The following is a 72089-nucleotide window of genomic DNA, read 5'->3' as shown; positions in this document are numbered from 1 at the left end:
GCATTTGGATCTACATACAGTGCTTTCAGAAAGTATTCACATCCCTTGACTTTTTTCACATTTTGTTGTGTTGCAGCCTGAATTAAAAATGGATTAAATTGAGATTTTGTGTCACTGATCTACATATAATATCCCATCATGTCAAAGTGGAATTTTATTTTCAGAATTTTTTACAAAACAATTAGAAATGAAAAGCTGAAATGTCTTCTTTGAACAGATATTTTCACTGATTTTCACATTCGCCTACAGTCGTGGCCAAAAATATTGGTACCCTTGCACTTTTTTCAAATAATGCACCATTTCTTCCATAAAATTGTTGAAATAAAAATATATTTTGGTATCCACATATGTATTTATTTGGTTTGCAGTGGAACAAAACAAAAGAGCTGAAACAATAGTAAATCTTAGCTTATTCCACGCAGAAATCCTAAAATAGCCTAGACAATATTGTTATGTCTGGTGGGGTAGCAATATGTAGAGGCAGATAGATCTGAATAGGTAACGTTCTTCGTCTGTCACGGTAATGAATCTGACCTTGTAATAAGTTTCATGTGTAGGCGTTTTGTCGGGTAAGGAGTATACTTGTGAACCTACCAGGAGGTTCGTGCGTGAAGTAGAGTTAGGGATTAAAGAGTAGCACCCCAGTGTGTCTCACCTGGTCAGCCAAACCTTTGTCCCTTTTGGCACCGCAACCACTTAGACACCAGAGATAGGACCCTTAGTGCAACACTAAATCCCTTCCCTGACATGACTTTGGAAGACGGGCAGGCAAAGAAACCAGGCCAGGACACCGTCGATAATGGCCGCCGCCACCTACACCTCCGGCGGGCCTATCCACCTCGAATAGCATGCGCTATGACCACGGAGTAGGGAGCGAGGTTGGGAGGCGCAGTGGGCGTGGGCCTGAGCAAAGCTGGGAGGTTCGGTGGAAGGGACTGATTGGTTGGCAGCATGCCAAGTCTGACGTCACCGGCGAGGAGATATTAGCGAGCACCGAATGCCATTTTGGGGAGTTGTTGGAAAGAGAAGCAAGTTGGAAGGAGAGATTTGGGAGACTTGGCAGTGAGTGAGAGAGTTGCCCAAGTTGAGGAGTGGAGAAGAGTTTTCCCAGCCAGAGCAGTTGGCAAGCGGTTCAGACAGAGATCCCAGCCCTGTCAGTTGTGAGCAATTGACCAGTTCGGTTCGCAGTTCATGGTTTGAGTTGGCAGTCCCGGTGAGATCCGAGTTGGCTTGTCGACCGTGCGCGAGGGTCGGCCTCGTGGTGCTCGGTGCTCGGCCTCGTGGTGCTTGGTGCTTGGTGCTCAGTGCTCGGTGCTTTAAAGTTTGGAGCGAGGCATGCCGCTGGATGATAGGAGCCGCGTGTGGGCAACGGAGATTGAAGACGACGGACAGATAAGACCGAGTTGCGCATTCACAATTGCATGATGAGACATTTCTTTAGGTAGTCCTTTCCCTCGCGTGTGTTTGAGATCTGTCATGTGGGGATGTCCCGATTAGGATATTCATTACCGGCACGTGCTTTTCCTGTCCTTGCCTTTTTGCTTTAATAAACCCTCATATTATTTTCTGTACATATACCTGAACGCAGTTTCCGTGTGGTTGATTTTAACAGGTAAGGCTGCAGAGGACTTGTGCCCCCCTCCATCCCATGCGCTTTGGTGTAGCTATTGTTTTTGGAATCCGCCATTGAGTTTTCACCTCGGGGGCTAAGGCCTTCGCGATCGGCATCCGCGACCGCCTGATATTAATCAAAGACGGTCGCACGACAATATTTTTGGCACCTTTTACAAGTTGTTAGAAATAATTCAATTTCAAGTAGGTAATTTTCCTTTACTTTGGAATTGAACTCACCTGTGGTGAGTTGCAGGTGTCTGCAATATAAAAATAACTAATTTAACCAGTTTGAATAGAGAAAAGGAGTCATTCTGCTGTTTTGTGTCATTGTGTGTACCGCAATGAGCATGGAGAAAAGAAAACAAAAAACAGAGAATTGTCTGAGGAGGTCAGACACAAGATATTAGCCAATCATGGACAATCTCAAGGCTACAAGTTCATCTCCAGAGATCTTGATGTTCCTGTGTCCACCATACCCAATTTATCAAGAAGTTTAAGGCCCATGGCACTGTAGCCAACCTTGCTAGACGTGGCCACAACAGAAAACCGAATCGATTATAGCAGGATTGTTCGAACGGTGGAGAAAGCACCTCGATCAACTGCCAAACAGATTCAAGCTGACCTTCAGACACAAGGTACGACAGTTTCAACTTGCACCATCCACCACCATCTCAATGAAAGGGGGTTCTATGGTAGGAGACGCAGAAGGACCACACTGCTGAGAGATAGACATAAGAAAGCCTGACTAGAGTTTTCCAAAACACACCTGAAAAAGCCAAACTCCTTCTGCGAGAATGTCCTGTGGACAGATGACAAAAACTGTCTCTATGTTTACAGAAAACAAAATGAAGCCTTCAAAGAAAAGAACACCTTCCCTACAGTCAAACATGGAGGAGGTTCCGTGATGTTTTGGGGTTGCTGTGCTGCCTCTGACACTGGGTGCTTTGAATGTGTTCATGGCATCATTAAATCAGGAGATTACCAAGGCATTTTGGAGCACAACGTTCAACCCAGTGTCATAAAGCTGGGTCTCTGTCGAAGGTCATGGGTCTTGCAGCAGGACAATGACCCCAAACCCACTTCAAAACCACCCAGGAAATGTTCAAGACAAAACGCTGGACTGTTCTGAAGTGGCCAGAAATGAGCCCAGATCTAAATCCCATTGAACACCTGTGGGGAGATCTGAAAACAGCAGTTGGGAGAAGGCACCCTTCAAATCTGGGAGAACTGGAGCAGTTTGCACAAGAAGAGTGGGCCAAACTGCCAGTAGAGAGGTGTCGGAAGCTCATTCATGGCTATAGGAAGCTCTTGACTGCAGTTATTTTGTCCAAAGGCTGTGCTGCCAAATATTAAGTGTAGGGTGTCAATTATTTTGTCCACGCCATTTCTTTTTATTTTCTGATTTAAAAGGATATATTAAGTTCTGAAAAAATACAAAGTTTCTGTAATATTAACAGTGAAATAAAGAATTGTGGAAACCAAATATTTTCGTCAATTTCAACTTTTATTTAGAGAAAATTGTGAGTTATTTGAAAAAAGTGCAAGGGTGCCAATACTTTTGGCCACGACTGTATATCACACACATATAAGTTCTGTGTCCCTCCCGGAGCCGGTTACCAACTGAACACTCAGAGGCTTGTGGTGCTGCTTAAATAACAAACTATGAGTCCGAGAATGAAGAACTCGGCAAGGGCAAGGATCACACCAAATGGTAAGATCTGCCTATCAATTTATTACCTCCGCTATCGAAGGTCGGCTGAAGTTATGTTTTCACCCCTGTCTGTTTGTTTGCCTGTTTGTCTGCCAACAGGAGATCTCAAAAGGTTGTAGACAGATTCAGACGGAATTTGGTGTCGAGTTTGGGTGTGTGACAAAGATAAAATGATTAGATTTTGGTTCAGGCCTGGATCCAGATCGGGCCTATCAGTGGGATACAAAACGTAAACTGGTCAGTATTCTGGAGGTATGCTCTCTACCGAGTGTTGTTCTAGTTTGTTCATGAAGCTGCGTGGATGTAAAGTAGGACTATTATTGATGTTAAAATGTATCAATGGCATGTAGATTCGTAAATAAGAGTGAATAGGTTAACTATTGGCACGCCACTTCTGTAAGGTTGCCAACCCATTTATATTCCCTTGTCCATGTGGCATTGGTACTGCCCAAAAAGTATTAGTTTGCAAAGTAAACAGATCTTTCACACTGATACAATTGCAATGGGACATTTGGCTTCACATCTCTGACACATCATGGGATGTTCCACGATGTAGTCCCCTGGTGATAATTTTTTAAAGATCAAAAATATTGCCATGAATAAAGGCAATAAACTTTACCCCAAACCTGATTGAAATTGACATTTTGGCCAAGAACCTACACACATGGTCTTTTCCTTTGAAGGATAACGTGGGAGGAAGAGGAAGGTGGGTGTGTGTGCGGCGGAATGGGGGAGGACGGGGTGAATCCTTCAACACCAACATGTGTTCGAAAGAACACACGAGCCTCTTCAACGGATGTCACTGTCATCATACTAATGTCCAATTGATTCGATGTCTAGGGCTAGGCCAAATGCAAACAGCCCCACACGAGGACAGGGTCGAAAGCATAGAGTTACAGGCAAGAGACGCATGCATAGCATAGTCGAGCTCTGTCATAAATCGAGCTGGCCACCTGTTGTAGTTGATTATTCCTCTTTGCCAACACAGGACCTGCTGGACCAGTCTGCGGTGACAAGGCGATGTCTACTGTGACAAGGTGATTTTTTTTTTTTTTGTATACAATATCGAGGCTCGTGTAAGAGCTAACATTGATCACAAAAAGACAAACTGACACATAAAACATAACACATGATAAAGTGAGCGAGAGACAAGATGGAGAGCAGGGACACCGGGAGATCTGACATGACACTCATGGACACTCGGAACTCATGGAGATCGGCCCATGGACACTGCTAGGACTTCCAGGAAAGAAGTCGGTATTTCAAAAAAGTAGATCTGGGGTGAATTAACGGGGGTAGAAAAGATCAAGGTTTTGGATGGGGGAAGATAAGAGGTGGTGGTGAACAGCTGCTTTAAAGACCTGGAGGGATGAGTGGGATTGAAGGGAGTGGGGGAGTTTGTTCCAGAGGTGGGTGATGTTCCCATGGCAAACAGAAGTAGCATGTACCAGAACTTGAGTAGAAATAAATATGGGGGCCATTTTCACTCCCTTACAAACTCAGTTAGTTGGTCAGGGATAGGACACCCAGGCTAATATGTGAGCTTTTATCAGCAAGAAAAGGTTTGTAAAATTAGCCTGAGTTTAAAGTCATCATTTCAAATCATAATCACTTGCTTTGACTACACTGTTGTCTGGCCAGGCCTTGCTGACATAAACACATCAACTTTTGACACAATATCATCAACTTGCTGGGGCTTGTGGTTGCCAAATCAGGGCTCGTCTCCACTACACTCTACAGCAACCTTTCTCTTTAGTTGTCTGGGGTAAACTCCACTTCAAATAGGTATAAATCTCAACCAAAACAGCTCCGGCATTCCCAACACCAATCCTCTCTCGCTACATCATATAGGCCAGATGTGATACACCACTCTCTTCAACCTTACGGCCAATAATCACCACCAGCTGCTCAGGCCACTCGTGGCTCATTGGTTTTACAGGGCTAATTGCTCTAACCTGTTATTCCAGCCCTGTAGGCACCCCCTTCACCTCCACGTTATTTGATTCACACAGCTGGTGGAGCCTTGCGTGAGACGATGGAAGAGGTTTTATTTTGATACCCGTCACGTCTTGGCTTTCTCTGCCATCAACGGGTCAAATCATCGAATATTATCACTTATAGATGTGACGGGACATGGACTGCAATACAAAATTGCAATCCTTAACTTTTTCCTTTGCATGTTGAAGGTGACTATGCTGCGAGAAGGAAAAGCAATAACCAAGACATTTGTCAGGCAAATGGAGGACTGTGGGACAAATAGTCCAGGAGCCCAGAAGGTTTATTCAAGTGAAAAGCGCCTGAACGTTTGACCTCATGTATATATGGCTGTCTCCACACAAATTACTGTGTAAAGATTGCTAAACTATACATTTTTGGAATACTCAGAGCGTGAGGAATCCAAAAATTAATGTTTACATTTGCGTAGACACCTTTGCGAAAATGACACTCAGGACAGTGATGAAGATCTGTAAAAGCATATTCCTGAACGGTATAGACCTCGTAGATCCTGTGTATAGGACTTATAGTTCAATCTGATACTACCTATAACTTCCTATAACAACCTATAACTTCAAAGGACTTGCAATATCATGTATTATGTAATACAGTTATATCACAAATATAGAGACAATGGTTTTCAATTACCTTTTTTGTTGCTTTTCTATAATCCTGAGCACTATTTTGAGGCCTTTATTGGATTCCTTGACCCAGAAAACATAGGATTAGCATATTTAATTAAGTTTCTCGGTTGACCAGAAGCCGAGATCGCGCAAAATATGTATTTCATGGCGGCCATTTTCAAAATCCAAAATGGCGGCCATGCAGGTGTCTGCGCAAATGCCAACATTGATTTTCAGATTCTCCATGCTCTGAAGATTCCAAAAATGTACAGGTTTGCTAATCCCAAAATTTTGAAAGAAATTATCTTATTTGCAGAATTGCCCAGGGTAAAAGCAATGTGCAAAAGCCACATGAGCACAAATCTCGAAAAGGACTATAAGGTGACTTCAAACCATCAAGCAAAGTGATACGAATCTTGGGATATTAACAGAAACAAAGAACCACCTCATAGAAAATTCTGTCGTTGATATAGCCTTTCAACAAGAACCACTTCACCATAAAACCCTCTCTGGTTGTTGTGTTCAACGGATGTGGTTGCTGCTTATGCAAAACACGACGTCCGACGCACCAACTTGGTGCAATTGGCTTACGTGTCCAGCCAGAAGCAGCTGCAAGGGGTAAGGTGTTGGGAAATGTTGTTACCGTCTCAAACAGCTGCCATCTAGAACGCATGGTTAATGTTACCATAAAGTGTGCCGCCAATTCCCATCGAGGCATTTTAACCATCTTGCAATACTTTCCAATACATTTTCAAAGGGACAAAATCAGAACCATAAACTGTAATAATGGCAAGCGGTCAATTTAAGAACAAGCAGCAGATGTTTCCTTATGGAACTATGTGGCTACTACCTCCAAGAAATCACATTTGAATAGAAAAGCCTTCAGTTGCCCCACTGGTTTCTTCCCCTGATGGACCAATAACACCGAGATGCTGCCAAAGGGAAGTTGCCAATAGAGTTTGGTAAACTCAAAGCACGAGCAAGCAGGATGTGACATGTGGCCAGGCCAAGCTTCCAAGCACAGACCGCAATCATATCAGCTGTTCCCGGAATGTCCAAGCTGAGAGTGGACCATTTCTCTCTTTTTCTCCGGCTCAAATAGTAATCGTTTATTAAAATGGATTGGTCAAGCATAAAGATGTACACCTCAGCAAACTGTCTGGTTGTGAAAAATCTTGAGAAACTCCAAAGCAAAGGTCGTTCTGAAGCTGGAACTGCCATGGATTGAGCACTGATCCACTTTTCAGTAACACCACCACACCACCACACTATGAGTTTAAGGAAACCATGATAATTGTGTGATTGATTGAAAATGGAACCCAACACAAGTAGTCCTTCCATCACCATTCAGATAAAGCATTGGGAATATGGTGGTGGGCCGTAAATGGTAAGGACACTGGACAGGTATCGTTAAAGGTGCGGGTTCACGTCCAGGTTTAGGAAGTCCTAGCTGTCTTTCCTGGAAGTCCTAGTCCATGTGTTTTTTTATCTCTCCCATTCCCCCCCCCCCCCCCCTTCCCATGCCTCCTTCCCATGCCTCCTTCCCCCAAGCCCTCTCCCTCCCACAAATCTCCCTACTCTCAAATGTTGTACTTGTGTCCTTCCCTCTCTCTCCCCATCTTGTCTCCCGCTCCCTTTATCTTATGTTTTATGTGTCAGTTTGTCTTATTGTGATTAATGTTGGCTCTTACACGAGCCTCGATCTTGAATCCCCCCCCCCCCCCCCCCAAAAAGAGGCACCATCAGACAGAAATTGGGTTGTGAGCTTCAGAATCTGATTAGGGTGGCCATGATTAATAAGCTGATTATGGTTCGTATTAGAAAGGGTTACTATATTGCTATTGTATTGTTGGTAAAAACTTATCAGGCTCACTGCCGACTTCCAGAAAGGGGGAATCTGCCCACCCTGTTTGGTCTGACTTGTATATGGTACGGATACACATGGTAAGGTACTATTTAAATGTTTGGGGTTCTAGCCAAGAACCATTTCTCGACTTTTGACACAACAGCTCTGTAAAGAGTAGCTGCCTTTAATTAATTAATGGGAGTTGGGGAGGAGGTGGGAGAAAAAGGAAAAGAGGTTGGAAGGAGAGAAGCAGAAGAAAAGGAGAGTGCACGTGCAAAATACAAGGTGGGCATTGAGTGAGGGCTATAATATCGCGATTCTTGGAGACACAGTTAAGTCGGCAGCTTTTGTATTTATTTCACTTTTTTCACAGGATTAAGGCTCATGGAGACGTTGTTATGCAAATCACATGTAGACACACATAGACAACACCAGACTTGACTTCAAACACAATTAGTGACCTTGGGGGGGGCGTGACGTAACTTCTCGGCACACTATCGGTGCCATACTGTGATGCAAGGGATTGTGCCTGTGTGTCGAAGAAGAAGAATAAGAAGGGAAAACGAGGAAAGAGCTGAAAGCACGGTAACCTCCAAATAAGAGACATATTAGGTAAAGATCGTGGCACAGGATAGGAGATGACATGAGATCGTGGTGCAATGCCGACTTGGAGTCTTGGAGGGAAGTATGGGACATTCAACCCTTTCTAGAAGAACAATTCACAAAAGGGGGAAAGAGGTATTGGTACGATTTCTGGAATAATACTGTTTAGTTGGTATTCGGTAAAAAAAATAAAAAAATAAAAAAAAATCTTGGTGCATTTACAAAAAAAAAACAAATAAAAAAAACACCATGGACAATGCGCATATTTATATTGCATAGACGAGAAAGTTCTTATAGAGGATGACACTGCTGTTGCAATGGAAACAAGAAAAAGAGCAATCAAAGATTGCAAGCCCTCGCCAGGATGTATTTTCAGTCTTTTTAAAGGCTTTTGTGTTAAATCAAATATGGCGGCCGAACCACGTGACCGATGACGTCATAATCTTTTTTCTCTAAACTCATTTATTCCTAGATTATGCTCAAGAAAATTCATCTTGATCGGATGATGTTTTGTACTTGTCGAATTATGACGTCATAATGGAGGCACTTATGACATCATCATCAACATATTTTATTCCCCAGGGAGAGTTCTTTACAATGAGTCACGTCTCAATTTTTTCTGTTCAGCATTTTCGGAGATATAGAGGTACAAAGTTTGTCGGTTTTTCCAAGATGGCGGCCGAACCACGTGACCCATGACGTCATCGTTATTTTTTTTCTCCACCAGTTAATGCCGCCATGGGGCTCAAGAAATTTCATCTCGATTGGATGAAGTTTTGTACTTGTCGAATTATGACGTCATAATGGAGGCACCTATGACATCATCATTCACGTATTGTATTCCCCATGGAGAGTTCTTTACAATGAGCCATGTCTCAATTTTTTCTACTCAGCGCTTTTGGAGATATAGAGGTGCAAATTTTTTCGGTTTTTCCAAGATGGCGGCCGAACCACGTGAACCATGACGTCATCATTATCATTATAAAATTCCACAGGGGGAGTTGCACTTATAATGAAAATTTCCTGTCAATCGGACCAACGGTTGCAGAGAAAATCATTTATTCTGTGCGGACAAACAGACAGACAGATAGACAAACAAACGGACTCAAATGCAATACCCTCTCCTCTGGTGAGGGTAATAAAATAGAATATCAGCCCAATCAAACGGAAGACCAAATACTGCATTGGAGTCATCATAAGGAAACCGAATAGGTGAAGTGCAAAGATGGAATCATCATAAGTCACCTGGATAGGTGATGAGCAATAATGGGGGCATCAGGAGGAACCTGGATAGGTGAAAAGCAAAGATGAAGTCATGAGGAGAACCTGGAAAGGTGAAGAGCAACGATGGGGTCATCAGGAGGAACCTGGATAGGTGAAAAGCAAAGATGGAGTCATCAGGAGGAACCTGGATAGTTGAAAAGCAAAATGGAGTCATCAGGAGGAACCCGAATTGGTGAAGAGCAAAAATGGAGTCATCAGGAAGAACGCGAATAGGTGAAGAGCAAAGATTGAGTCATCATGAGGAACCTCCTGGATAGGATTTGGGTTTCAGCCACTACTCCACTACCCTCAAACCTATCCAGGTGCAACCAAGTGAGCCTTACAGAAAACATTCTGCAAGAATTCACTTCCAGACAGATAGATAAAGAAAGAGAGAAATAAATAGTCAGAGATAAAAAGTATGGAAAGAGGAAGAATTTAATGAAGGAAGAAAAATTTGAAAAAGTTGACCAAATATGTCAGGAAGAACACAGAAAGTTATATTTCAGCATTTACTCCACCAGGCTCAAACGCAGCAACAGGTACAATCTACCAGGGGTCCAACGGCTTCCAGAGTTCCGTCAGCTACCAGCGGTCCGTCAGCTACCAGAGGTCCGTCAGCTACCAGAGGTCCGTCAGCTACCAGCGGCCCGTCAGCTACCAGCGGTCTGTCAGCTACCAGCGGTCCATCAGCTACCAGCGGTCCATCAGCTACCAGCGGTCCGTCAGCTACCAGAGGTCCGTCAGCTACCAGAGGTCTGTCAGCTACCAGCGGTCCGTCAGCTACCAGTGGTCCGTCAGCTACCAGCGGTCCATCAGCTACCAGCGGTCCATCAGCTACCAGTGGTCTGTCAGCTACCAGTGGTCCATCAGCTACCAGCGGTCCGTCAGCTACCAGCGGTCCATCAGCTACCAGCGGTCAGCTACCAGCGGTCCGTCAGCTACCAGAGGTCCGTCAGCTACCAGCTGTCAGCTACCAGCGGTCCGTCAGCTACCAGAGGTCCGTCAGCTACCAGAGGTCTGTCAGCTACCAGAGGTCCGTCAGCTACCAGCGGTCCATCAGCTACCCCAGCGGTCTGTCAGTTACCAGTTGTCAGCTACCATGGGTCCGGAGCTTGTACGATGATTTGCTCTAGAGACTGAAAAGGCTGCTGTATACGACTGTTAGTGCAACTGCGATTGTTGTTGTTTTCTGGTGCACGAGTTTAATATGAGTCAACCATTAAGATGAGTTGTTGTTTTAATATGTATTTACTTGTGCATTCGGATTATATGGACCTTCTGGTACTCGATAAAAAAAATTTAAGAAGTTGTCTAAAGCCATAACAATTTTTACAACGAGCTGAAAGTTACAATGAACATAACTAGATTTGTTAGACATAAATCGTTATCCACAATATTGATCCATGATTTATTAAGAAAGACAACCATGCTGGAAATTCCAAAGATCAACAAGCAGAGCACTTGACCTCCCTGCACCACCCAGTAGCACCGTCATGAACCACATGCAAAACATCTTCAGTAGGTTTTGTTTTTTTGCCTTCAACAGCCTACTTAGTCGAACGTCAAGCTGGGCAAGCTGGATTATAAAGTCTGTGGCCAAACATTCCCCGGCTGACCCCACGACAAGGTGGGAATAATTGTGGTCATGGAAGAACAAGTTCAAGTTCTCTACAGCAAAACACTTGTTGAAAAGGCACAGGTGTAAAAACAGCCTTGTGGTTTTATAGTTTGTTCGACAACAAGCGGAAATCTGCATCAGAATTATGGATGATCCACTCTCAGAAATGCATCAATTTTGGAAAACATGGGAGTCATGTGTAGAATTTTTTTTCCTCATGTAATTTGAGCTTGGTGGTGGCTTAAGATGTTAAGATCCTGAGTTCAAGGCCCCTCTGTGCAAAAATAACACCAGTTGGGTTGACTCAGCCTGTCATCCTTCAGAGGTTGGCAAAATGAGTATCAGCAATGGGAAAAGGTGAGCCATTCGAGTATCCTGTGCTCCAGGAGATCCTAGACAATCATATCCTTTTGTTGATGGCTCCAGAGTTCCTCCTCATCCCAGATTTTCCTCCACAGTGTCTAAGGCTCCCTTAAAAGATTGTAAATATATGGGACAAACAGTAGGATGATATTAGGAGATGCTGATGTACTAGAACAGAAGCAAGGCTGGGGTATGTTACAGAGTTATTTACACAGAATGGTCTTCTAGAGAAGGTGGTAGCAGCAGGGATAGCTGATAGGCTTAAAATGGACTTGGATAAGTACTTATAGTATGCGTGGTGATTCATATGCAATCTCTGGTTGCTGGTTGCATCATTTATGGAAGCATGGCTGTACCAGCTGATGCAGTGCCCCCATTACCAGTAAGCTGGTACTCATTTTGCCAACCTTGGAAGGATGACAAGCTGAGTCAACCCACCTGGTATTAATTCAACAGGGTGGCAGGGGCCCAAACTCAGGACCCTCGGATCTCAAGGCAACTACCTTAACCGCTAAGCCAACACCAGGCTTACTTTTGTTTTGTTTGTGCAGTTAGGAAAATAAAAGGGTACAAGGAGAGTGTTGTGTCCCTGGGTTGTCCGCGATGGGGATGTGACACAGGCTTGATGACACAGAGTTTAAACATTCATGTTGAGAAGGCTCACCTTGTCCCCTCAAAGTAAACACAGGATGCAATCAGCCATCACCCTCACCTTCCCCTGAAGTCTTTGTGAAAGTTAGGCTGTGCTGGCCAAGTTACTTACGGGAAAGAATCAACCCTGCTTCTTGGAAAGTCGAGCAGGCAGCCAACTACATTCAACCACCTGGCCACATCCACCACGTGGTCAGTGGAAGACGCAGAAAAATTAGTCACCAGCGAGTGTTGACAAAATAGAAAACATTTCTTCCATGATTGAAATACAACATGGTGTTGCTTGCCTTTTGAAATCCGAATCTGCAGTCAACCGTTTCATACTATTATTGTTATTTTTTTGAAAGACAACACAACAGGGTGCAATATATATCACTGGAAATTAATATTACGGTACGTTGGCTTCGGCAGAACCGACAATTTATATAGAGCATAGCACATGATGATGATGAGAATTGAGAATACTAGGGCATTGCCCGTACTATATCTATATCTAAAATTATATCCCCCCCCTCTATTTACATGAAATGGTTTGGTCCAAAGCGAACGGCTTGCGAGTACGGTGACAATCCCCCCCCTCTATTTACATGCAATGGTTTGGTCCAAAGCGAACGGCTTCCGGAGTTTGGTAAAGAAATCGCCATCGCGTGCACAAACGCGCAGAAAAGCGAATGAATCGCAAATTCGGTTTTATTAGTTTTAAAACATAGTTTAACGCCAACATAGTTTGCAAACGTGAAATAAATGAATACGCTCTCAAATGTGCCATCCGAGGCAGAGTGTGTCCTCCACGTTCGGCACACGCGATCGTTCGCTGCTCTCTGATTGGTTGAATCGTTTTTTGGACATAGCTCGGTAAGTAATTGTCCGATTAATATGAAACCTTGAAAAGGCACATCCTCGGGTCCCCAGCAATATACCTGGCAAGTTAAAAGTATATCGGACCCGTGGTTGTCGAGAAACAGCGGTCACAGACAAACAGACGTACAGACGTACAGACGTACAGACGTACAAACGTACAAACGTACAGAGATTACTGGAATTATAGATAGATTAGGACAACTCACACGTGGTTAACCACAAGATAATGCAAACATTCCCCCATTGCGATCAAAAACAGATGCGCAAGAGTCAACATTACAGGTTGATCGGATGAAAGCAAGAGCGATAGTCTAGCAATGGCGTTGCCAGGATTGGATCTGCTGAGTGTAGGATCTGCTGTCCCCCGTCATATGACCAGATCCTCGGCTCTGAATGGTGGACGTTTGTGAGGAACATACATACAGTCACATGAAAAAGTAAGGACACCCCATGTAAAGTTTTGACTTTTTCAACATATATCAACATACAGCTATTTGATCTTCATTTCAACAATATTGATAGATAAAGGTGATATAATATAACAAATATCATGAAACATTTACATTGTGTAGTCCATTGTATAATTTAAATACACATAAATGCAAACTTTGCATGTGGAAAAAGTAAGTACACCCTTGGCTCTAATAGGTGGTATTGCCCCCTTTGGCAGAAGCACCCTGAAGTAGGCGTTTCTTATAACTGTCTACCAGTCTCTGACATCGACTGGGAGAAATTTTTCCCACTCCTCCATGCATAATTCTTTCAGCTGTGCGATATTTGAGGGGTTTCTTGCATGCACAGCTCGTTTCAAATCCCCCCACAACATCTCGATGGGATTTAGATCCGGGCTTTGACTTGGCCATTCCAGAACCCTCCATTTCTTTCTTTTCAGTCATTCCTTGGTGGATTTACCAGTATGTTTAGGGTCATTGTCATGTTGCAAGGTCCACCTTTGGTTGAGCTTCAACTTTCCGACAGATGGCGTCACATTATCCTCAAGCACCCTCTGGTACAATGAAGAATTCATAGTGGATTCTATGATGGTGATCTGTCCAGGCCCTGATCCAGCAAAGCTGCCCCAACCCATAATATTTCCACCACAATGCTTTACAGTTGGCATCAGGTTCTTGTGGTAAAATGCTGTCTTTGGTTTTCGCCAAACATGTCTTCTGGTACGGTGGCCAAATAGCTCTACCTTTGACTCATCTGTCCAGAGCACATTGTTCCAGAAGTGCTGGTCTTTGCCTAGGTGTTCATTGGCAAACTTTAGTCTTGCCCTGATGTTCTTTCTGGACAGCAAAGGTTTCCTCTTGGCACACCTCCCATGGAGATCAAATTTGTGCAGCCTCTTTCTAATGGTAGACTCATGCATTTTGACATCAACAGTGGCAAGAGCTACCTCTCGGTCCCGTGATGACATTCTGGGGTTCTGAGAGACTTCTTTCAGCATCTTGCGGTCTGCTCTCGGGCTGAACTTGCTGGGGCGGCCTGGCCTGAACAAGTTGGCAGTTGTTTGGAATCTTCTCCACTTGTAGATGCTCTTCCGGACAGTCGAATGATTGATTTCGAATTGTTTGGAGATCTTTCTAATCCCTTCCCAGACTCGTAGGCATCTATAACCTTCTTTCTGAAGGCCTCAGAGAGCTATTTTGATCTAGGCATGGTGATGCCGCACAATTCAACAACAAAGAGCAAACCAAAGTAAATGTCTGAGGTTTAAATAACACAGGTTCCTCCAAGATCCTCTCGAACGATTTTCTAATCATTTGCACCTGAGCTTGTGCACTTGATTCTACCTTTAGGTATTTGAAGTAGTGATAAATGTGGGGGTGTACTTACTTTTTCCACATGCTAAATTTGCATTTATGTTTATTTAAATTATACAATGGATTACAAAATGTAAATGTTTCATGATATTTGTTATATTATATCACTTTTATCTATCAATATTGTTGAAATGAAGATCAAATAGCTGTATGTTGAAATATGTTGAAAAAGTCAAAATATTTCATGATATTTGTTATATTACATCACTTTTAACTATCAATATTGTTGAAATGAAGATCAAATAGCTGTATGTTGAAATATGTTGAAAAAGTCAAAACTTTACATAGGGTTTACATACTTTTTCACTTGACTGTATATACACCAGAAGGACAGACAAGCACTGTTCAAGAGGGCATTGCCCTGTGGGTCATGCTGTAAAAAATATGACTGCAAATCCATGTGACTGATGGCGTCATTTTTTCTTCTGACCAATTTATCCCAAGAATTTGCTCAATGAATTTCATACTGATCGGATCAAGCGTTGTACTTGTCGATTTATGACGTCACAATGAAGGCACATCATCATTAACATATTGTAACGAATTTGGAAAGTGTAAAGAATGTGAGAACTGGTTTGCTGTGTTTTAACTGACCCTCGTAGAGTAAATAAGGTCGAAGGACGTCCCCCTAGTTAATTCCATGAAACTTACACACAGGCCACGATATATCTTTTTAAATAGCTTATTTCCTTATTCTATGTAGGCTAAATATGTGTTTCCCACTAGATTGACTCTGCATTGTATCAAACGAAATAAGCGTAGGCCCCTTTCAATTTCCCCAATCATCTCCGCTCTCCAAAGTTCCTTTCAAAAGCGGTGCGAGTGGTGTTCAATCCCGCAAGCCGCCATTGCCCATGTGCTAATCTCGGAGAAGAGGGCGGTAGGAGCCGCCAACTCACAGGTGTGGCACGTCGTCATGATCAAAGGGGGAATCGGACAGCCCTAACAGCCAACCAGCACCGCGGTGTGCGACCCGGTAGGCGTGCCCTCGCAGCCGGCGGCTTGATTCCGACCCGAGTAATAAAAGCGACTGGAAGGGACTGCTTCGGCAGATGAGATGAGAGGAGAGATGAGCTGTGAGCTGTGAGATGAGAGCTGAGAGACGCTCCAAACCAAAAAGGAGAGGTACTTGGAGATGAAACAAGCTTTGGAGAGACGCGCTGAGAGGAGGGAGACGGCTCCACCAGAAGGAGAGGAGCAGGTGTGACCGAGCCAGCGCGTGACGTCCACAGCATCAGCAGCGTCGACGCGACCGAGGGTTTTCCCGCCAAAAAGGAGCTGCTACCTCCAGCCCTGCCGGTTGCAGGGACCTGACCCTGCCTCCCTCTCCAGCAACCCACCTCCGCCATTCCTGCCTGCAATTTCCCCCGTGTAAGTGTGAACGTCATCTGTCCTAATCGTTGTCCTGGGGTTAAGTAAATTGAATAGTATAAGCTAACGATTCACTGTGTGACTGCTTCTTCCATCCATTGCTTGTAAATAACTTGATTGCTCCTTTTTGCTTGTGTGTGTATAATAAATCTGTTCTTCCTCCGTACTCTGTCTTCTTCTCTCTTCCTCTTTACATTCGGTCGCTTTAGAGGTTTCCCGATTGAATACCTGTGGCGCGATTGGTCAACGTTGGGGGAGTCTGGCTAATCGGGGATCCTGTAACGGTCGCGGTTGACCATCCGCTCGGCCCAAAGTAACATCTTGTCCGCGACCCGTAACAATTGGTGTCTAGGAGTGGGATACGAGGCCCGAACCAAATTTTTAAAACGTGTAGAAAAAAATTTGGTCAAAATTACGAGCTGCCGAAATTGTGTTGTTTTATAAAACCCGAATTTTGAGATCGCGCCATGGACAATCAAGGCGATCGGATGTTGGTGGGGGAGATAGACGGGTTAGGGGTAACCCAGGACCTCGGGGAAATGTATGTGGAGGAAAGGGAGGAGGAGAGCAATGGCAATGTGGTTGAGGGAGTATCAGGTGCACAAAATGGCGGCCTCGCGCACGAGGTTACGGGCACGCAAAATGGCGCCTCGCACATGGCCATGGCGCCCACAACCGTAGCAGCGCCGCTGGTGGATTTGAACCTTTTTTTTATACAAATGAAGGCCCTTATGGTCCAGAATAGCGAACAATTGGAACAAAGAATGGGCAAGCAATTGAGGGAGGACATGGGGTCCAATAGCAAGAAATTGAGGGAGGACATGGGGTCCAATAGAGAGAAATTGAGGGAGGACATGGGGTCCAATAGCGAGAAATTGAGGGAGGACATGGGGGCCCAGATCGGAGGGTTAGGGAGTAGAATAGAGGGATCAGGAAACAAAAGTTGAGGGATTAGACAATAATTTTAAGGGATTAGAAAAAAAATTTGAGGGGTTAGACAATGGGATAAAAGAGGTGAAAAATGGGTTAATGGGGTTAGAAAATAGGATGGAAGACAGATTGCGGGAAGTAGGGGAACAATCTGCCCGGGAAATCAAACGAATGGGGAACCAGATAGAGGAGGTGCAAATCGGGTTAGAAAGTAAACTGGATGCTCAGAGGGATGAATTGGGACAGATGAGGGTAGCATCTACAAAAGAGAGGGAGGAGTTGAAAGAGGAGATACGACGAGGTGTAAGTGAGGAGGTCTCGGGGGTACGCGAGGAGGTAAAGCGAGGCGAAAAGCGTATAGAGAAAGAGGTGAGAAATAATACGGCGAGGTTACAAGGGGGAATAGAAGATCTGACGGAGGAGGTGGAACAGCTGACGGAGGGACAGACTGAGTTAGTGGAGCAGGTTCAAAGGAACACTGCAGTACTAGGAGGGTTAAAGGCGACACAAAAAGAAAATCAAAAATGACTTGATAGCGACACAGAGGCAATGTCAGATGGTACGTGAGGGACTGACAATGAGGTTGGACGAGGTGACAGAGGTAATGGAGACAAAGGACCGGCAGGTGAGGATGCACATAGAGACGGTCACGGTAGCCTTAGAGGACGAACTTGAGGAGACGCACCGGGGAATAAAAGAGGTGAAGCAAAAGTTAAAGGAGGTGTTAGAGGGGGTGAGTGAAATTAAGAAGAGACGGACAGAAACTAAAAGAGAAATCCAGGAGGAGGTGATGGAATATGTACAAGGTCGGTGCTCAACTCATAATGTGATGCTCACTAACCAAATAAAGAGTGTGCAGGTGGCAAAGGAGGTGCGGAGACGAGGTGCCAAGGTGAGTGGCGATATAATCGGAAATGTACATGATGTGAGGGGAGCTTCAGTCGGCTTGGGGGTTGTTGTGGACCCGGGTGTTCGTGAGAGGCCGTTGGTGAAGTGTGCGACAGGTCTGGTGTGCGAAGGAAGAGGTGTGCGAGAATGTCCGACCATGGGGTGTGTGAGGAAAAAGTGCGCGCCGACCAGTGAGTGTGCTGTCGAGAGTGAGTCGCTAGTAGCGCGTGTGCGAGGGAGCACATGGAAGCGCGGTGTGGTGAGTGTTACGGAGGAAGTAACGAAAAAGAGTGCGCAAGAGGATGCGCGAGAAAGGTGTGTAACGGATGGGTGCATCAGGAAAGAGTGCGCTGTCAAAAGTAAGGAAGAATGCACACCTGTGGTGAGTGTTACAGAGGGTGTAACGGGAGAGTGTGCACGAGAAAGGTGTGTAACGGACAGGTGCATGGGGAAAGAGTGCGCTGTCAAGAGTAAGGGGGAATGCACGCCTGTGGGGAGTGTTACAGAGGATGTAACGAGAAAGTGTATGCCTGTGGTGAGTGTTACACAGGATGTAACGAGAAAGTGTACGCCTGTGGTGAGTGTTACAGAGGATGTAACGGGAGAGTGTGCGCAAGAGTGTGTGCGAGAAAGGTGTGTAACAGACGGGTGCATGAGGAAAGAGTGTGCTGTCGAGAGTAAGGGTGAGTGCGCTGTCAAGAATGGAGGTGAAAGTAGTGAGAGTGACACGGAGCGTGAGTTGGTTGTGACAGGTGAGCGAGGATGTACACCTGGAATGGAAGGATGCACACCTGGAATGGTAGAGCGTGTGTGGGAATGCACACTTGAGTTGGTCGTGAGGCACGTGGTTGGGTGTGCGAGTGAGAGCACACCTGTGATTGTCACAGAGGAGGTGACCGAGGAGGGGGCGCGAAGAGGTGTGTTGGTGAGGTGTGCGAGCGACGAATGCGTGCAAAGGTGTTCGGTGGTCAGGTGTGTGACCAAGTCTGTGAGTGGAATGAGTGTACCTGGGTGTGTAAGAGAAGGTGCAATGACCAAGAGCAGGGAAACGGCTGGATGTATGAGCAAGAAAGGGGTAGCGTATGCGTGTAAGCATGCAGGTGAGGCATCGACGGTAACCGGGTTAGCGGTTAGAGCGACTTATAGCCGAATCGGGCCCTCGGTGCGCGTCGGGCAGCTTCGCGTGCCGCGAGAACCAGCGGGGATCCGAGCCACGGCGGGTTCGAAAGGACCGCCGTACGTGATCCACGCTGGGCCGCGTTTCGAACGGCCGCGTCCGTGCTCCGCTAGGCGGAACGGGCAGCCCGATAGGAAGGGTCGTCATGGCGACCACTTTTTGTTGAGACGTGCCGGCAGGTCGAGATCGGGACATTGGATGGCTCCACGCCGAGGTGGTGCGTGGGATCTCGGCCCGGGTAAGCCCCCGTCCCTGCCCCGAATGCGGGACGTATCCAGCCGCTGGCACAAAACAACCCGCATTCATTGCTCGGCTGTACGAAGCCGAGCTTTAGAAGGGAATTGGCGCACCGAGAGGATCTAATAAGTAGACGGGTGATGAGGATAGTGTTTTGGACCCAAAATTAGAAAAAGGCAAAATTTGATGATTGGTAATGGTACAGTGATTGGCAGATGATTGGCAAATTTTTGATTTGTTGGATTTGGACGAGCGAAATTGATAGTAGGACCTCCCCGATGTGGTGGGATGGCAAATCCACCATCCCTCACAGGGGGGGGGGGGCAAAGGAGCACTAGGTTTATGGGGTTGATGGCAGTGAAAACTAGCCCGGGTGGGTTAGGATATTGTGTGTAGGGACCTAGAAGATGACATTAGGTGACGTTAAGATTAGTTAGTTACAAGGATACCTGTAGTGGGGACGCAGGTAGGTTAGAGTGGATGATAATGACGTGGTATGTGCTTAGTTTAAAGGGAAGACGGGGAGCACTAAGTTAGAGGGGAGTAGTTAGCTGAGATGATGCCGTGTGGGTGAGGATGGAACAGGTGTGATTGCACAGGTGTGCAACTGAACAGGTGTGTGGAGCAGTGTATGAGGGAGTAGTGGTGATTGCGTGTTGTGTTGACCAAATGGTCCAGGAAGAGAAGGAGGGTGCAGGTGGCACCAGGTGTGAGTGCACAAGTGTGCACCAACAGGTGTGTGGAATACATGCAGTGTGGAGTATATGGAGGATTGGAATGGATGGTTGTGGAGTTAGTATGGTGGAAATTGTGGAGTGGAGTGGATGGTGCGAAGGTGTGAATGGGGGAAGAGTGGACCCCCATCACGAATACCCGGGGCGGGTAGTGTAAGTGTTAGGTAGAGGGTACAGGTAAATTGTGGTTGGATATTGGCATCTGTGGTGCGGGTGAAGAATGATGTTTGGATGGGTGCATTAGTGTTGTGGAAATGGCTGGGCGTGTAGCCTGTTAGTGTGTGTAGTTGGTTTGGGCACTCCACCACTGTGAGGATGTCGGCCAGGTGAGGCCGCAGGTGGGCTCTGGGAGCCGGTAGTTGTTGTGGATGGGGCCCGAGGATCCGGAGGACGGACCCGGGTAGCCCAGTGCCAGAGGGCACCATGGGGTGACAGAGCCAGGAGGGGCCTTCCCCAGTTAGATAGGTTAGGTTGAGGAGCAGGTAAGCTCGGGAGGCAACTGCAGTGGTGGAGGTGTGCAGGTGGGTAGACCTGCTGGGAGAGCTACACGCCCCAGCCCAGAAATTGTGCAAGGGCACCGGGAGATGAATCGGGAGAGTGAGACCCCAAATTGAGAAGCACCACAGTTTGGTCAATGGGCATTGGTTTTTAGAACCCATAGTGTAAGTTGGCCAATGGATTGGCAGGGAGAGACCCCGGGTAGTGTAAAGTGTGTTAAAGTCATTTAGAGGATAGATAGGATGAAGGATCTCATCGCACCATCTGCATCCACTCACCTGAGATGACGTACCTCCACACCATGCCATGTTTTGTTATTTTATTGTGCAGATGTTTGGAATGTGAGACGCATCATGACGTGGGTGTGACATTGTGCTTTGTTGTTCCATCTCTTCCTCCTTATGAGGATTGATGATGAATTGATGATGGCAAATTTTGGATAGTGGGATTGTGGAGACGAATTTGGTATGGGAAATAAGGGGAAGACGTGACAGTAGCGACGGATTTGTAAAGGTGTAAATTGTTGTAAATATGGGATAAGGGCAAGGGTAGTGTAGGTGACAGGGGGGGTGACGTACGGTAGGGACGAGTTTTTCTCACTTCGATCTCCGTACGCACTTCACCCTGCATTGCCTTTATTGACGTGTACCCTTGTGACCTTACCCCTCGCTCATTTGTCTTCCCCCCTTTTGTCTCCCACTTGAGGACCTGTGCGCCATTGGGCGCTGAGGGGAGCGTGCGTGAGGTGGCCATTGTGCGCACGAGATTCTCAGAACCAACATGCATTGCGTTGATGTACCACTTCATGGACCGCTGTTTTGCGGCCAAGTACCACTTGATGGACCCCAGGTTCTGGGGCAGGGCACCTCTGTTGGAGACCGGCCATAGTGGCCAGGGAATCTTGCTTGCAGACCTCGGTAAGGTGGCACCTATGCCAAACAGGTGGACCACCCTTAGTTGGCCCCTGAGGCCATAAATAAAAATGAACACAAGTTGTGCTTTTTATTATTTCCAAGTAGGCCGCATGAAGCCAGAAGACGTCGGGAAGAACATCGGCCCAGCAGAAAAAAAGAAGACCACCACCAGTTGTTTTGTTGTGTTTATTATGAACAGTGGTGACTGTGCACCGAGTGGTGCTTTTGGTGCTTTGTGGTGCTTTTGGGTGCTTTGGTGGTATTGGTACTGGTGCATCGATGCAATGCGTGCTGTCTCCTCCCTCCCAACAGGAATTTCTTTTTCTTGTTCCCTAAAAAGAAAAAAAACACAGGTCCTGGGTTGCGTTGTAAATAAGAAATAACGTCACTATAAATAATGCTCCCCACCGTAAATGTATAGTTTGAAAACAATTCCGTAATTCGGTTATCCTGTGGGCGCAAATCTGTTAGACAGGGTGCAATGCAGCAGGGGGACATATTTATTTGTGTTTTAAGATTGTCACACTCAGGGTCAGGTTAATTGCAGAGGGAATTACACCTACGTGTCACACTAAATTAAAGTTGTCGGCCTGGGACCGGAGCCTGAAGAAAGGAGGGTGCAGTGTAACGAATTTGGAAAGTGTAAAGAATGTGAGAACTGGTTTGCTGTGTTTTAACTGACCCTCGTAGAGTAAATAAGGTCGAAGGACGTCCCCCTAGTTAATTCCATGAAACTTACACACAGGCCACGATATATCTTTTTAAATAGCTTATTTCCTTATTCTATGTAGGCTAAATATGTGTTTCCCACTAGATTGACTCTGCATTGTATCAAACGAAATAAGCGTAGGCCCCTTTCAATTTCCCCAATCATCTCCGCTCTCCAAAGTTCATTTCAAAAGCGGTGCGAGTGGTGTTCAATCCTGCAAGCCGCCATTGCCCATGTGCTAATCTCGGAGAAGAGGGGGGTAGGAGCCGCCAACTCACAGGCGTGGTACGTCGTCATGATCAAAGGGGGAATTGGACAGCCCTAACAGCCAACCAGCACCGTGGTGAGCGACCCGGTAGGCGTGCCCTCGCAGACGGCGGCTTGATTCCGACCCGAGTAATAAAAGCGACTGGAAGGGACTGCTTCGGCAGATGAGATGAGAGGAGAGATGAGCTGTGAGATGAGCTGTGAGCTGTGAGATGAGAGCTGAGAGAGCTCCAAACCAAAAAGGAGAGGTACTTGGAGATGAAACAAGCTTTGGAGAGACGCGCTGAGAGGAGGGAGACGGCTCCACCAGAAGGAGAGGAGCAGATGTGACCAAGCCAGCGCGTGATGTCCACAGCATCAGCAGCGTCGACGCGACAGAGGGTTTTCCCGCCAAAAAGGAGCTGCTACCTCCAGCCCTGCCGGTTGCAGGGACCTGACCCTGCCTCCCTCTCCAGCAACCCACCTCTGCCATTCCTGCCTGCAATTTCCCCCGTGTAAGTGTGAACGTCGTCTGTCCTAATCGTTGTCCTGGGGTTAAGTAAATTGAATAGTATAAGCTAACGATTCACTGTGTGACTGCTTCTTCCATCCATTGCATGTAAATAACTTGATTGCTCCTTTTTGCTTGTGTGTGCATAATAAATCTGTTCTTCCTCCGTACTCTGTCTTCTTCTCTCTTCCTCTTTACATTAGGTCGCTTTCGAGGTTTCCCGATTGAATACCTGTGGCGCGATTGGTCAACGTTGGGGGAGTCGGGCTAATCGGGGATCCTGTAACAGTCGCGGTTGACCATCCGCTCGGCCCAAAGTAACATCTTGTCCGCGACCCGTAACAATATGTTATTCCCCATGGGGAGTACTTTACAATGAGTCACCTTTCAATTTTTTCAATGGAGCGGTTTCGGAGATAGAGGTGCAAAGCTTTTGGGGTTTTCCACGATGGCGCAATTACCAAGTGACTGATGACGTCATAATTATCATTAAAATTTTACAAGAGGAGGCGCTCCAATGGTTAAAATTTCGGGTCAATCGGATTAACAGTTGCAGAGAAGAAGGATTTTAAAAGGATTAACAAAACAAAATGCCAGCGGAAGGGACGTACACACATATATATGGACAGAGAAATGCTGTTCCACACGGCGTTGTTCTACGGGCTACGCCGTTCCAGATGGTGTTGCTCTATGGGCTATGCCGTTCCAGATGGCGTTGCTCTATGGGCTGGGCTGTTCCAGATGGCGTTGCTCTATGGGCTACGTTGTCCCAGATAGTGATGCTCTATGGGCTACGCTGTTCCATATGGCATTTCTCTGCGGGCTACGCTGTTCCGGACAGCGTTTCTCTGAAGGCTACTTTGTTCAGATGGCGTTTCTCTGAAGGATACGGTGTTCAGATGGCATTTCTCTGAAGGCTACGCTGTTCCAGATGGTGTTTCTCTGAAGGCTACGCTGTTCCATATGGCATTTCTCTGCAGGCTATGCTGTTCCAGACAGCGTTTCTCTGAAGGCTATGCTGTTCAGATGGCGTTTCTCTGTGGGCTACGCTGTTCCATATGGCGTTTCTCTGCAGGCTATGCTGTTCAGATGGCGTTTCTCTGTGGGCTACGCTGTTCCAGATGGCGTTGCTCTATGGGCTACGCTGTTCCAGATGGCATTACACTATGGGCTACACTGTTCCAGGCGGCGTTACTCGATGGGCTACGCTGTTCCAGATGGCGTTTTTCTGTCGGCTACGCTGTTCCAGATGGCATTGCTCTACGAGTCTACATGATATACTGTTCCAGATGGCATAGCTCCACAGGCTAAGCTGTTCCAGATGGTGTTTCTCTGCAGGCTAGGCTGTTCCAGAAGGCATTGCTCTGTGCGATATGCTGTTCCAGATGGCATTGCTCTATGGGCTACGCTGTTCCATATGGCATTTCTCTGCAGGCTATGCTGTTCCAGACGGCGTTTCTCTGCAGGCTACGCTGTTCCAGATGGCATTGCTCTACGGGCTAGGCTTTTCCAGATGGCGTTGCTCTATGCGATATGCTGTTCCAGAGGGCGTTGCTCTACAGGCTACGCTGTTCCATATGGCGTTGCTCTACGGGCTATGCTTTTCCAGATGGTGTTTCTCTGTGGGATACGCTGTTCCAATGGCGTTGCTCTATGGGATACGCTTTTCCAGATGGCGTTGCTCTGCAGGCTATGCTGTACCAGATTGCGTTTCTCTGTGGGCTACGCTGTTCCAATGGCGTTGCTCTATGGGCTATGCTGTTCCGGATGGTGGTGCTCTATGCGCTATGCTCTACCAGATGGCGCTTCTCTGTGGGCTATGCTGTTCCAGATGGCGTTGCTCTATGCGCTGCGCTGTTCCAGATGGCGTGACTCTATGGGCTACGTTGCTCCAGACGGTGTTTCTCTGTGGGCTATGCTGTTTCAGACAGCGTTTCTCTGTGGGCTTCGCTATTCCAGATGGCAGTTCTCTGCGGGCAACGCTGTTCCAGATGGCGTTGCTCTTCGGGCTACACTGTTCCATGCAGCGTTTTTCTGCAGGCTACGCTGTTCCAGACGGCATTCGCTGCAGGCTACGCTGTTCCAGCCGGCGTTGCTCTATGGACTAGGCTGTTTCAGATGGCGTTGCTCTACGCGATATGCTGTTCCAGATGGCATTGTTCTACAGACTATGCTGTTCCAGACGGCGTTGCTCTATGGGCTAGGTTGTTCCAGATGGCGTTGCTCTACGTGATATGCTGTTCCAGATGGCATTGCTCTATGGGCTAAGCTGTTCCAATGGCGTTGCTCTACTGGATACACTGTTCCAGATGGCGTTGTTCTGCAGGCTATGCTGTTCCAGATGGCGTTTCTCTGTGGGCTATGCTGTTCCAGATGGCGTTGCTCTATGCGCTGCGCTGTTCCAGATGGCGTTGCTCTACGGGCTACGCTGTTCCAGATGGCGTTACTCTATGGGCTACGTTGTTCCAGACAGCGTTTCTCTGTGGGCTTCGCTGTTTCAGATGGCAGTTCTCTGCAGGCTACGCTGTTCCAGACGGCGTTTCTCTGCAGGCTATGCTGTTCAAGATGACGTTGCTCTACGGGCTAGGCTGTTCCAGATGGCGTTGCTCTATGGTCTGCGCTGTTCCAGGTGGCATTGCTCTGTGCGATATGCTGTTCCAGATGGCGTTGCTCTACAGGCTACGCTGTTAGATGTGGCGTTTCTCTGCGCGTTACGCTGTTCCAGACAGCGATTCTCTGCAGGCTACGCTGTTCAAGATGGCATTGCTGTACGCGCTAGGCTGTTCCAGATGGCATTGCACTATGGTCTGCGCTGTTCTAGGTGGCATTGCTCTACACGATACGCTGTTCCAGGTGAAGTTGCTCTCCAGGCTACGCTGTTCCAGATGGAGTTGCTCTTCGGGCTACGCTGTTCCAGACAGTGTTGATCTATGGGCTACGCTGTTCGAGATGGTGTTTCTATGCAGGCAATGCTGTTCCAGATGGCGTTTCTCTATGGGATATGCTGTTCCAGATGTCGCTACTCTACGGGCTACGATGTTCCAGATGGTATTGCTTTATAGGCTATGCTGTTCCAGATGGCGTTGGTCTATGAGCTACACTGTTCGAGATGGCATAGCCCTATGGGCTACGCTGTTACAGATGGCGTTGCTCTACAGGCTACGTTGTTCCAGAGGCGTTGCTCTACGGGCTATGCTGTTCCAGATGGCATTGCACTACCGGCTATGCTGTTCCAGATGGCAGTTCTCTGTGGGCAACGCTGTTCCAGATGGCGTTGCTCTTCGGGCTACACTGTTCCATGTGGGGTTTTTCTGCAGGCTACGCTGTTCCAGACGGCATTCGCTGCAGGCTACGCTGTTCCAGACGACGTTGCTCTATGGACTAGGCTGTTTCAGATGGTGTTGCTCTCCATGATATGCTGTTCCAGATGGCATTGTTCTACAGGCTACGCTGTTCCAGACGGCGTTGCTCTATGGGCTAGGGTGTTCCAGATGGCGTTGCTCTACGTGAAATGCTGTTCCAGATGGCATTGCTCTATGGGCTAAGCTGTTCTAATGGCGTTGCTCTACGGGATATGCTGTTCCAGATGGCGTTGTTCTGCAGGCTATGCTGTTCCAGATGGCGTTTCTCTGTGGGCTACGCTGTTCCAGATGGCGTTGCTCTATGGGCTACGCTGTTTCAGATGGCATTACACTATGGGCTACGCTGTTCCAGACGGCGTTACTCTATGGGCTACGCTGTTCCAGATGGCGTTTTTCTGTCGGCTACGCTGTTCCAGATGGCATTGCTCTACGAGTCCACATGATATGCTGTTCCAGATGGCATAGCTCCACAGGCTAAGCTGTTCCAGATGGTGTTTCTCTGCAGGCTAAGCTGTTCCAGAAGGCTTTGCTCTGTGTGATATGCTGTTCCAGATGGCATTGCTCTACGGGCTACGCTGTTCCATATGGCATTTCTCTGCAGGCTACGCTGTTCCAGACGGCGTTTCTCTGCAGGTTACGCTGTTCCAGATGGCATTGCTCTGCGGGCTTGGCTTTTCCAGATGGCGTTGCTCTATGCGATATGCTGTTCCAGATGGCGTTGCTCTACAGGCTACGCTGTTCCATATGGCGTTGCTCTACGGGCTACGCTTTTCCAGATGGTGTTTCTCTGTGGGATACGCTGTTCCAATGGCATTGCTCTATGGGATATGCTTTTACAGATGGCGTTGCTCTGCAGGCTATGCTGTACCAGATTGCGTTTCTCTGTGGGCTATGCTGTTCCAGATGGCATTGCTCTATGTGCTGCGCTGTTCCAGATGGCGTTGCTCTATGGGCTACACTGTTCCAATGGCGTTGCTCTATGGGCTATGCTGTTCCAGATGGTGGTGCTCTATGGGCTATGCTGTTCCAGATGGTGTTGCTCTATGCGCTGTGCTGTTCCAGACGGCGTTTCTCTGTGGGCTACGCTGTTCCAATGGCGTTGCGCTACGGGATACGCTTTTCCAGATGGCGTTGCTCTGCAGGCTATGCTGTACAAGATGGCGTTTCTCTGTGGGCTATGCTGTTCCAGATGGCGTTGCTCTATGCGCTGCGCTGTTCCAGATGGCGTTGCTCTACGGGCTACGCTGGTCCAGATGGCGTTACTCTGTGGGCTACGTTGCTCCAGACGGTGTTTCTCTGTGGGCTATGCTGTTTCAGACAGCGTTTCTCTGTGGGCTTCGCTGTTCCAGATGGCAGTTCTCTGCGGGCAACGCTGTTCCAGATGGCGTTGCTCTTCGGGCAACACTGTTCCATGCGGCGTTTTTCTGTAGGCTACGCTGTTCCAGACGGCATTCGCTGCAGGCTACGCTGTTCCAGACGGCGTTGCTCTATGGACTAGGCTGTTTCAGATGGCGTTGCTCTACGCGATACGCTGTTCCAGGTGGCATTGTTCTACAGGCTACGCTGTTCCAGACGGCGTTGCTCTATGGGCTAGGTTGTTCCAGATGGCGTTGCTCTACGTGATATGCTGTTCCAGATGGCATTGCTCTATGGGCTAAGCTGTTCCTATGCCGTTGCTCTACGGGATACGCTGTTCCAGATGGCGTTGTTCTGCAGGCTATGCTGTTCCAGATGGCGTTTCTCTGTGGGCTATGCTGTTCCAGATGGCGTTGCTCTATGCGCTGCGCTGTTCCAGATGGCGTTGCTCTACGGGCTACTGGCGTTACTCTATGGGCTACGTTGCTCCAGACAGCGTTTCTCTGTGGGCTTCGCTGTTTCAGATGGCAGTTCTCTGCAGGCTACGCTGTTCCAGACGGCGTTTCTCTGCATGCTACGCTGTTCAAGATGACGTTGCTCTACGGGCTAGGCTGTTCCAGATGGCGTTGCTCTCTGGTCTGCGCTGTTCCAGGTGGCATTGCTCTGTGCGATATGCTGTTCCAGATGGCGTTGCTCTACAGGCTACGCTGTTCCATGTGGCGTTTCTCTGCGCGTTACGCTGTTCCAGACAGCGATTCTCTGCAGGCCACGCTGTTCAAGATGGCATTGCTGTACGGGCTAGGCAGTTCCAGATGGCATTGCACTATGGTCTGCGCTGTTCCAGGTGGCATTGCTCTACAGGATACACTGTTCCAGCTGAAGTTGTTCTCCGGGCTACGCTGTTCCAGATGGAGTTGCTCTTCGGGCTACGCTGTTCCAGACAGCGTTTATCTTTGGGCTACGCTGTTCGAGATGGTGTTTCTATGCAGGCTATGCTGTTCCAGATGGCGTTTCTCTTTGGGATATGCTGTTCCAGATGTCGCTACTCTATGGGCTACGTTGTTCCAGATGGTATTGCTTTATGGGCTACGCTGTTACAGATGGCGTTGCTCCACAGGCTACGTTGTTCCAGAGGCGTTGCTCTATGGGCTATGCTGTTCCAGATGGCATTGCACTACGGGCTATGCTGTTCCAGATGGCAGTTCTCTGTGGGCAACGCTGTTCCAGATGGCGTTGCTCTTCAGGCTACACTGTTCCATGCGGCGTTTTTCTGCAAGCTACGCTGTTCCAGACGGCATTTGCTGCAGGCTACGCTGTTCCAGACGACGTTGCTCTATGGACTAGGCTGTTTCAGATGGTGTTGCTCTCCACGATATGCTGTTCCAGATGGCATTGTTCTACAGGCTACGCCGTTCCAGACGGCGTTGCTCTATGGGCTAGGTTGTTCCAGATGGCGTTGCTCTATGTGATATGCTGTTCCAGATGGCATTACTCTATGGGCTAAGCTGTTCTAATGGCGTTGCTCTACGGGATATGCTGTTCCAGATGGCGTTGTTCTGCAGGCTATGCTGTTCCAGATGGCGTTTCTCTGTGGGCTACGCTGTTCCAGATGGCGTTGCTCTATGGGCTACGCTGTTTCAGATGGCATTACACTATGGGCTACGCTGTTCCAGACGGCGTTACTCTATGGGCTACGCTGTTCCAGATGGCGTTTTTCTGTCGGCTACGCTGTTCCAGATGGCATTGCTCTACAGGCTACGTTGTTCCAGATGGCATTGCTCTATGGGCTATGCTGTTCCAGATGGCATTGCACTACGGGCTATGCTGTTCCAGATGGCGTTGCTCTATGGGCCAAATTGTTCCAGATGGCGTTGCTCTACGGGAAACAATGTTTCCTGTCTTCAGGGTCTTTTGGAGCCTCAGGGCCTTTAAGGGTATTTTGGGTCTTCTGGATATTTAAGGGTCTTTGGGGTATTTTGTGTCTTTTGGGTCTTCTTATTATTTAAGGGTCTTTTGTGTCTTCAGGGTATTTGGGGTCTTTGTGGTCTTTTGGGTCTTTGAGGGTCTTGGGGTCTTTTGCATCTTTGTGGTCTTTTGGGGTCTTTAAGGGTATTTGGTATATTTTGGGTATTTGGGGGATTTAACAGTCTTGGAGTCTTTTCAGTCTTTGGGGTAGTCGGGGTCTTTATGGGTCTTTGGGGAATTTGGGGTCTTCCGTGACTTTTGGGGTTTTGTGGTGTTTTTGGTATTTAAGAGTCTTTTGGGTATTTTGGGGTATTTAACTGTATTCAGGGTCATTTGGGTCTTTTGGGTATTTTGGATCTTCGGGGTATTTTTGATATTCAGAGTCCTTGGTGTCTTCTGGGTCGTTTGGGTCTGCATGGTCTTTTGTGTCTTTAACAGTCTACACGGTATTCTGGTTCTTCAGGTATTTTGGGTGTTTGGGAATTTGGGGTCTTCTGGGTCCTTGGGGTCTTTTGTGTCTTTACCAAAATTTTGGGTCTTAGGGATGTGTTCTTTTACACACACACAGTTATTTTCCAGAAAAAAAAAAAAAAAACACACACACACACACACACACACACACACACACACACACACACACACACACACACACACACACACACACACACACACACACACACACACACACACACACACACACACACACACACACACTGTTTTATATGGTAGATAATTAAGTACTTATTTATTTCCTTTCTCATCTGGGCAATATCTCAGGCACCTTTTGAGCGAGGAAGCTGATATTTGGACACGACAATGATCAAGTGATTTGGCTGTAAAGGGTATTTTTGATTTATTGATTAATACATTAATCGATTATTTAATTGATTAATATGAGTAATGACTTAATTTAAATTTTTTAAATTACAGATTCGGATGAAACGGTGGTGGTTTAGGTATTCAATTAGCCAGTTGATTAATAATTTAATTATTTTACCATTATTATTAATAAGTTATTTTTGGTATTAATTACTTATTTTCTTTCTCATCTGGGCAATATCTCAGGCACATTTTGAGCGAGGAAGGTAATATTCGGACATGACAGTGACCAAGTGATGGGGCTATAAAGGATATTTTTGATTTATTTATTAATCAATTAATTATTTATTGATTAGTCAATTAATCAATTAATTATGTAATTTTTTCCGATTAATGACTTATTTAATTAATTTTCAAAAAGTTACAGCTTTGGATGAAACACTGGTGGTTGAGGGTAGAAATTATTTTATGATTATTAATTATTGATTTTAATTATGCAATTATCATTCAATTATTGCACACGTCTCCCTCCCAATTCGGTCGCTAGGTGCTGCATGGCGGTATCGCGGGGCACCGAAGCCCTCTAGGCAATGCCATGCTGGAGGATGTTAGTTATTTATATGGCATCGGGGAGGTGTACTTTGAATGTGTCTGTACTTGTTCACTGTATTTTTCAGAATAGAAGAAAGTTTGTCCTTAATTCATTTGTGTACAGCATGGGGCTGCAAGATTGCATCATTGCTGACAATTCACTTGTTCCATTGCTGCAGTGCCCCCTTTAGATAAGAGTGAGAATTTGTAATTTTGTTCTGGGTGCCGGCGACAACTTCCAACTCTGCGAAAGAAACCCATTTTATTGAGCTTTTGAGCCTGTGGAGTGTGGATCCCTGACTAACAGTGGAACAATCCCTGGTACCAATGCCCAAAGTCGGGGCGGGGGGAGTGCAAAACACCACCTCGTCCAACAAACTTTTCGTAGTTGTCATCACTTTCAGGACGCATTGAAAATAAAAATAAAATACACGATTAACCCGGAAAAATGAGTTCAACATGATTTAAAAAAAGCTAATGCTCACGCACTCCCATTTCCCAGAAATGATCATTTTCCCAAAATAATTTTGCAATTCAAAAAAATAAAAACGAGGACGCAGATGGTTATCCGAGGAATCAGTGCCCATATGGGGACAGACACGAGGCGTGCCGCTCCATCGCTTCGATGTTTCGGGTTACTCAAAAGACAGCAAGCTGTACTTCACAAACATATTGCATGTCTATCTGGGAATGTCAATGAGGATGTAACACGAAGTGAAACATGCGAAAAAGGACCTTTTATATAATGTAGTTGTTGTTCTTGCTGCTGTCCTGGTGGCTGTTGGTGTTTGTATGCTCCGTCCATATATTTTATCTATTCTCCTATTGATTCGAGAAGTATTACCACATATAACTAGAGAGTTCATAGAACAAGATACACCGCGAAGTGGTACACGAGGACACACGAGGAAACTAGACGCAGGAGGAGGCCATTTGGCCCATCATGTCTGTGCCGCATCAACACCAGACAAATTATATTCGTCAAAAGAACGCAATTTAATTGGGGAATGAGGGAACAAATGTGGATGAGACAATGTGGCACTTCCAGGCATATTCCAAGGGTGTCAAAATAAAAATGGGGAAATATTTTTATTTTTATAATTCTCCCATAATGGAGCAAACGTATATGGTTATGTATGCATGTATATTTTTGACCAAAACGTCTTCTTCTTCTTTAAATTTATATAAACCGAAAAACACGGTCCATGAAGCAGTGAAGCCTTGAGGGGGTGAGGCGGTGAAGCCATGTGACTATATGTCTATTAATTATGTACTGTTTGAACGTCGGTTACATCCTGTTTATTAATTACATACATCTATTAATTACGTACTGTAAGGATATACGTTTTGACTCTTTATACTGCTGAGACCCACTAGACCTTTGAATTCTCTTTAAGTTTAAGCTCAGTTTGGTTGGAATACAAAGATTTACCTCTACATTTAATACTGAAATTATTAATTAAAACTTCCTGATGTCAGAGATAATATCATGGAGCGACTTATGACAAGGAACATATGTGCTATTTCTTATACTAGTGAAAGTAACCGTATCGATGCCTAACCCTCTTAATAAAACCTCCACATAAAAACTTTTTACAAACCACAACAAAATTATTAGCAGCCTTATCTTTTGGAGCCCATAATGTAGCTATCATGCAGATCCTGAATATCTTTACAAACACTCAAGAAGAAGAACAAGAACAAGAACTAGAGTACTTATGTTTGTATAGTTTCCTTGTTTTGATGTATACTGTTTTGATTTCCACTTGTGGCCAGTTTACTATTCCACAGCTGCACTGGAACACTGGTACTGCCAGTTGGTTTATGGCTTTGATTTGGTTTCTTGGGGTGAGATGTGTTTTCAGGATCAGTCTCGTTATACACAGGTGTTCTTTGGTAATTGTTTTGTGCATTTTTATGACAAATTTAGTAACCCTCTTCTATTCCTAAGTATTTGCAAGATGCGTCGTTGTATAGCTCCTGTATTGTTGTATCGAGGTCGATTTTTATGTTGTCCATTTTTGTTGGTCTGCCTTGCACGAATGTGCACTTGGCACACTTATTTCGGCCAAATTCCATTTGGATGTCGTCGGAGAGCTGTTTCACTAATCTCAGTTGTTCTGCCAATTTTTCGTCGTTCGGTGCAAAGTTTGAAATCATCCATGTACAGTAGATGCGTCACCTTTCTTGTTTCTTTGGATGTTATTGTATTGGATGTTAGAGTGTGTCTGTGTCCTTGCTCATTAATTAAGCTACTTAGTGGGTCCAGGGCCAGGCAAAACAGGAGTGTGTGTGTGTGTGTGTGTGTGTGTGTATGTGTTTGTGTCAGTGCATGAGAGAGTGTGTGTGTGTGTGTGTGTGTGTATGTGTGTGTGTGTGTGTGTGTGTGCGTGCGCGCGATTATGTATATGTATCCACGTGCAGGCTCCTTACAAATCCCTAAAAGTCCAGTTAATCCAAGACATCTATTTTTCTTTGTATGCCGCTCACCTTTATCAAGTTCTTCAGCATACTATTCTATCATTTTACAAAAGAAATATTTTCTCAACAACCAACTTTCGATGTAATGGTGTATATTGCCAAATCTCCACAGGATTGGAAAATCGAGTGGAATTTATTTATCCAAACTGGAGTCACGGCTTTATAATGCAAACAGATTTTTAAATCAATTAAATACTCAGGCTTAAAGGCAGATTCGGCTTATGGGATTAAATGGAACAGTGCCACTCCTGGCTTCCACAGCAGGAACATACCTCCTGCTTGTTCAACCTGATTAACAATCAACCAAAGACAAGCCCTGGCAGAACAAGACCATCTGCCAGGCTCTTGGGGGTAAGGCAGGCCAAGGGGTCGCATCACACCTCGAGAAACCCCATGTTAAAGTGACTTGACAGGTTGGAACTTTCCATTCATGGATTATGCATTTTCCTCCATTTTGCGAATTCCCGAACAACTGCAGGCTGCCATATTCATCTTACTATAATTCACCTGTCTGTCTGTCTGTCTGTCTGTTCCCAGGTACCGCAAAAACGGCGTAACCGATCGGAACGAAATTTTGGGTGGGTAATGCTGGGACCCCCTGGAGTAAAATAGGCGATATTGGTTTTCCAATTAGGAACATTTTTCCAATTTTCCAATTTTCCAGTTTTTCCAAACAAGATGGAATAATATTTACCGATATGAACAGTGATGTGGCTTTTATTGAAATTCTACAAATACTGTTTAGATTTTGATGATTTGCGTGTGATATGATTTAACGGATGTGAACCGATTTAAAATAAAATCGTTTAAAATCGTTTAAATAAAATAGATTAGATAAATCGTTTAAAATAAAAAAAGCCTTCAATTTCTGATATTTTGCCTTTTCATTTGGGCCTCACAATTGAATCCCCGCCCATTGGGCGGGTACCGTTGCTAGTATTAAGAATGAATGGACGGTGAACAAAAAAGCAACAACAACAAAAAAAAAACCGATAAAAACCATGAAGCAGCGCCACCTGCTGGGCCAACACCAGAATGGTACTTTTCGTTTTTCTTGTGGAGGAAGAAGAAACCACATGAGCCAGCTCGATGGCGAAGTGGAAAGATGGCAAAAGGTTCCACCCGGTATGATCCAATATCCAATTTTCAGTTAATTTTTTTTCTGTTTTGACCCCTATGACCTCAAGTCGGCACCCCATTTAGCATGAACCGAGGGTCAAATCAAAAATTTCTTTACATATTTCATGCATCCAGCAATGTCGATTGTCACGGGCGTTGATCGCTATTGAAAAGTGGGGGGGCATTTTCTGGGAAAAATATTTTGAAGTGCTATGAAGAAGAAGATTATGTTTTTTTGTCATTTTCATTTATTTTAAATAATGGCATAAATAGTCACCAATTTGAAATCTGATATCAAATTTAAAATTGAATCGGCGATATAACAGGAAGTTGGAAGACTTCATATGTAGGAATGACAGTTCCTCAACAAATACAATTTTTTATTTTTTTTTATTTTTTATTTTTTTTGTATACTGAATCGAGGCTCGTGAAAGAGCTAACATTTATTTCACAAGCAAATCAACCAGACAAACAAAATATACAAAAACAGGGAGCGGAAGACAAGATGGGGAGAGAAGGGGAAGCACACAACCACAACATTTGAGAGCAGGGAGAAGTGTGGGAGGGAGAGGGCTTGGGGGCAGGAGGCGTGGGAAGGGGAGGGGGGGTGGGGGGGGGGAGAGGTATAAAACACAACGGGACCGAAATTAGCGGGGGTAGAAAAGATCAAGGTTTTGGATGGGGGAGGATAAGAGATGGTGGTGAACAGCTGTTTTAAAGACCTGGAGGGTGGAGTGGGATTGAAGAGAGTGAGGGAGTTTGTTCCAGAGGCGGGAGAAAAGAGGAATGAAGGAGTGAAGGTGAACAGAAAGTCTTGATTTTGGCAGTTTAACCAGAAGAGGGTTGCAGGCAGATCTTGTGCGACCTGTAGGAATATTTGGGGGACAGAGCCCAGAGAGGGCTGGGGGGGCAAGGCCAGAGAGGAGTCGGTAGAAGACGGAAAGACCACCAACCTGCCTGGGGTGAGTGAGTGAAAGGCCCTTGGAGTTAGCTTCATCGCGGGAGATTACAATGATTCTGAACGCTTTGGTTTCAACAGCGTGAAGACGGGCTAGGTGTGAGGCAGGAGCACCAGACCAGAGGGGAGAGCAGTATTCCATAGAGCTGCGGATGAAAGCCTTGTATGTGGTGAGGAGCTCAGGTGTGCCAAGGAAGGACTTCGCACGACGGAGGATGCCCAGTCGGCGACTGGCTTTGGAGGCCAGATTTGAAATGTGGTTTTCCCAGGAAAGATCATGGCAAATAGTGAGACCCAAAAGCTTGAGTGACAGAACTTCTTGGAGAGGATTATTCAGAAAGTGGATGGGAGGGTTTTCCAGTCGGTCTTTTTGGAGAGACATCGTAAGAGTGTGAGATTTATCAGGATTGAAAGACATGTTCCATTTGTTTGCCCAGTCTGTGATTTTGTCCAGGTCTGCAGAGAGTGAGGAGGCTGCAGACTGCCAATCTGAGGGATGAGGAATGGAGCAACAGAGAGTAGAGTCGTCAGCAAAGAGATAGAGAGGATTTTCAAGAGAGTCAGAGAGATCATTGATGAAGACCAGAAAAAGCACAGGGCCCAGAACCCTACCTTGGGGAACTCCAGCCTGAACAGGAAGAGGAGATGAGAGAAACCCATTCAGGGCCACACGTCGACTACGACCAGAGAGGAAGTCCGCCAGCCGTGCGTGGAGATTTCCATGGATACCAAAGGAGGAGAGTTTGGTGAGCAGAGCGGGGTGCCAGACCGTGTCGAAGGCACGTGATATGTCGAGGGAGACAGCTCTAATTTCCTGTTTGGCATTGAGGACCTCCATCCATTGTTGAGACAGCAGAAGCAGCATGTCCAGAGTAGAGTGACCTGGTCTGAAACCAAATTGATGATCAGAGATCAAGCCATTGGAGAAGAGGAAAGATTTCATATCCGAAGCAATGATGGATTCCATGACTTTGCTGATAATTGGGAGAAGGCTGATTGGTCTGTAGTTGCTAGGATCTGTTTTTGCACCTTTTTTGTGCAAAGCGGTGATGTTGGCTGATTTCCAAGCAGATGGCAGTTGACCTTGAGCAAAAGAGAGGGTGAAGAGAACAGAGAGAGGGTGAGATAGAGCAGCAGAGCAGGATTTTAGGACCCGTGGGCTGATGCCGTCGGGTCCAGTTGCAGAATCAGAGTCGAGGGTTGACAGAAACTTTTCCACCTTGTCAGGAGGAAAGGACACGGAGTCCAGGAGCAGCAGGGTACGACTGGGTATGGTGGGTACAGAGAGGGATGGGTTTGGGACACAAGATTTAGAGGCAAACACAGAGTTGAGGCATTCAGCTTTTTCAAGTGCGGAGTCAGCTGTGTAGCCGTTTGAGGTAAGGGAGGGGATGGAGGGGGAACAAACACCAGAAACGGATTTGACCAGACGCCACCAGGATTTGGAAGAGGGAGACAGATAAGAGAGTTCGGTCTTGAGAACGGAGAGATATTGTTTCCTGGCTCTCCTGAGGGTGGACCCACACTTGTTTCGGGCTTTGTGAAAGGAAATGAGATTTCCTTCCGTTGGATTTGCTTTCCAGGAGATGAAGGCAAGTTGTTTCTGGGCAACAGCCTCACCACAAGATTCCGTGTACCATGGACGGGAGGAAGGGTATGACAACTGAAGACGAGATGGGATAAATCTGTGCATGAGAGAGAGCAATTTACTTTGGAAGAATTCCCAGGATGCGTTGATGTCAGAGGTGGTAGAGATGGGAGACCAGTCCAGATGATTGATGGCTGCTTGAAGACCGTGCCAGTTGGCCTGAGTGAAATGCCAGACTAGTCGACGCTGAGCAGGCTCCCTGAGGATGGTCAGAGAGATGTCCACTTTAACAAGGACATGATCAGATGATCCGATCGGAGCAGAAGAAGAGCAGCAGACATTTTCAGGGAAGTTAGTCATAACCAAGTCCAGAAGAGAAGATGTTCCGTTGACTGAGATCCGGGTCGGGAAATTGACAGATTGTGTCAGTCCCAGTGAGTCGCAGAAGTCCTTTGCTGAGGAGCCATGGCTGGTGAGAGAGGTACCCACACCCAGCCAACTGGCATGATGACAGTTGAAATCACCACATATGAGGAAGAGAGAGTTGGGATGAGTAGATAGAAGTTGGTCCATATCATCAGACAGCGAGATGTAGATGGAGTCATCACTGTTTGGTGGACGGTACAACACACATATGAACAAGAGGTGGGAGCGAAGGGGAAGCCGTAGCCAGAGGTATTCCTGGGGGTGAGGTGGAGAGAGTGCAGTGCAGGGCGAGTGAGGAAGAGAGTTTTTGATAAAGATAGCAACCCCGCCTCCAGGACGAGGCTCAGGTCTATCATACCGGAGGAGGGAGTAGCCCGGGAGAGATACTATGGAATCAGAGACATCATAAAGGAGGAAAGTTTCTGTTAAGCAGATCACGTCTGGTTTGACAGAAGCAACCTGTATGGAGAGATCAGTTAAGTTTGAACGAAGGCCCCGGATGTTTGAGGTCCATACCGTTAATGAAGAGGAAGGGGGAGCATCAGATACAGAACAGGGGGGAGGAGGGGTAGGGTAAGATGTGGAAGAGGTGGAAGAGGTAGGGAGAGCTGTTGAAGGTGTGTCAGAGATTTCAGAATAGCTCGGAGAAAGGGAAGGCTGGGGCGGACAAAAGGTTTGATGGTGATTGGGTGAGCCACAATGAGGTGTTATTTGAGGAGGGGGAAGAGCGAGGCAGAAGGTTGGGGGAGATGGAGGTGAGAGTTTGAAGGGGGAAGAAGCAGGTAGACGCTTTGAGGAGGGGGAGTGAGAGGGGGGAAATTGAGAAGCAATGAGGGTGGGGAGATTTGAAGGGGAGGGGTGAGGGGGGAGTTTGGGAGGGAAGGGACAAGGGGAGGGATTTGAAAGGGATGGGATATGGGGGAGATTTGGAGGGGAGGGGTGAGGCAGGAGTCTAGGAGGGGAGGGGCGAGGGGGCATCTTGGCGGGGAGGGGTGAGGGGGTAGTTTAGGAGGGAGGGGGCAAGGGGGGAGATTTGAAAGGGATGGGTGATGGGGAAGATTTGGAGGGGAGGGTGATGGGGAAGATTTGGAGGGGAGGGGTTATGGGGAAGATTTGGAGGGGAGGGGTGAGATTGGATTTTTGAAAGTGTACGATTTATGGGAAATGAACATTTATTGCAAAATGAGTTTCTTGTGACCTTCGAGTTAAAAATACGTTTAAGGACGCTGGATGGAGGATGGAGTGCAGGAGAGTTTAGGGAATGTAGAAAAAAGGCACTATAGGAGATGGATATTTTTTTTGGGATGAATTGATTTGGTGAGCAAGTCGAAAGCAGCCTTTTAAAGAAGAAGAAGAAAAAGGTGTTATAAAATATGACGGAGTACATAACTTGAGGGGAAAGTGTAAACATTGAAAGTTAATGAGTGAAAACTATCTGGGGAAATGGGGGAGAAACACGTGGTCGAAGAAGGAACGAACGAATAAGAATGAATAAACGAATGAGAACAGAGAAGGAAATTTTTTTTTTTTTTTTTTGAGTTGAGATTTACACAAGGAAGTAGGCTATGGGTGAAAAGACTGGGAATACAGAGAACGAAAGTTATTGGATCACAAACGACGGACCGCTGAGAAAAACAAAGCCTCAAGGTTGTACAGTGCACACTGTACAAGGCCTCAAGACATGACACGAATTAACACGATTTTCAATACAGGTATGAAAGATTTGCACCGAAAAATCTTCGTCGGGGCACAATATACGTACAACACCATAAATAAATACAGTTTTAACGAAAATACAAATGGGAACAATCACTTAACTTCGATTTCAAATCGTTCGCGACGCGGCAAAGGCCTTGCTCGCGACACGGCAAACAGACGATCAATTTATGAAAGATAAACACCGAGAAACAACCAAAGTTGCACACAATAACTTCACACACCGAAAGATAAATACAGTTTCGACAAAATACAATTGTGAACAGACTTAACTTCGAAAAACGTGGAGACCGTGTGGAGCTTCGAAAATCCCTGCCGCCGTCTCCAAGATCTCGCGAGATCTTGTAATGCTTCTTTTCAGACAGTAACTTAAAATTGTGTGAAGCACAATACTTTGTTTAAATGCGAATTACTGTATTTTACAGTGGGAGGTCCATGACACCTCAAATTTTTTCATAACTTCAAAGGATTCTACGAAAAGTAGAGGTAACTGTATATTTACATATTGGGCAATGAAGTACCAAGAGGGGTGGTCAGGACGACCACTGTCAATCAGCCTAATGGGGGCGGGGCCACAAGACACATTTGACTGGATGTAATAATTAGAATGTTAGATCGTCGATAAAGTATGTACAGTGCTGTACCATTATGGAGAGCTTTGTAAGCGAACCTCTATGCCAATTGCATGTATATGTAAATCCATTCAAAATTTCACTTTCATTTCAAATTTCACAAAAAAAAAAAAAAAAATTCCCCATTCCCTTGGGAACAAAATTTCATGTTGTCATTTGAAATGTCCCTTCCATGATCCGCCATCTTGTCCCTTCCATCATCCGCCATCTTGTCCCTTCCATGATCCGCCATCTTGCTCACGTGATCTTGCTTTGGTCTGGCACGACCGATAAATTATTTTCACCTGGTGATTAAAATCAATAAATTACAATGCAGTACTGTACAGAACGGATTTTGATTTAGAAACCGCTCATCATTTACGCCAGCTACACCGACTTCATTTAAGCCAGGTACACCGATTTCAGTACGTCCCTGCCAGTCGGACCTACGTAACTGGTCCAGTCGACTAGAAGTCTAGACTATATAATATAGTAGGTACGTGACTATCGGATGCTGAGTAGCGCATCGCTGTGGCACCAATACCTGGTCTGCCAGCGATCTCGGCTGTCTGCACAGCCCTCTATAGACCTTATGCATATGACGTCACACACCCTTAGAAATGGAAGTGCGCCCCCTCTCAGAGGGCAAGCAATACTGCTACTGCAGCAATACTGCTAGAACTACACAATGCAAATCCTGAGTAGTGCCCCATTCATGAACAGATTCCACCTGTTGGAGGGACTGAAACCCAAACGGAACTGTCTTTCAGAGACATTCGTGCACTGGAAAAAAACGTGGAGGAACTACAGAAGGACAATATTGCCCTCAGAACTCAAGTGTGTGACCTGGAAGAAAAGATAAGAGCAACAGGTCTGCAGGAAGAACACTTTCAGAACAACGATGCAAAACTCCGATTTTACACCGGACTTCCTTCTTGGGGAATTTTTTTGCCACTCTTCACGTTTACATCATGTGCTCTCCCAACGCGTAATAAACTCACAAAGTTTGGTCAAGTGCTAATGTTCCTCATGAAGTTGCAATTGAACATTTTTGACGAGGACCTAGCTTACAGATTCGGAGTCAGCCAGTCTACTGTTTCCCAAAAGTTCCACCGCGTTCTTGATGTAATGTTTGTAAAGACTCAGTCGCTGATACACTGGCCCAGTCGTGACGCTCGACGTCTCAGTATGCCGTCATCGTTCAGGAAATGTGCAGTTATTATTGACTGCACTGAAGTGTTTACAGAGCAGCCGTATGATTTACTGGCAAGGGCACAAGTGTGGAGCAACTACAAGCACCATTTAACTGTAAAGTTTCTAATTGGTATAACACCACAGGGCTCAATATGCTTCCTAAGCAAGTGTTGGGGAGTAAGGGCAACAGACACTGAGATAACGGAAAACAGTGACCTCATGAATAAACTTATGCCAGGGAATCTTGTGCTTGCCGATCGTGGTTTTTTTGTTGATGAATACTGTGGAATGGCGATGGCGGAGATGAACGTGCCCCCATTCACCAAGCAACTTGAAAAAGTAGAAGTTGACTGGAGCAGAGAACTTTCTTGTGTTCGGATCCATGTTGAACGGGTAATTGGAATGGTGAAACAAAAATATACTGTACTCCAAAATCGCATTCCCATCACACTGATAAATGATGGGACATCGCCAGAAGCAACTGTGAACAAAATCGTACAAGTTGCGTGTGCTCTCGTAAATCTTTGTCCAGGAGTAGTTCCTATGGACTGATTATCATGGATGTGAAGATTATCATGGAGTTGGGTTTTGACTGCGCAGGCGCAAGATTGGAGGTCACGTCTCTTCAAAGCTGTCCATGCGCGCACGCTTTCGAAGTCGAGTAATTTTTCACAATTGTGTTTTTGTCGAAACTGTATCTTTCTTTCGGTGTGGGTACCTATTGGTGTCTTTAATAGGATTTTCGGTGTTGGTTTTTCATACCTGTGTACAGAATCGTCGGTTAGTTCGTGTCGCGTATTCTGAGGCCTTGTGTAGTTGGCTTAGGCTACCGTACCGTCTCCGACCTTGTGGTTTTGTTTTTCTCTCAGCGATTCGTCGAATGCGCTGCAATTATTTTCGTTCTCTGTTTCGTCCCAGTCGTTCACCCCATACTTCCTTGTTTTAAAATCTCAACTCAAAAAAAAAAAAAACCAAAAAATATTTCCTTCTCTGTTCTTATTCGTTTGTTCGTTCTTATTTCTTTGTTCGTTCTTCGACCACGTTGTTCGTGATCACGTGATCACGTTGTTAAAAAATGTTTAAACTGTCCCCTGAAGAACTGTATTCTGCCGTATACTATAACACCTTTTTCTTCTTCTTCTATAAAAGGATGCTTTCGACTTGCTCACCAAATCTATTCATTCCAAAAAAAAATTCCATCTTTTACAGTGCCTCTTTCATACATTCCCTAAACTCTCCAGCACTCCACCCATCCTTCAGCGTCCTCCAACGTATTTTTGACTCGAAGGTCTCAAGAAACTCATTTTGCAATAAATGTTCATTTCCCATTAATCGTACACTTTTCAAAATCCAATCTCACCCCTCCCCTCCAAATCTTCCCCATCACCCCTTCCCTCCAAAACCTCCCCATCACCCCTTCCCTCCAAACTTCCCCATCACCCCTCCCCTTCAAAAGTTCCCCATCACCCCTCCCCTCCAAATCTACCCCCTTGCCCCTCCCCTCCAAATCTTCCCCATCACCCACCTCTTTCAAATATTCCCCCTTGCCCCTCCCCTCCAAATCACCCCATCACCCATCCCTTTCAAATCTTCCCCCTTGCCCCTCCCCTCAAAATCTTCCCCATCACCCCTTCCCTCCAAAACTTCCCCATCACCCCTCCCCTCCAGATCTTCCCCATCACACATCTCTTTCAAATATTCCCCCTTGCCCCTCCCCTCCAAATCTTCCCCATCAACCATCCCTTTCAAATCTTCCCCCTTGCCCCTCCCCTCAAAATCTTCCCCATCACCCCTTCCCTCCAAAACTTCCCCATCACCCCTCCCCTCCAAAACTTCCCCATCACCCCTCCCCTCTAAATCTACCCCCTTGCCCCTCCCCTCCAAATCATCCCCATCACCCATCTCTTTCAAATCTCCCCCCTTGCCTCTTCCCTCCTAAACTCCCCCTACCCCCGTCCCCTCCGAGACTCTCCCTCGCTCCTCCCCTCCTAGACTCCTCTCTCACCCCTCCTCCTCAAAGCATTCTCCCCGCTTCTTCCCCCTTCCAACTTTCACCTTCATCTCCCTCAACCTTCTGCCTCACTCTTCCCCCTCCTCAAATGCCACCTCACTGTGCCTCCACCCAATCACCATCAAACCTTTTGTCCACCCCATTCTTCCCTTTCTCCAAGCTATTCTGAAATATCTGGCACACCTTCAACAGCTCTCCCTAACTCTTCCTCCTCTTCCACATCTTACCCTGCCGCTCCCCCCCCCCCCGTTCTGTATCCGATGCCCCCCCTTCCTCTTCTTTAACAGTATGGTCCTCAAACATCCGGGGCCTTCGCTCAAACTTGACTGATATCTCCATACAGGTTGCTTCTGACAAACCAGACGTGATCTGCTTAACAGAAACTTTCCTCCTTCATGATGTTTCTGATTCCATGGTATCTCTCCCAGGTTACTCCATCCTCCGGTATGATAGACCTGAGCCTCGTCCTGGAGGTGGGGTTGCTATCTTGATAAAAAAAACTCTCTTCCTCACTTGCCCTGCACTGCCCTCTCTCCACCTCACCCCCAGAAATACCTTTGGCTACGGCTTCCCCTTCGCTCCCACCTTTTGTTCATATGTGTGTTGTACCGTCCACCAAACAGTGATGACTCCATCTACATCTCGCTGTCTGATAATATGGACCAACTTCTATCTACCCATCCCAACACTCTCTTCCTCATGTGTGGTGATTTCAATTGTCACCATGCCAGTTGGCTAGGTGTGGGTACCACTCTCACCAGCCATGTCTCTTCAGCAAAGGACTTCTGCGACTCACTGGGACTAAACACAATCTGTCAATTTCCCAACCCAGATCTCAGTCAACGGAGCATCTTCTCTTCTGGACTTGGATATGACTAACTTCCCTGAAAATATCTGCTGCCCTTCTTCTGCTCCAATCGGCTCATCTGATCATGTGCTTGTTAAAGTGGACATCTCTCTGACCATTCTCAGAGAGCCTCCTCAGCATCAACGAGTCTGGCATTTCACTCAGGCCAACTGGCACGGTCTTCAAGCAGCCATCAATCATCTGGACTGGTCTCCCATCTCTACCGCCTCTGACATCAACTCATCCTGGGAATTCTTCCAAAGTAAATTGCTCTCTCTCATGCACAGATTTATCCCATCTCGTCTTCAGTTGTCATACCCTTTCTCCCGTCCATGTGGTGAGGCTATTGCCCAGAAACAACTTGCTTTCGTCTCCTGGAAAGCAAATCCAACGGAAGGAAATCTCATTTCCTTTCACAAAGCCCAAAACAAGTGTGTCCACCCTCAGGAGAGCCAGGAAACAATATGTCTCCATTCTCAGGACCGAACTCTCTTACCTGTCTCCCTCTTCCAAATCCTGGTGGCATCTGGTCAAATCTGTTTCTGGTGTTTGTTCCCCCTCCATCCCCTCCCTCACCTAAAACAGCCACACGGCTGACTCCGCACGTGAAAAAGCTGAATGCCTCAACTCTGTGTTTGTCTCTAAATCTTGTGTCCCAAACCCATCCCTCTCTATACCGACCATACCCAGTTGTACCCAGCTGCTCCTGGACTCTGTGTCCTTTCCTCCTGACAAGGGGAAAAGTTTCTGTCAACCCTCGACTCTGATTCTGTAACTGGACCTGACGGCATCAGCCCACGGGTCCTAAAATCCTGTTCTTCCGCTCTTTCACTCCCTCTCTCTGTTCTCTTCACCCTCTCTTTTGCTCAAGGTCATCTGCCATCTGCTTGGAAATCTGCCAACATCACCGCTTTTCACAAAAAAGTTGCAAAAACAGATCCCAGCAACTACAGACCAATCAGCATTCTCCCAATTATCAGCAAAGTCATGGAATCCATCATTGCTTCAGATATGAAATCTTTCCTCTTCTCCTATGGCTTGATCGCTGATCATCAATTTGGTTTCAGACCTGGTCACTCTATTCTGGACATGCTGCTTCTGCTTTCTCAACAATGGATGGAGGTCCTCAATGCCAAACAGGAAATTAGAGCTGTCTCCCTTGACATATCACGTGCCTTCGATACTGTCTGGCACCCGGCTCTGCTCACAAAACTCTCTTATTTTGGTATCCATGGAAATCTCCACGCATGGCTCGCGGACTTCCTCTCTAGTCGGTCAACATGTGGCCCTGAATGAATTCTCTCATTTCCTCTTCCTGTTCAGGCTGGAGTTCCCCAAGGCAATGTTCTGGGCCCTGTGCTTTTTGTGGTCTTCATCAATGATCTCTCTGACTCTCTTGAAAATCCTCTCTATCTCTTTGCTGATGAATCTACTCTCTGTCGCTCCATTCTTCATCCCTCAGATCGGCAGTCTGCAGCCTCCTCACTCTCTCCAGACCTGGACAAAATCACAGACTGGGCAAACAAGTGGAACATGTCTTTCAATCCTGACAAATCTCACACTCTTACGATGTTTCTCCGAAAAGACCGACTGGACAACCCTCCCATCCACTTTCTGAATAATCCTCTCCAAGAAGATCTGGCACTCAAGCTTTTGGGTCTCACTATCTGCCATGATCTTTCCTGGGAAAACCACATTTCAAATCTGGCCTCCAAAGCCAGTCGCCGACTGGGCATCCTCCGTCGTGCGAAGTCCTTCCTTGGCACATCTGAGCTCCTCACCACATACAAGGCTTTCATCCGCAGCTCAATGGAACACTGCTCTCCCCTCTGGGTTGGTGCTCCTGCCTCACACCTAGCCCATCTTCACGCTGTTGAAACCAAAGCATTCAGAATCATTGGAAAAATTCCCGCGATGAAGCTAACTCCAAGGGCCTCTCTCACTCACCGCAGGCAGGTTGGTGGTCTTTCCGTGTTCTACGACTCCTCTCTGGCCTTGCCCCCCCCACCCCCAGCTCTCTCTGGGCTCTGTCCCGCAAATATTCCTACAGGTCACACATGATCTGCCTGCAACCCTCTTATGGCTAAACTGCCAAAATCAAGACTCTCTGCTCACCTTCACTCCTTCATTCCTCTTTTCTCCCGCCTCTGGAACAAACTCCCTCACTCTCTTCAATCCGACTCCACCCTCCAGGTCTTTAAAACAGCTGTTCACCACCATCTCTTATCTTCCCCCATCCAAAACCTTGATCTTTTCTACCCCAGCTAATTTCACCCCAATTCCACTTTTTTGGAATACCAACTTCTGTCCTGGAAGTCCTTGGTGTCGTTGTGTTTTATACTTCTCCCCCCCCTCCCCCCCCCCCACCGCCCCATTCCCACGACTCCTCCCCCCAAGCCCTCTCCCTGCTCTCAAATGTTGTGTTGTGTGCTTCACCTTCTCTCCCCATCTTGTCTTCCGCTCCCTCCTTTTATATATTTTGTTTGTCTGGTTGATTTGTTTGTGAAGTAAATGTTAGCTCTTTCACAAGCCTCGATTCAGTATACAAAAAAAGAAAAAAAAAAAGAAAAAAAAAAGTGTTATTTTATGGATCAACAGTATTGCCCTATTAGTGATACACATTGTTAAATACGCACATGAAACAAAACAAAATGACAAGTAATATAAAGTTGCAGCAGTTTTATTGTCACAGTTGTGTCAGCTTCAAAACATGTACACATATCATGTGCAGCTTCATTTATTGTTCACAGAAAATATCTCGTGTATAAATTTCTACAGAAACATTTCAAACATTACTATATCCATTGTTACTTCGCCAAAAAATAATTTTTATGATTCATTCACCATGTGGAATTAGTTGACGCAATTAGTTGCGATCGCAGTTGACGCACACATGAACGCGTCGTCAGGGCCTTTGTTTGCCCTCTAAGATGGCGCCGCGATTGGTTGTTCGGTGCTTCGTGACGTCAATGCATAAGTTCAATTACTATCGCTGCAGAAATCGCATTTGTTTTTCTTAGATGAACCGGAAATACTTATGACATAGTTCAGATTTTCCCCTTTGACCTCGTCTTCCAACCTTTATTTTCCGACTTCGAGAAGTAGGTGAATTTATTGCCGTAAGTTTGGGTTGTCAAAACCATGCACTGATTTTGATGAAGGTGAGTTTTTATCGTTCTGACACCAATTTGTTGTGTTACTTTATATATGCATCCACATCGTTTTAATATTTAGTTAATTTGAGCCCCGAAACCTTGTTTGTGACGATAATAATAAAACGTGTCGTGGATCGAAATTCCAAAATGTCGTCGCAGTGCATCGTGTGTTCACAGCTCATGCATCTCATGCCATGCATGCAATCACACGTTTGTGTTGTTAATTGCCCCTCACTCTCCTCCCCCACCCACCCACCCCTCACTCCCCAAACTCACTCCCTCCCCCACTCACTCCTCACTCCTCCTCCCCACCCACTCAATGCTCACTTCCTCCCCTCACCCACCCACTCCTCCCACCCACCCCTTCCTCCCACCTCCGCCTACCCACTGCTTACCCCTCCCCACTGCTTACCTCTCCTCCCTCCCACCATTCCCCTCCCCCTCACTGCGTATCACCCCCTTCCTCCCACCCTCCCCCCACTGCCTGCCACCCCTTCCTCCCCTCTCACTGCCACCCCTTCCTCCCCTCTCACTACCACCCCTTCCTCCCCCCTCCCCCCACTGCCTAGCCACTCCTCACTCCCCCCCACCACCCCCTAACCACTCCTCACTCCCTCCCCCCCACTGCCCAACCACGCCTCACTACCTCCCCCAAACTGCCTAACCACTCCTCACTCCTCCCACAATTGTTTGTGAATTAAAGGCAAGTTTATATCGTTATGAAACCAATTGAATATATTAGTTAATATATTTATCCACATCCAGTTTTAATATTTAGTTAATTTGAGCACCGAAATCTTGTGTTTGACCATAATAATACAAAAGGTCACACATTTTTCCTTTGCTTCCATTGATGACAAAGGACCAAAATTGCACGTAATTGGTAAAGGTCAAAATTGCTTTAACTCTCTTAATATTAGACCTAGGACAATGATCTGGGTATCACTTGAATGGTATTTTCATGCTTTACAATGGTACCAGTTGCAAAGGAGTTCCTTGTTTTTGAATTTTTTTGTCACGTACCTAGTATATAGCCTACAGTAGGTAAGTCCTGCATTCTATCCCAATCTATCCAATCAATAATATTAATTTGAATTTTAATTCTAAGCCCAAGATCAAACAACCTAGCCTAGCTAGGCCTAGGCCGACAGATGTTTGCGAGGGCTGCGTACTCGATCGACTGACCATTGTCGGCGAAGCTCTCACTCTACGCAATGCGTATTCATATGAATGCGACTATGTCTATAATGTACAGTGCTGTACCATTACAATTTGAGTACGTCTATAGAATTTGGACCAAAACATTTATAAATGAGAATGTCACTTATAAACTAGAGAGCATATGTTACGTGCTCCTCCCCGACCCCCTGGTTAAATTAATAGCAAGGACCTGTGTAAACTACACAGTAAAAGTTCTGCATGAGAAAAAGGGTTCTAAAGGGTAAATTATAAAGTTGTACATGGTTCTAAAGGGTGCACAGACAGAAGCAAAGCTCATTATAAGGCATAAATTGTACAAAATCGACCTTGAGCTGTGACCTTGACCTTTGACATGCACAGAACAAAATGGAATTTGATTAATCTCCTGCCAAGGCTCATAAAAAAGCAGATTACCATTTTTGAGAAAAAATTGCAAATGTGCAAAGTCAGTCGACAAAAACTCAACAGCCTAATCATTGATACTGTTGTGGAAATGGCTCCTGCTTTATCAACATTACTTCATATAGCTATCTCAGTAGTTCAGGTAATAGAGTAAGCACGAGGTGATAAAGCCATATTGGATGTGCGTCGCTTTATGTTTAGACAGACGATGTCCATCCTCACCAATGTGCGCGTTTAAAAAAGAACCTTTTGAGCCTTTATTTGACATTCTTCCTTCTGGATTCTGTTCTTTCTTATGCATGTAATAGGCCTTGACGTGCTAGTTTGCATGGGAAAGCACTGGCTGGTCTTTGTCCAAGGAAAAGGGGAGGACCGCCCAGGTAACAAATTTGGGTTGGGGGGCGGGGGGGCTCTTGCCCATTAAACAGGACACTAGGACCAATTGTAAGCAAAAGGGGAGGGGCACGGTATATCACCGGTGAGGTGGGGGCCAGAGGCTTTAAGAGCGTCGAGGTAGAGGGGTCGATAGAAGGAGATGTCCGGACTAAACCTGGGAGCCCACCACACCCACACCGAGCCAGCCGTTGCCTCTCTGTACCGACAGCTGTGTGCTGATCGACATGCATCGTCAATCTGCATTGGATCCTGCTGCGTCCTGACAGACAGGAAGGGAATTTTCCCATCTTGTCTGCATCTTATCTGTTGTCGATCTATCATGGAATGACCAAGGCCTTAAGATAAATAAGGTTCCCAATCGCCCGTTGTGTCATGGGTGTGTACGAGGTTATATTTATTGCCATTACAAATGTTATTTCCTTATTTTGTATTCCCTCGCCCAGGTACCATAATTTGCAATCAAATATATCTGGTCTCAGAATGAATTTGAACTGTCCTGATCATTGTTGCAAATAGGCAAGATTGTTTAAGGACCAATAATTGGTTATGGGTGATCGGGACCCATAAAAAGACCATGTTGTGAGCCTTGCTGGTTTCATTCAGCTGGTAATTAGCGATCAGAGATGTGGCCCAGACAGCGCAATGCATCTACCGACTACTGTCCCACTGGCACGATATCCGAGTGGATAGACCTGTGATGCAGCCCGGGGCAACCAAACCAACAGACCGTTGTGCCTGTAGTTGACTCTGCCCACCGGGATTCACACCGAGCCCTCGGGACGACCATCGTGGCTACAACAATTCTTTCAAAATTGCATTGTCAAATGTTCTATGGACAAGTGATGCAAATCAAGTAATAAAGAAAATAGAACAAAAAAAGTATTAAATCAAATTAATTTAATTATTTTGCATTATTAAATGAAATAAAAAGATAAAAATTTTTTAAGGAATACACATTAGATCATGTTCCCTCTGTCTTGTTCTCTGTGACCGAATTTTTTTTTTTTTTCTAGTAAAGGTACTTGTATATAAAAGTAAACGTTTCAACCTTTCATGAGGAAAAGCCAAATTTAAACTCTCATTTCTATTGCTGATAAAACACTAGCAGCTACTGAAAAGTAAACACAGCAAAGGTTACCGAATAAAAACAAGTTATCAACTTGTACATATCTGCAGCTACTGATGACCAAAACCAATAACGAACTGATACGATTGTGGAAATAAAATTTTATTCCATTTAAGAACGAATTCATTTCATAAATATACATTTGAGGAAGACATGGAGCTCCCAATGAATTCACACATTATCGGATTAAAAAGAGAAAACTGGTTGAGAGTTTACAAACACCACTTCAAACAAATATGGCTGTTACATGTACAGCTATTGGGGTGGTTTGTGCAATTGTGAAGGAGCAGAGGGAGTGTCAAATCTTCACAGGGCCTCGCTATCTATGAAAGAAAAGAGAGTTTCGTGTCAATGTAAACGTAAAGCCAGAATTGTATGTCAAATGGAATTGCTCAAAGAACAAGAGTAACCGTAATGACTCCATATGCTAAACATTCTGGGTTCTTGGAATACCATTGTCTAAATCTCGCATCGGAAGATGTTCAACTCAACAAAGGCTACAGTTCAGTCTCAATTGCATTAGTAGTCTCAACAAATCAAAAATTGGTTCAAACGCATTTCCAAAAATTACATTAAAAAGTTCATGACATCATGCTATACTCTATTAGTTACTTATGGAAGAGTGGGTGAGTTATTTGCCGGCACCCTGACCAAAATTCCAAATTCCTGCTCCAACCTACAGGGGACACTGCATCAGCAGCACCGCCATGCCTCCGAGAACTGATGCTTACCCTCAACCACATGCTGCATACAAACAATGACTTATTAGTGAATCACATCTGGAATGGAAATGAAAAGTGATATTTGGTAGTCGATTAATTTGAGAGCAGCTTTTATCCACTACCAATACAGGACTCTTAAAATAGTAGTAGTAGTCGCCGTAATGTTTGTAAAAATAAAAAGCGAGAAAAATAAAGGTAACTAGAAAGCACCTGAAAATGCAAAGCCCGTCCGTGTCCGTTTGTATTCAGACGTTTCGTTCCCCTTTATGCTCAAAAATAAAAACAGCTTTAAAAATCCAAAATTAAAATTGATGATTTTATGCAACAATGACCTTTGAACTTTTGATTAAAAAAAAAAATCAGCTTCTAGCTTTGATTGGTGAACCAATTCAGTGACAATATGCAAATTATTGTCAATTTCAGGTCAATTGGGTGAAAATTGACGATTTTATGTGATGCTGACCTTTGACCTTTTCACCAAATTATTAATTTGACCCCTCCATATTATCATAACAAAGCTTTGTTGAAAATTTGATTACAAAACTCAAATGGTAAATTGAAATTTCCAGTCCATTGGATGAAAATTGATGTTAGGTGATGACCTTTAACCTTTTGAGCAAATTATTAATTTGCCTCCTCCGTATTATAATAATAAAGCTTTGGTGAAAAGTTGATGCAAATAACTCAAATGGTAAAAATGTTATAGCTTGGGTAGACACAGAAGTGATTGCAAAAACCCATTTCCTACTGCGAGGGGAGGGGCTAATACTCCAAGGTTTCCACCAAGGGTGAAGGTCAATGACGTCATTTATAAATACCTTCACATTCAAAATACACTGAAAATTATCTGTGTTTACAATTCTAGCATTTAAAATCAAATGTTATTTCACTTTTATCTAAGTCCAAAATCCGATTGTTCAAAATGTCTGACTCGTCCAGACTCAAGACATAAGAGCTTGCAGGTTAGCCAAAAGGTATACCCTCCTTTGCGCTGTCTAACCTGCTTTAGAATCTCGAGTGAGCTATGAATTGTCAACCTGGTGTTTCACAGGCAGGGCAAAGCATCAATGTGTATGTAGTCATTGGAGGGACGTTGAGCCATAGGACTTAGGACCAGTCTGTCAACACGTGCGTGGGTGTTGGTTGAAACGAAAGATCCTACTGTCCTTCACAAGGCGTCGGCAATTTATCACCAGCACATTGAATACATTTGAAATTCCTGCCAGTCGAACATCAGCCCTCAACAGCCAGTTCCAGGAAGACTGCCACAATCGATCCTCCCCAGCAGAGCCGAGAAAGTGGGAATAATTTGGGAACAGTAAAGCAGAAGAGAACTTTACAGAATGTCAACATGCACATCAAAACAAAATGCTTGGTATGCCAAAGGCATCTCGATAAAATGTGGGCCTCAGACCTTCCATTGCCTCTCAAATGGTAAATGCATGCTGCTCTTATGTCCACTCAAACCCAATCACGGAAGTTATTGTGTGCCTATTGAGCAAATGTGGTGCGACTGGGCAATAATACACACACAAACATCTAAACATTACATGAGAAAATGAACTAATCAACTGATGTCATTTTAGGAAGCCCATTGCAAAATTAAAAACACCTACCAGCGAAATAATTTAAAATCAGAATTTACTCAACAAATCATTCTGTAATCCTTTCAATGTTTGCACCCCAAGTTAGATTTTTTTTCATGTTGTGCACAAGTGTATGAAGCCACATAAAAACAAAAACAACTTTTCCCCCTTGTGATGGACAATAATTCTGCAAGACCCAAATGTGATGTGCATTCTGCAGATGACGCTGCACAAGCACCCAGAGAACTACAAACAGTCTTTATCACCACAAGTGGAGGAGAAACGACTCGTTTTCCCCCACATACACAACCCGGCACTTCGAGTTTAGACCAAATTAACAGGTCCCAAAATAAACACCCTTTACCAGTGCTAAGGGTTGTGATCATGAGTTGGTCAATTGGTGGCAAAGGACTGATAATTCACACGGAAGCCACGCCCCATCCGAGTACCACTGCCATTGTATTCGAGGAAGAGAAGTTTTCCAGAAGATTCAACTTTTGAAGGATGACTTGTGTTGCAGTACCTACCTATGAAAAAAAATAAAAATAAAAGGGGATTTCAAGGAAAAATGAAAATTTGAACCAAGCAGCCAGTTCACACGAGGAACCAATTTCACAATTTTGCAGTTTCACTCTTAAAAATAAAATAACTACCTCAGACAAGATTATATGTCTGTTGGAATTACATTTGGGGGTAGTTTATAAAAAGCTAGTCAATTTATAAACATACCAAGGAGCGGAGCTGATGGGTCAGGGCCGTCGTAGAAAGCCAGAGATTCATCTTGACAACCTTGACTACTGTCCAGCTCCACAGTAAACAAATGAATTCTCACACGTTGCATGTCACTGTTTGGATCAACAAAGAAGAGCCATGCACAATGGAGCCTGCCTGGGTAGGCCTCAGGGAATCTGGGAGAAGTCAGAGTTCCAGGCTGGTCAGCATTCAGCACTTCCAAGCGGTCACAAACTTGAAACCAAACCAGAAGGAGAAAGATGAATCAAAAGGTTGCAAAACCTATCCAATCAAAACATTTTAAATTTCAATAAGAGATAATCAAAACATTTCCTCATTTCAATTCAAGCTCCAAGTTGCCCTTACCCACCCTTGGGCATAGTGACAAAGGAGTACCGCAAATGAAAGCCACGGTTAGAGCCAACATCATCAGACCTAAACTCCAACAACACCTCTGGACCATGAGAGGTCATCGGTAGAGGTAAATGTGTGCCACAGAGCTCAGCTGTTGAGAATGAAATGGAACAGATAAACACAATGTGTTTGAAAAACAAGTTCTGCAGCATTATCGAAAAATCTTCAGAAATTATCTTGCAACACGACACTTTTCACAAATCAAAATTCCAAGTGAAGATTGAAAAATGCCACCTCACAAACATCACCGTTCCCCAAATAAGCACCTATTTTGAATGATTTCAGCCAAACACCCTCAAAGACCATCAATGAGTCAGTGCAGCTGCCATTGCCTCCTGGCAGAGAAAAGTCAAGGAAAAGCAGTTTCACAACAGATGACCGAGGTGCCACAATCCTCCACGAGCAGCTGGACATTCAAGGTGAATGGGAAGTGGAAGTGGAAGAGCAGACACTGATAATACAGCAGTAAACTAAAGGCTGAAAAGGCAGGCTTACATAATCATGCATTCACCATTTCATCCAAATAAAGGCAGTTACGTATTATCAGCTGCTGACAATGTGGTTGGATTTATATCATACTGGAAAGTAGATAGACCAATACACAACACCAGCAGTAAATGTAAAGTAAAAGGACCAGTAAATGGACCAAGGAAATAAAATGAACATGAACTAGAACGGCATTCTTCCACATTGCGACATCGACTGATATGCCTCGACCCACATTATTACATCAGTATATACATTTGTTGAAGAACCTTTCTAACCCACTGTGTTTCATTTTAAAGGGCGACTCCAAAGGGCGCCTCCAAAGTGTAATTTTTGAACTTTAAGGGTGGTAATTCTTACCGATGTAGTTCAAACTTGGCACACAACGAATGATGGCGTACATATGTACGCCATTTTGTTTTGAGATTGGATCCCAGATGGCCGACTGGTGGTCATTTTAGTACTTAAATATGTCCCTAACCACTTCTCAGACATGCACGGACAAATTTGTCCAAATTGGCATAAAGACGACACATGAGTATACATATGCAGAAGATTTTGTTTTGCAATCTGAACAAAGATGACCGACTGGCGGCCTTTAACTCCGCACAGCAAAATTACTAAAACCATGGGGGTTATGACATTTTATGTCTTTTTTTTCTCATCATTTTTTTCATCTTCAGCGAACTTCTTTTTTATTCTCACAACCAAGTCATTTTTGTCACATTGAATGAATGAATGAATGAATGATGAATGATCGTTTTAAGGCCATTTTTCCCCGCTAAAGCGGGGGTTAGCCTTGCCCGCATGGGGCTTGCGGGCCCCATGACAATCATGGTTCCCTGTTTGAGGCAATGTTTTTATGACTGATGAAATAGTTATGACTTTATGAAATTACTTTTGTCACATTCATATACCTAAATGCATACCTCGTTACATTAACTCAACAGAGTCATCACTACCATAAATTGGCTCACCCGTCATGGCACTTTCAATGGACTCATCCTGCAAATCAATCTCTTGCACGTTTTACGTATCACTAACTGTGACTACGCATTGACATGATAGGTTTGTTTAATAAAAAGACAGCATGTTGCACTTCAAACATATTGCATGTTGATCTGTAAATCTCAACAGGGATGTAAAATGAAGTGCAACACTTGCAAAAAAGGGATATTTTAATGTGTAGCTGCTGCTGTTATAATGGCTCTGGTTTTTATTTGTTGTAGTTTCAACTGCAGGCAAATAGTTTTTTTTAGCTATACAACAAAGCAAATAGTTTATTTCTTTTCCCGGAAAGTAAATATCTCAGCTTTCCAATGGGACAAATATTTATTCTGTGACAGCAGGAACCCTTTAAAATAAAGAGCGACGGAAATGGGCAGACAGATGCTCCTTTTAAATAAACTAGGGGGCCCGTTGGTCCAATGGACCAAATTTTCATTTGTCTTCAGGCCTTGCAGCATACTTGCCTGCAGTACTGCTTGAGCATGAGCATGCCTTTCACCAAGTACAGATGTGCTTGGGCCAGGACGAGGGAGGAGTGGGGGATTATGTCCAAATTATTAGGTATTATTATTGCCAAATGATGCTATTATTATGGTGATATTATTGGTATGAATTAATATATGCTTCACCACAATGTCTTTTATTTATTACCTCCACCACCAAAGGTGGATGGAGGTTATCTTTTTACCAGTCTGTCTGTGAACAAGATATCTCTAAAAGTTGTCGACCACTTTGTATGAAACTTGGTGGAGATGTTGTGTGTGACACTGACGAATCCATTCGATTTTGGTGAAGATCTGAACATGGATTCGGATACGAGAATTATTTAATTAAGTGATTCTTCACCATTGAGAGATCGTGTGAAAAGCGATATATAACACGGTATTAAAAAAGTTATGGACGAGTTATAACTAAACGAGGTGGATGAGTTGGTTAGATATAAATAAAAAGCAGATTAGATTTTGGTTCAAGTCCTAATCCAGATCTGGCCTATCAGTGGGATACAAAACAAACTGTTCAGCCTGGCGGAGGTATGTGCTCTACAGAGTGCCGTTCTAGTTTTGTAATTGGAATGCCATGTCATGGAAGGACGTATAAAACTGCTTCATACACATACACATAGCGTGCATTTAGAAGCATGGGAATTTTTCTGGATTATTTGTAGTTAATTAGCATAATCAACTCAGGAGATCATGATGTTCATTTTGATGAATCACATTCCACATCAGAAAGTTGCACAAAAAACCAAAAACATGGTAAACACATGCACACACCTCATCCATTTATATCAGGAGATCTCGCGAGATCTTGGAGACGGCGGCAGGGATTTTCGAAGCTCCACACGGTCTCCACGTTTTTCGAAGTTAAGTCTGTTCACAATTGTATTTTGTCGAAACTGAATTTATCTTTCGGTGTGTGAAGTTATTGTGTGCAACTTTGGTTGTTTCTCGGTGTTTATCTTTCATAAATTGATCGTCTGTTTGCCGTGTCGCGAGCAAGGCCTTGTACAGTGTGCACTGTACAACCTTGAGGCTTTGTTTTTCTCTCAGTGGTCCGTCGTTTGTGATCCAATAACTTTCGTTCTCTGTATTCCCAGGCTTTTCACCCATAGCCTACTTCCTTGTGTAAATCTCAACTCAAAAAAAAAAAAAAAAAAAAAAAAAAAAAAAAAAAAAACATTCCCTTCTCTGTTCTCATTCGTTTATTCATTCTTATTCGTTCGTTCGTTCTTCGACCACGTGTTTCTCCCCCATTTCCCCAGATAGTTTTCACTCATTAACCTTCAATGTTTACACTTTCCCCTCAAGTTATGTATTCCGTCATATTTTATAACACCTTTTTCTTCTTCTTCTTTAAAAGGCTGCTTTCGACTTGCTCACCAAATCAATTCATCCCAAAAAAAATATCCATCTCCTATAGTGCCTTTGTTCTACATTCCCTAAACTCTCCTGCACTCCATCCTCCATCCAGCGTCCTTAAACGTATTTTTAACTCGAAGGTCACAAGAAACTCATTTTGCAATAAATGTTCGTTTCCCATAAATCGTACACTTTCAAAAATCCAATCTCACCCCTCCCCTCCAAATCTTCCCCATAACCCCTCCCCTCCAAATCTTCCCCATCACCCCTCCCCTCCAAATCTTCCCCATCACCCATCCCTTTCAAATCTCCCCCCTTGCCCCCTCCCTCCTAAACTACTCCCTCACCCCTCCCCGCCAAGACGCCCCCTCGCCCCTCCCCTCCTAGACTCCTGCCTCACCCCTCCCCTCCAAATCTCCCCCATATCCCATCCCTTTCAAATCCCTCCCCTTGTCCCTTCCCTCCCAAACTCCCCCCTCACCCCTCCCCTTCAAATCTCCCCACCCTCATTGCTTCTCAATTTCCCCCCGCTCACTCCCCCTCCTCAAAGCGTCCTCCCCGCTTCTTCCCCCTTCAAACTCTCACCTCCATCTCCCCCAACCTTCTGCCTCGCTCTTCCCCCTCCTCAAATAACACCTCATTGTGGCTCACCCAATCACCATCAAACCTTTTGTCCGCCCCATCCTTCCCTTTCTCCGAGCTATTCTGAAATCTCTGACACACCTTCAACAGCTCTCCCTACCTCTTCCACCTCTTCCACATCTTACCCTACCCCTCCTCCCCCCTGTTCTGTATCTGATGCTCCCCCTTCCTCTTCATTAACGGTATGGACCTCAAACATCTGGGGCCTTCGTTCAAACTTAACTGATCTCTCCATACAGGTTGCTTCTGTCAAACCAGACGTAATCTGCTTAACAGAAACTTTCCTCCTTTATGATGTCTCTGATTCCATAGTATCTCTCCCGGGCTACTCCCTCCTCCGGTATGATAGACCTGAGCCTCGTCCTGGAGGCGGGGTTGCTATCTTTATCAAAAACTCTCTTCCTCACTCGCCCTGCACTGCACTCTCTCCACCTCACCCCCAGGAATACCTCTGGCTACGGCTTCCCCTTCGCTCCCACCTCTTGTTCATATGTGTGTTGTACCGTCCACCAAACAGTGATGACTCCATCTACATCTCGCTGTCTGATGATATGGACCAACTTCTATCTACTCATCCCAACTCTCTCTTCCTCATATGTGGTGATTTCAACTGTCATCATGCCAGTTGGCTGGGTGTGGGTACCTCTCTCACCAGCCATGGCTCCTCAGCAAAGGACTTCTGCGACTCACTGGGACTGACACAATCTGTCAATTTCCCGACCCGGATCTCAGTCAACGGAACATCTTCTCTTCTGGACTTGGTTATGACTAACTTCCCTGAAAATGTCTGCTGCTCTTCTTCTGCTCCGATCGGATCATCTGATCATGTCCTTGTTAAAGTGGACATCTCTCTGACCATCCTCAGGGAGCCTGCTCAGCGTCGACGAGTCTGGCATTTCACTCAGGCCAACTGGCACGGTCTTCAAGCAGCCATCAATCATCTGGACTGGCCTCCCATCTCTACCACCTCTGACATCAACTCATCCTGGGAATTCTTCCAAAGTAAATTGCTCTCTCTCATGCACAGATTTATCCCATCTCGTCTTCAGTTGTCATACCCTTCCTCCCGTCCATGGTACACGGAATCTTGTGGTGAGGCTGTTGCCCAGAAACAACTTGCCTTCGTCTCCTGGAAAGCAAATCCAACGGAAGGAAATCTCATTTCCTTTCACAAAGCCCGAAACAAGTGTGTGTCCACCCTCAGGAGAGCCAGGAAACAATATCTCTCCGTTCTCAAGACCGAACTCTCTTATCTGTCTCCCTCTTCCAAATCCTGGTGGCGTCTGGTCAAATCCGTTTCTGGTGTTTGTTCCCCCTCCATCCCCTCCCTTACCTCAAATGGCTACACAGCTGACTCCGCACGTGAAAAAGCTGAATGCCTCAACTCTGTGTTTGCCTCTAAATCTTGTGTCCCAAACCCATCCCTCTCTGTACCCACCATACCCAGTCGTACCCTGCTGCTCCTGGACTCCGTGTCCTTTCCTCCTGACAAGGTGGAAAAGTTTCTGTCAACCCTCGACTCTGATTCTGCAACTGGACCCGACGGCATCAGCCCACGGGTCCTAAAATCCTGCTCTGCTGCTCTATCTCACCCTCTCTCTGTTCTCTTCACCCTCTCTTTTGCTCAAGGTCAACTGCCATCTGCTTGGAAATCAGCCAACATCACCGCTTTGCACAAAAAAGGTGCAAAAACAGATCCTAACAACTACAGACCAATCAGCCTTCTCCCAATTATCAGCAAAGTCATGGAATCCATCATTGCTTCTGATATGAAATCTTTCCTCTTCTCCAATGGCTTGATCTCTGATCATCAATTTGGTTTCAGACCAGGTCACTCTACTCTGGACATGCTGCTTCTGCTGTCTCAACAATGGATGGAGGTCCTCAATGCCAAACAGGAAATTAGAGCTGTCTCCCTCGACATATCACGTGCCTTCGACACGGTCTGGCACCCCGCTCTGCTCACCAAACTCTCCTCCTTTGGTATCCATGGAAATCTCCACGCATGGCTGGCGGACTTCCTCTCTAGTCGTCGTCAACGTGTGGCCCTGAATGGGTTTCTCTCATCTCCTCTTCCTGTTCAGGCTGGAGTTCCCCAAGGCAGTGTTCTGGGCCCCGTGCTTTTTCTGGTCTTCATCAATGATCTCTCTGACTCTCTCGAAAATCCTCTCTATCTCTTTGCTGATGACTCCACTCTCTGCCGCTCCATTCCTCTTCCCTCAGATCGGCAGTCTGCTGCCTCCTCACTCTCTGAAGACCTGGACAAAATCACAGACTGGTCAAACAAGTGGAACATGTCTTTCAATCCTGACAAATCTCACACTCTTACTATGTCTCTCCGAAAAGATCGACTGGACAACCCTCCCATCTACTTTCTCAACAATCCTCTCCAAGAAGTTCTGTCGCTCAAGATTTTGGGTCTCACTATCTGCCATGATCTTTCTTGGGAAAACCACATTTCCAAGCTGGCCTCCAAAGCCAGTCGCCGACTGGGCATCCTCCGTCGTGCGAAGTCCTCCCCATATCCCATCAGGGATGCTCAAAACACAAAGTTTTTGATTTAAACAAATTAAACTAAATTTGAAATCAATTTGAAACCTCAGTTGGTTCCTATGCTGTCCAGAAAGAAAAGAAATTCTTTCTGAGATCAGAACTCACTCACCTCTCGGCACACCTGAGCTCCTCACCACATACAAGGCTTTCATCCGCAGCTCAATGGAATACTGTTCTCCCCTATGGGCCGGTGCTCCTGCCTCACACCGAGCTCGGCTTCACGCTGTTGAAACCAAAGCTTTCAGAATTATTGGAATCTCCCGCGATGAAGCTATCTCTGAGGGCCTTTCACTCACTCACCGCAGGCAGGTAGGTGGTCTTTCTGTCTTCTACCGACTCCTCTCCGGCCTTGCACCCCCAGCTCTCTCTGTGCTCTGTCCCCCAAATATTCCTACAGGTCGCACAAGATCTGCCAGCAACCCTCTGATGGTTAAACTGCCGAAATCTCGGCTCTCCGCTCACCTTCACTCTTTCATTCCTCTTTTCTCCCGCCTCTGGAACAAACTCCCTCACTCCCTTCAATCCCACTCCTCCCTCCAGGTCTTTAAAACAGCTGTTCACCACCATCTCTTATCTTCCCCCATCCAAAACCTTGATCTTTTCTACCCCCGCTAATTCACCCCAGATCCACCTTGTTTGAAATTCCAACTTCTTTCCTGGAAGTCCTGGCAGTGTCCATATGTTTTATACCTCTCCCACTGCCCCCTTCCCACGCCCCCCACCCCAAAGCCCTCGCCCTCTCTCAGATCTCTCGATGTCTCCATGTCTCTCGGTCCCTGCTCTCAAATGTTGTGTTTGTGTCCTTCCCCCTCTCTCCCCTTCTCTCCCCATCTTGTCTACCGCTCCCTATGTTATATGTTTTATGTGTCGGTTTGTCTTTCTGTGTGTTCATGTGATTAATGTTCGCTCTTTCACGAGCCTCGATATTGTATACAACAAAAAAAAAAAAAAAAAAAAAAAAAAAAGACAAGTCAGGTGACCCGCTCAACATCAGGTTATTTAGACCATGGTAAACCACCAAGAAGATCGATCCTTGTATGGTTAAAGTCGGAACAAAAATTAACTGGAGAGTACACCACAGCAACGTTGGTCCAAATTTCATAATTCTTTTCAAGTCAGTTTCTCCCCAATCTCATGACCTCCACCCCCCCCCCCCCCCCCCCATGAATTTTCAGACACAGACACACAGCTAATTATTATTTTTTGCTTATAGAATAACGACTGCAGGAAACTGAGGAGGACATTAAACTAAACCAACTCATGGAAACATTTTCACACATTACAAACTCACTAAGTATTGTCAGGATAGTTGTCAGGGAAACCAGGTGAGACAAGGTCGCCAGGAGACAAGAGAAGCTCATCACGACAACCAGAGAGGAAATGAATCTCTTGGGGTTCCAAATGTCTTGCCGACACGATTGAAGTATTTGCAACATTCCCACCAATTCCTAGAGATGGATACAAGGTCACCACATAAAAATAATTAAACTAAACACCTTTCCAGGACAAGAATAAAAATTTCCCTCATAAGGAGAAATTGATAATCGCTCAGACGAGGTAGAAATTGCCTTTCACTGGAAAACCAAGTTACTCTGCATCAGATGTACAATTCAAAATAAAGATTACCCTCCAGATTGAGAATGACCATTATTATTTCATGAAATTACTTGAAATCCACACAAAATAGTGCCATTAATAATAGAATGGAGGCAATGCCCCTGCACTCACCTGGTAGGCATGGGTGACCAACAAAATATGGTTGCGGAGAAGAAAATACTTATTTTGGGGGGGAAAGCACCGATTTTATTTTTAATGCCGTGAACAATCACGAACAATATTTTATTTTTAGTCCATCACCCGGAGAAAGTTGTGGTTAAGTTGCATCGAAATCGTGTAGTTTTGGAGAAGTTTCAAATGTTCATATACAGCCTGACTGACTGATGGACACCACACGATAATACCTCACCTGAACATTTTTTGTTCCATGTGACCGAAAAAAAAAGAAAAAAAAAGCCCCCGAGACCACTATTTGTTTGCTTTGACAAAAAAAAAAAATCTGATTACTCAAGGCCATCAAGTGGCTTTATATTATACAAACACCCAAAATTTAACACAAAGTAATCTGTTATAATCATGTATTGATGCAACTGCGGCAGGATCAAATATTTCCCATCGAGCTGGGTTTCCCTATTAGTGCAGAGTACATAATGTAGAAACTGGACCTTGATTTGAGGCACAACAGGGAATTAACCATAGAGCCAGGGCTTGGTTCTCAAATTCTAAATTGGCACAACCTATGACAATGGGGTTAGAGGTGGAAGGAGTGTAGAATCTGCTACCCAAGTTCTCCAAAAACACAATTTTATTCCTGACAATCATGCTCTTTACACATTTGCTGAGCAAAATCTTTCATATTGGTCCCAGGTTAACCATCGATCCACAGCATCCTGCCAAACACCTCCACACTTGGAGAAAAAGACCAAGATGCATTGCATTTTTTTTATACTAGGGCATGCCCGTACTATATATATGCCCGTACTATATATATATCTAAAATTATATCCCCCCCCCCTCTATTTACATGAAATGGTTTGGTCCATTCGCAACGCCAAAGCGAACGGCGAACGGCTTGCGAGTACAGTGACAATCCCCCCCCCCTCTATTTACATGAAATGGCTTGGTCCATTCGCAACGACCACAGAACCCCCCCCCTCTATTTACATGAAATGGTTTGGTTCATTCGCAACGCCAAAGCGAACGGCGAACGGCTAAATCGCCATAGCTCGGTAACTACTTGTCCGATTAATATGAAACCTTGAAAAGGCACATCCTCGGGTCCCCAGCAATATACCTGGCAAGTTTAAAGTATATCGGACCCGTGGTTGTCGAGAAACAGCGGTCACAAACAAACATACACACACACAGAGATTAGTGGAATTATAGATAGATGAAAATGTGATAAATTCAGAAATCTAGCTGGCCAAAAATTATAAAATGTAATCAGTGCAGGATGCAACTTTCACCAGGTTTTTCCAATGCATTGTAGTCAATGGCAAAGCCTCGTGGAGTGGCAAGTGACAGAGGAACTGTACGAAATCGAATGAGAACATTCGGGCCAGAGCTGTTCAGGAGTACCAGTTCATGGAGCTGCCCACAAAATAGGCCTGTAAAGCAACAATTAAGATGAGGGCTGCAGTTAGTCTTTCTTTCATCAGAAATGGAGCAAATAAAATTGACAACGTGGAGTGTTTTTTCAAAATGATGGACTGAAATTGTTCAACTCAAATTGCCCTCAGAGCATAAAGCTCATTTTAATACAATACCAATGGGCAACATGCAAACAAAAACAGTGCTCCGCACATCATTGGACAGCACCAGCAACGAGCAGCGAGATCAATTAATCTGGTTAGTCTTTTTGCTTATGACTTGGGGAAACAAAGTCTGGGCCTATAACAACCTTTTGTCAAATATAGCCCACAGCTATCATTGATACTCACTATCCACCACTCAAATATGGTAGTTCCTCAGTTGGTTCCTCATCCTGCATCTTGTCCCTTTTTTCACCCCAATATGGTACACTACCAATTTTGACTTTCAATTGAAATTTACAGTCACGTGAAAAAGTAAGTACACCCCATGTAAAGTTTTGACTTTTTCAACATATTTCAACATACAGCTATTTGATCTTCATTTCAACAGTATTGAAAGATAAAGGTGATATAATATAACAAATATCATGAAACATTTACATTTTGTAGTCCATTGTATAAATTTAAATGAACATAAATGCAAATTTCGCATGTGGAAAAAGTAAGTACACCCCGACATTTATCACTACTTCAAATACCTAAAATTAGAATCAGGTGCACCAGCTCAGGTGCAAATGATTAGAACATCGTTGGAGAGGATCTTGGAGGAACCTGTCTTATTTAAACCTCAGACATTTAGTTTGGTTTGCTCTTTGTTGTTGAAGTGTGTGGCGTCACCATACGTAGATCAAAAGAGCTCGTTGAGGCCTTCAGAAAGAAGGTTATAGATGCCTACGAGTCTGGGAAGGGATTTAAAAAGATCTCCAAACAATTTGAAATCAATCATTCGACTGTCTGGAAGATCATCTCCAAGTGGAGAAGGTTCCAAACAACTGCCAACTTGTTCAGGCCAGGCCTCCCCAGCAATTTCAGCCTGAGAGCAGACCACAAGGTGCTGAAAGAAGTCTTCAAGAACCCCAGAATGTCATCACGGGACCTACAGGTAGCTCTTGCCACTGTTGATGTCAAAGTGCACGAGTCGACCATTAGAAAGGGGCTGCACAAATTTGATCTACATGGGAGGTGTGCCAGGAGGAAACCTATGCTGTCCAGAAAGAACATCAGGCAAGACTAAAGTTTGCCAATGAACACCGAGGCAAAGACCAGCACTTCTGGAACAATGTGCTCTGGACAGATGAGCCAAAGGTAGAGCTATTTGGCCACAGTACCAGAAGACATGTTTGGCGAAATCCAAATACAGCATTTGACCACAATAACCTGATACCAACTGCAAAGCATGGTGGTGGAAATATTATGGTTTGGGGCAGCTTTGCTGCATCAGGGCCTGGGCAGCTCACCATCATAGAATCCACTATGAATTCTTCATTGTACCAGAGGGTGCTTGAGGATAATGTGAGGCCATCTGTCGGAAAGTTGAAGCTCAACCCAAGGTGGACCTTGCAATATGACAATGACCCTAAACATACCAGTAAATCCACCAAGGAATGGCTGAAAAGAAAGAAATGGAGGATTCTGGAATGGCCAAGTCTAAGCCCGGATCTAAATCCCATCGAGATGTTGTGGGGGGATTTGAAACGAGCTGTGCATGCAAGAAACCCTTCAAACATCGCACAGCTGAAAGAATTCTGCATGGAGGAGTGGGCAAAAATTTCTCCCAGTCGATGTCAGAGACTGTTAGACAGTGAAAAGAAACGCCTACTTGAGGTTGTTTCTGCCAAAGGGGGCAATACCACCTATTAGAGCCAAGGGTGTACTTACTTTTTCCAAATGCGAAATTTGCATTTATGTTTATTTAAGTTATACAATGGACTACAAAATGTAAATGTTTCATGATATTTGTTATATTATATCACCTTTATCTATCAATATTGTGGAAATGAAGATCAAATAGCTGTATGTTGAAATATGTTGAAAAAGTCAAAACTTTACATGGGGTGTACTTACTTTTTCACGTGACTGGAAACGAGTGCATTTCACTATTGCGTTTTAAAATGGATCTCTGACTTGAAAATCACAATAAACCCAGTTTGTAATAAATGTTCGTTTTTCATTAATCGTCCAACACTTTCTAAACTACCCCCTCACCCCTCCCCTCCTAAACTCCCCCCCTCCTAAACTCGCCCCCCCCTCGCACCTCACCTTCTATTCTCCCTTTCAAAACTCCCCCTCAACCCTCCCCTTCAAATCTCCCTCCCCTCACCTAAACTCCCCCCCGCCCCGCATCACCCATCCCCACCTAAACTCCCCCCTCACACCTCCCCTTCTAATCTCATCTCCCTTTCAAAACCCCCTCAACCCTCCCCTTCAAATCTCCCCCCTACCATTTTTCTCCAATTCTCCCCTCTCCTCTCCTCCCAAATCCAACTCCCCCACCTCCTCCTCCTCCTCCTCCTCCTCCTCCTCCTCCCCCTCCTCCTCCTCCTCCTCCTCATCTCCTCTCCCTTCCAACTCATATCTCCACCTCCAACCTTCTACTTCGCTCTGCCCCCACTCAAACTCCTCACTGTGCCTCATCCGATCACCATCAAACCTTTTGTCCTCCTCATCCTTCCCTTTCTCCAAGCTCTTCTGCAATCTGACACACCATCAACGGCTCTCCCTACCTCCCCCTGTCCTCACTCATCTTACCCTACTCCTCCCTCCCCTGTCCTGTACCCAATAATCCCCCTCCCTCTTCCTAAATGGTATGGACCTCAAAACCTGCTTGATCTCTCTGACCAGGTTGCTTCTGACAAACCAGATGATCTGCTTAGCAGAAACTTTCCTCCTTCAAGATGCCTCTGATTCCTTAACATCTCTCCATGGTTACTCCCTCCAACAGTGTGATAGACCTGAGCCATGTCCAGCTGGTGGGGTTGCTATCTTTATCAATAACTCTTCCTCACTCTCCCTGCACTGCCCTCTCTCCACCCCACCTCCAGGAGTACCTCTGGCTGCGCTTCCCCTTCGCTCCCACCTTTTGTTCATATATGTTCTGTACCGTCCTCCAAACAGTGATCACTCCATTTAAATCTCCCTGTCTGACAACATGGACCAACTTCTATCAACTCATCCAAACTCTCTCTCTTCCTCATTTGTGGCGACTTCAATTGTCAGCAGGCCAGCGGGCTGGTTGTGGTTACCTCTTGCACCAGCCACGGCCCTCAGCAAAGGACTTATGTGACTCATTGGGACTAACACAATGTCAATTTCCCGACCCGGATCTCAGCCAATGGAGTGTCTTCTCTTTTAGACTTAGTTATGACAAACTTCCTGGCTGCTGTTCTGCTTCTGCTCCAATCGGTTCATCTGATCATTTGCTTGTTAAACTGGACATCTCTCTGGCCATTCTCAGAGCCTCCTCAGCGTTGATAAGTCTGGAATTTCACTCAGGCCAACTGGCACGGTCGTCAAGCAGCCATCAAGCATCTGGACTGGACCCCCCCATCTCTACTGTCTGACATCAACACCATGGGAATTCTTCCAAATTAAACTGCTCTCTCTCTCATGCACAGATTTATCCCATCTAGTGTTCAGTTGTCATACCCTTCCTCCCATCCATGGTACACTGAATATTGTGGTGAGGCAATTGCCCTGAAACAACTTGCCTTCGCCACCTGGAAAGCAAATCCAACGGAAGGAAATCTCATTTCCTTTCACAAAGCCCGAAACAAGTGTGTGTCCACCCTCAGGAGAGCCAGGAAACAATATCTCTCCTCTCTCAAGATTGAACTCTCAAACCTGTCTCCTTCTTCCAAATCCTGGTGGCGTCTGGTCAAATCTGTTTCTGGCGTTTGTTCCCCCTCCATCCCCTCCCTTACCTCAAACGGCTACACACCTGACACTGCACGTGAAATGGCTGTATGCCTCAACTGTGTTTGCCTCAAAAACTTGTGTCCCTAACCCATCTCTCTCTGTACCCGACTTCCCCAGTCGAACCCAGCTGCTCCTGGACTCGGTGTCCTTCTCCCCCGACAAGGTGGAGAATTTCTGTCAAACCTCGAGTGATTCCGCAACTGGACCAGACGGCATCAGTCCACGGGTCCTAAAGTCCTGCTCTGCCACTCTATCACACCCTCTATCTGTTCTCTTCACGTTCTCTTTTGCTCAAGGTCATCTGCCATCTGCTTGGAAATCAGCCAACATTACCGCTTTACACAAAAAGGTGAAAAAACAGGTCCTTGCAACTGCAGACCAATCAGCCTGCTCCCAATAAGCAGCAAAGTCATGGAATCCATCATTGCTTCAGATATGAAATCCTTCCTCTTCTCCAATGGCTTGATCTCTGATCATCAATTTGGATTCAGACCAGGTCATTCTACTCTGGACATGCTGCTTCTGCTGTCAACAATGGATTGAGGTCCTCAATGCCAAACAGGAAATTAGAGCCGTCATTGGCAGCCTGCAAGGTGGTGCTCTAGTTTGGGAGGTGCTGGTGACACCACTGCCTACATGACATTGCAACAGCTCCAGTAACATTCTACAGCACTGGCTAGTGTTTGGCCTTAAATGACGAATGTTTGAAAGCATGGGACATGGCGAGGTGGCAAAAGGCTGGGTGGAAATACTGATGGGGGAGGGTTGTAGAGTACTCGAGAATCAAGAGCAGTCAGAGATTCAAGATTTGGGAGTGAACTATGCAGCTGTTGTAGTCAAGACAGCCTGTGGTCCAATCCAGGTTTGCTGCTGAGTACTACCGCTGAGGTTGCCCCCCCCCCCTCCCCTGCTCACTTAAATGGGGATCTTCGATGTACTGTCCACAATAAGAATCATGCCCTTTGAAGTTTGTGCCTGGCTCCCCTTTGTTTTATGCGAGTGATAATGCTTGCGGCACTTTAGGTTTCTGCCATCTGTAATAAACTGTTATTTATGTGCTGTTTATTGTGTCTACCTTTCGTCAGGGATTCTTCATGTAATATCACAATAAACCCTTGTAATGTCTCTAAAACACGTGTCCACCTCAATTCTACCTCTAATGCATGTGAAATGTTCCTGAATTTTTCGTAACCTTCGGAGAAGCAGAGGGGCGGGCTGGGTAGACCCAAATTCAAATAACTTGTTTGTCGAGACCATTGGGATACAGATTCAGGTTGGAGAAGGAACTGTGCTTCCTGCTCCTGCGTAGCTTCCATTAACTTGGCTATTCTCAAATCACATTGCTCGAAGCACATTGGTAAGAGAGCACTCTGTCGATGACAATGTGTTGCCAAACAGTATTTATTATTGGCAAATTACTCTTACTCATAGCTACTTTGCACAAAATGCCCAAAGCAAATGAGGTTAAAAGGTAGTGTGTGAACAAACGCCAACTGTGTTGTCATAAACGTCCACAAACAATAACTTTTCAGCTACATGTACGTGTTTATTTTTGGTTAGTGTGTGTAGCATGGTACGTGCCCGTCACATGGCACAAGATGGGGCTGGTAGAATACCCGAGGTATGCACACTCACCTCTGAGCTGTCCAGCTTATGCTTGAATCTCAGCACAGTAATAAAGTGTCATCTTGGAGTTTTTCAGACTGGGTGACATATCAATGTGTGTACCATCCTTGGTATGGCTGTTTAAAATGGGCGTCCCATGTGTCAGCATTCGTTGAGCAATGGCAACGATCCCATGGTGTCTTTTAATGAAGAGAAGGTGAGCTATCACTGGGACCCTGGCCAAATTCCAAATTCCTGCTAACAAGCTACAAAGGGCACTGCATCAGTAGCAAAGCTGCACCCTCAAGCAAATTATGCTACCCACACCCAAATGCTGCATATAAATGAATGAAAGCCCCCTTTATGTATCCATTTCTCCCCATCCCATGGACAAATTGAGGATGGTACAACCCCCTCTTCCAGTGAAGCATTTTATTAGATATGTAAAAATTAATTCCGTGAACTCTGGGATGGGCACTTACCGATGTAGTAGAGGACGTGGGCAAGCGCATTCTGCTTGAAAAGTCTCAGCTGTTATACCAGTGATTTTGACAAGGTGGCAACATTTTGAAACAAAATCAACCTATTTTGTAAGTTCTCCTTTCAATATGCTATAAAAAAATTAGCATGAATATTAAAATAAATAAATAAAAGAAAAGTGTGCATAAAAAAAAACAAATATTTGGGAAGATTTTGACAATTTATTTAACTAAATTTAAACAAGCACGAAGCAAGTGCAGTGATAATGCATGCAGTTACCCAGAAGAGGAGACGTATCGTTGGGGCCATCAAATATGGCGAGACCATCACCTGTACAGCCCGACGAACTATGAGAGGACAAGGTGTGCACAGTGACTTGCAGTGTGTGACCCAGTGGCTGAGACAGCAGCCATAGGCATGTCATGTTTCCTGGGTCTGGACCAGGAAAGCCTGGTGAGACGAGCTGACCACTGCCAGAAGTGATCAATGTCTCGTGTGAGCAAGCCTCTAAGTAGCAGGGAAAAGATGCGGGGAGGTTAAATTAGAACAAAAATTAGAGAATAACCAGAATATTAGAGTTTTGTTCGACTCAAGTAAAGGAAAATAATAAGTGCAGAGATTATTACCACTCTTTTCCATGTTCCTGTTTATAATAATTCCTTCCAATGGTGCTGCAAAAATACAAGTTGATGGAAAGTCAACAACAATCGAGTGAAACCATTATCTAAGTCAGACCACAAAAATTCCCCCAAAAGTTATTCTCATCTTCAATGTTTAAAATAATTGGATTAGATTTTGGTGAAGATCTGAACATTGATTCGGATACATGTGTTATTTAATTTTTAAGCGATTCTTCACCATTCAGAGATTGGGTGAACAGCGATTACACAACACGATATTTTAAAAAGTTCTGGACAAGTTATGACTAAACTTGGTGACGAGTTGGTTCGGTGACAAGAACAAGCCGATTCGATTTTGGTTCAGGTCCGAATCCAGATCTGCCTATCATTGGGATACAAAACAAACTGTTCAGCCTGGCAGAGGAATGCGCTCTTCCGAGTGTCGTTCTAGTTTTGTATGTTTCACAATTACAACAGCAATGTTTTGCATCGGAATGGTATGCGAGCAACACCTTCTGGTTATTTGTTAGTGCAATTCACAGGACATGACTATTACGTCAAATATGAAGTTAGACTGTATTCATTATGGCATGACAATATTCACAGATTATAGTCGCGAATGCCATCTTCTCTAGCTTGCATCATTTGAATAATTACTTCAACGTGATTCAAGATTGTGCATAGCAATGCATAAATCTAATCATTGTATTCAATAAAAGGAATGTCGTAGGCCTCACGGTTGAGAATCGAGTTGATCCAGCCCAGAGCAGCATGAACACTGGTGTACACGCCTGGTACATGGAGGCGACCACACCCCATACCCCAACTTGTCACTCCATAAACAACGAATGCATCGCCAGTCACAGCACACACCAATGGACCACCAGAATCACCCTGAAAAATAGAACAGGAGCAAAAATGCTGTCATACTTTGCTGAGGAAAATCATCAGGTCCCACCGAAAAAAAAAAATTCAAAAGTGATTTTGTCTTTGCACACCCAACACGTGTCACCACCATTTTCATCCATGAAGCCAGCACAGATCACGTGTGGAGAAAGACCCATTGCCAGGCCGCTGTAGTATTCTGCACAAATATTCCAGTCCAGGATTGGTAGCAGAACTTGATGCAGACGGTCCGTTGGCTGATCATCTAATTGTGAAGGTTTTGGATGTCAAAAGACAGCATACAGCATTATTTTGACAAGCTCCACCAATTACACTCAGATTTTGGGGAAAAAAAATAAAAATAATAAACATTCAGAACAGCAATCAGAAATTCCAAGTAGCTTTGCACAGACTATCCAGCAGTCAGAATAAAGGAAATTTTTCATTCCAATGTCTATTATGAGTAGGGGATAAATGTTGGTTCTGGGACACATTAAATTCAACATTAAAGTCAATGGGGAAAAAGGGAAAAACTTATTGACTCTCACCCCTTCTCTAGTTAAATTAAACCCCTTTTACTCCCAAAAAATTGCGCCCCCTTTTACCCTCACCTGAGGAGGGTGTTGCATTTGAGTCCGTTTTTCTGTTTGCCCACACAGAATAAATATGATTTTCTCTGCAACCGTTGGGCCGATTGACAGGAAAGTTTCACCCAAAAAATTGCGCCCCTTCTGGTGCAACTCCACCTGTATAATTTTTTAATGACAATTATGACGTCATAGGTCACGTGGTTCGACCGTCATATTTGTTTCAACACAAAAGCCTTAAAAACCACTGAAATTACACCCCCTTTTCTCAAAAAATTGCACCCCTTTTCTCCCTCCGAAGCCCCACCCACTTTTTACTAAGCCCCGCCCA

General features: G+C 45.2%; 1 protein-coding gene across 2 annotated transcripts; it reads right to left on the bottom strand.

The window, feature by feature from the left end:
• Positions 1–50603: 50603 nt before the first annotated feature.
• LOC137423976 (ovochymase-2-like) lies at positions 50604–71394 on the bottom strand. Of its 2 annotated transcripts, none has more exons than XM_068111485.2 (11): positions 71285–71394; positions 71024–71180; positions 70293–70337; positions 69946–70173; positions 63541–63681; positions 61809–61965; positions 54236–54375; positions 53926–54060; positions 53553–53789; positions 53188–53350; positions 50604–50838 (listed from the first exon to the last, which is right to left on the bottom strand). In XM_068111485.2, the coding sequence occupies exons 1-10, from the start codon at positions 71348–71350 to the stop codon at positions 53217–53219; spliced, it is 1440 nt and encodes a 479-aa protein (XP_067967586.2). In that variant the 5' UTR covers positions 71351–71394; the 3' UTR covers positions 50604–50838; positions 53188–53216. The 2 variants fall into 2 exon arrangements, 1 of the variants encoding a protein (XP_067967586.2); XR_010983850.2 differs by having other exon boundaries at positions 50621–50838; positions 53188–53346.
• Positions 71395–72089: the final 695 nt, after the last annotated feature.

Source organism: Myxine glutinosa, chromosome 3 (genome assembly GCF_964187855.1).
Source record: "Myxine glutinosa chromosome 3, kmMyxGlut1.1, whole genome shotgun sequence".
Classification (NCBI taxonomy): Eukaryota; Metazoa; Chordata; class Myxini; order Myxiniformes; family Myxinidae; genus Myxine; species Myxine glutinosa.
This window is presented reverse-complemented; position numbering and strand designations above follow the sequence as displayed.

Coding starts and splice junctions, on each gene's coding strand:
- LOC137423976 (XM_068111485.2), bottom strand. CDS start 71,350: ATGGGTCTTTCTCCACACGTGATCTGTGCTGGCTTCATGGATGAAAAT. Junction 71,181..71,284: donor ATGGTGGTGACACGTGTTGG/GTGTGCAAAGAC, acceptor TCTATTTTTCAG/GGTGATTCTGGTGGTCCATT. Junction 70,338..71,023: donor GATCAACTCGATTCTCAACC/GTGAGGCCTACG, acceptor GTATTTTTGCAG/CACCATTGGAAGGAATTATT.